This window comes from Lycium barbarum, chromosome 3, assembly GCF_019175385.1.
Source record: "Lycium barbarum isolate Lr01 chromosome 3, ASM1917538v2, whole genome shotgun sequence".
Taxonomy (NCBI): Eukaryota; Viridiplantae; Streptophyta; class Magnoliopsida; order Solanales; family Solanaceae; genus Lycium; species Lycium barbarum.
Window position 1 is genome coordinate 141,714,950 of NC_083339.1, and position 68,219 is coordinate 141,783,168.

At 34.4% G+C, this 68,219-nt stretch overlaps 5 protein-coding genes across 9 annotated transcripts; 3 read left to right on the forward strand and 2 right to left on the reverse strand.

Moving 5' to 3' along the window:
- Nucleotides 1–324: 324 nt before the first annotated feature.
- On the forward strand, nucleotides 325–5,353 carry LOC132633120 (protein FRIGIDA-like). Its single transcript, XM_060349343.1, has 3 exons — nucleotides 325–1,402; nucleotides 4,064–4,239; nucleotides 4,335–5,353. Exons 1-3 carry the CDS (start codon nucleotides 517–519, stop codon nucleotides 5,109–5,111), a joined length of 1,839 nt encoding a protein of 612 aa, XP_060205326.1. The 5' UTR covers nucleotides 325–516; the 3' UTR covers nucleotides 5,112–5,353.
- Nucleotides 5,354–6,167: 814 nt separating this feature from the next.
- On the forward strand, nucleotides 6,168–10,519 carry LOC132633122 (U2 small nuclear ribonucleoprotein A'). The gene is made up of 8 exons (XM_060349345.1): nucleotides 6,168–6,375; nucleotides 6,455–6,495; nucleotides 6,572–6,701; nucleotides 6,793–6,998; nucleotides 8,282–8,449; nucleotides 9,533–9,583; nucleotides 9,715–9,888; nucleotides 10,253–10,519. The coding sequence occupies exons 1-8, from the start codon at nucleotides 6,294–6,296 to the stop codon at nucleotides 10,256–10,258; spliced, it is 858 nt and encodes a 285-aa protein (XP_060205328.1). The 5' UTR covers nucleotides 6,168–6,293; the 3' UTR covers nucleotides 10,259–10,519.
- A 974-nt stretch (nucleotides 10,520–11,493) lies between these two features.
- On the reverse strand, nucleotides 11,494–18,982 carry LOC132633124 (chaperone protein ClpD, chloroplastic). 2 transcript variants are annotated; one of them, XM_060349347.1, is made up of 12 exons: nucleotides 17,986–18,982; nucleotides 16,574–16,731; nucleotides 16,268–16,497; nucleotides 16,040–16,148; nucleotides 15,836–15,966; nucleotides 15,115–15,216; nucleotides 14,745–15,026; nucleotides 14,531–14,634; nucleotides 14,157–14,451; nucleotides 12,633–12,866; nucleotides 12,240–12,476; nucleotides 11,494–12,066 (listed from the first exon to the last, which is right to left on the reverse strand). In XM_060349347.1, exons 1-12 carry the CDS (start codon nucleotides 18,651–18,653, stop codon nucleotides 11,740–11,742), a joined length of 2,877 nt encoding a protein of 958 aa, XP_060205330.1. In that variant the 5' UTR covers nucleotides 18,654–18,982; the 3' UTR covers nucleotides 11,494–11,739. The 2 variants fall into 2 exon arrangements, with proteins under 2 accessions (XP_060205330.1, XP_060205329.1); XM_060349346.1 differs by having other exon boundaries at nucleotides 16,268–16,500.
- Nucleotides 18,983–21,731: 2,749 nt separating this feature from the next.
- On the reverse strand, nucleotides 21,732–31,855 carry LOC132633125 (uncharacterized). 3 transcript variants are annotated; one of them, XR_009579577.1, is made up of 13 exons: nucleotides 30,411–31,855; nucleotides 30,076–30,210; nucleotides 29,791–29,935; nucleotides 28,936–29,238; nucleotides 27,143–27,401; nucleotides 25,173–25,339; nucleotides 24,977–25,087; nucleotides 24,327–24,378; nucleotides 24,128–24,234; nucleotides 23,920–24,048; nucleotides 23,642–23,731; nucleotides 22,677–22,783; nucleotides 22,408–22,545 (listed from the first exon to the last, which is right to left on the reverse strand). XR_009579577.1 is itself a non-coding variant. In XM_060349348.1 (12 exons), the coding sequence occupies exons 1-12, from the start codon at nucleotides 31,616–31,618 to the stop codon at nucleotides 22,015–22,017; spliced, it is 3,237 nt and encodes a 1,078-aa protein (XP_060205331.1). In that variant the 5' UTR covers nucleotides 31,619–31,841; the 3' UTR covers nucleotides 21,732–22,014. The 3 variants fall into 3 exon arrangements, 2 of the variants coding, with proteins under 2 accessions (XP_060205331.1, XP_060205332.1); XM_060349348.1 differs by lacking the exon at nucleotides 22,677–22,783 and having other exon boundaries at nucleotides 21,732–22,545; nucleotides 30,411–31,841; XM_060349349.1 differs by lacking the exons at nucleotides 22,677–22,783; nucleotides 23,642–23,731 and having other exon boundaries at nucleotides 21,732–22,545; nucleotides 30,411–31,847.
- A 25,028-nt stretch (nucleotides 31,856–56,883) lies between these two features.
- LOC132633126 (respiratory burst oxidase homolog protein C) lies at nucleotides 56,884–63,839 on the forward strand. Of its 2 annotated transcripts, XM_060349350.1 has the most exons (12): nucleotides 56,886–57,748; nucleotides 58,006–58,168; nucleotides 58,270–58,318; nucleotides 58,440–58,553; nucleotides 58,645–59,073; nucleotides 59,359–59,742; nucleotides 59,852–59,947; nucleotides 60,326–60,441; nucleotides 60,614–60,716; nucleotides 61,049–61,122; nucleotides 61,998–62,572; nucleotides 63,210–63,839. In XM_060349350.1, exons 1-12 carry the CDS (start codon nucleotides 57,151–57,153, stop codon nucleotides 63,317–63,319), a joined length of 2,811 nt encoding a protein of 936 aa, XP_060205333.1. In that variant the 5' UTR covers nucleotides 56,886–57,150; the 3' UTR covers nucleotides 63,320–63,839. The 2 variants fall into 2 exon arrangements, with proteins under 2 accessions (XP_060205334.1, XP_060205333.1); XM_060349351.1 differs by lacking the exons at nucleotides 61,998–62,572; nucleotides 63,210–63,839 and having other exon boundaries at nucleotides 56,884–57,748; nucleotides 60,865–61,119.
- The last annotated feature ends 4,380 nt before the right edge of the window (nucleotides 63,840–68,219 follow it).

The window sequence follows — 68,219 nt, forward strand, 5'->3', positions numbered from 1 at the left end:
ATTTATTTCTACCTTTATTTATATCTCAACCTCATTACTATTCATGTTAAATTTTCATTTTTATTGAACTAAAATTTGATCAATTAATGTTGTATTTTTTAGAAAAGACCTAGTAGCGTATTAATTTTGTTATGGTCTATGACTTGCTGATTTGGTAAGATTATATAAGAATTGAGAATGTTTTGATAGTTTTCACAACTTGTGATATTTTTATGTTTATAAAAAAAAAATACAACTTAAAATATTCAAATTATATATCTAAACATAATTTCAAATCATCCAAACGGCTCCTAAAAGTGGCTATTGGTGCACAAGCACAACCAATGTAGACTCAGCAGAAAATGACTTTTGAGTCATTATTGATTTTCATCGCACGTCCAAAAAACCCAAATTAACAAGAGGATTAGAACTTCTAGTCTAGTTGTAATCTGAAAAGTAAACGATCATTTGTGCATGAACAATAGATACACCGGAGAACTCACGCATTAGGGTTTCCGATTCTCTCCAATTCTTTCAATGGCTGAACCCTCACCAGCCATCCAAGGGCAATCTCAACAACAAACAGTAAACACTTCACAGCATAATTTGTCGGAATTTCAGCAGCAACCAACCCAAAACCTACATTCTCAGGAGGACTCAATTGCCAATTTCCTGAAACTCTCCAATGCTTTCTCCGGTTTCCAACGCTGCTTCGCTGAGTTACAACAACACATAGAAGTCATCGGGACCGCAATAGATGCTTTGCGACCCCCAGATACAACAAACACTACCCCTGTACACGTGTCATCAGAGCCAGAGCAAGAACCATCTTCAGAATCTGACCCCTCTGAAGAAGAAGAAGAAGAAGTGAAATCCCCTCAGCTGAAATCGACTCGTTCAGAACTAGAAAAGCTCTGTGAGACGATGGACGGTCGTGGTTTGAGGAAGTACATGATATCACGTATCTCAGATATAAATGGACTGACGGAACAAGTCCCTAAGGCATTGAAACTCTCGCCCAATCCGGCGAAACTTGTATTGGAATGTCTCGGGAAGTTTTATTTGCAAGGGAGCAAGGCGTATGTTAAGGGTTCACCGATGATCATTGGAAGGAAGGCTTCTATATTGGTTTTGGAGTGTTTTTTGTTGATGGGAATCGACGAGGGAGTTGAGATTGAGAAAGCGGTGAAAGAAGAGGCGGAGAAGGCAGCTTTAGCATGGAGAAAGAGATTGGTCGTCGAAGGAGGCCTACGAAAGGCTTATGATATGGATGCGCGGGGTTTACTATTGCTTATTGGGTGTTTCGGGATTCCAGGAAGATTTAGAAATGAGGATATCAGGGATTTGCTTCTGGCAAGTCCGTTCAAGAAGAATATGTCTGGTGCCCTCAGGAGATCAAATGTCTTCATGACAAAGATTCCAGGTCCTATTTTCATGAATTCAATTTGTCTGTAATCTACATTTGCATAAATTTTCATTTGCTATTCCCGTGATATGGCGTGCTTTTAAGAAGTTTGGTGCCCTTTAACTAGTCTTATAGAACAAGATTTGCCGATACAAGTAGTTTGATGTGGTTGTATTGCCGTACATGAAGCTTGCCTAACTTAGGATAACTTTAGAAAATGTAAATAATTTTGACGCTATGATGGACTTCACTCCTTGCATACTTGAAAGGACAACAAATCTGCTGTATTTTGGAGACCATCAGCATTTGCTTGGTGTGTTCTTTTGTAAAAAATATACTTACCTAAAAGGAACTTATCCTTCCCTTCTATTTTTTGGTATCTTGCACTATTTTAAGTTGCTTGCTTTCTCCTGGTACTGTCCTTCCCCTTTTTATTCATCTCAACAGCTTCAAACACATTTTTCCTTTCCTTCATCGTGCCCCTAAAAAACAATGAAATTGCCCCGGGGGGGGGGGGGGGGGGGGTGAGTTGTACCCTTTTTAATTTTCTCTTTAGTCGACTAAGAATAAGACAGTGATATAAGCAATAAAGAACAGGAATTGAAGTGCAATAAAGTAAATGACACTGGATTTATACTGGTTTGGATTCAAATGTGAATCCTAGTCCAGTCCCCCTGGGTTGCAAGGGTTTTCTCTGTTAGCTCCTTGTGATCTTGATTACAGTTGTGCGTGTGGTGATCTTCAACTGCCACTTCAGTTTGCAGCTTTTCTTCTATGGTTGATACAAAGTCTTTCCAACTATGAATTATCTCTCTTTTCTCTTTCGTAAACAAAGTAAATCTATTAGAGTTTTCTCGAAATTATTACTAATTATAGAATTTGACGGGGCTTTACCCAAGAGTTTCCACTCTGTTCATTTATCCAAATTGAGATGCCTATTTTTTTTTTTAATGAAGTAATAATATGTTTCATTACTGAATGCAAAAGTCAGAGTACAAGGTGAAGCGAAAAAGGATAATCAGGTCCATTACAATGTGTCTATACTAAGGACGGGGAGCTGAATGCTGATGAAATCTGAAAATGGGGGAGGTATTAACACGGTTACATTTAACCAGAATAAGCTAAAGAGGCATCTAGCCTCAAGGGGGTGGTTTGGAGTTGATGTTCCATCGAAGCATATTACATATCTTTCAGTCCAAAAACACCAAAAAATACACTTGTCTGAGATGCCAGTTTTTATTTTGTGGCACCTAGTAACTGGCCTAATAACACCTCTGAAATTTTCACAAATCTGAGCATAAGAATTCCCATCTTCTAGTGCCTTTGGACCATCCTTAGGTCTTTGAGGACAACAGCTTCCCAGATCCTCTAAGGTCCTTCTACGGTAGGTGCACAATGAATCATGATCCATGCTGATGATTTTGTTTTTGTATAAGAACATAGCTTTCATGCTTTCTTCATATCTTTCCTGGCTAAGAACTCATGCATAGAACGTCTTACAGAGAACTTTCTTTTTGGGTTTGAGAACTGGTAATGCTATTGAAAATGCAGCACTAAGAAAGTGCCTAAATATGTACAGGTGAGCGAAAAAACAAAAGAGAAATTCCTATCTGAACTTGCAGGGATTCTAATACTGTTTAAAAGGAAATTCAGCAGAAATGAACAGATCATGCAAAACTGCTGAGTCAAATTTATGTGATATGGTTGAACGGGTTTAGTAGTAGTATATTGAAGAGTTGCTAGTTGAGTGGAAAGTTCTATAACTTTTGTGATCCTAGATGATCTAATTCACTTGTTGTTTTGTTTGTATTTCTTGATAAGTATTCGAAGCCACTCAATCCTTGAGCTAATTTCGATGAATTTAAAAGTTTGCGCACAGTTTTTTCTGATTTAGAAAAAAGAACAAGAAGTTTGTCTGCAGTTATTGAATAACACTATTGAATATTGTTCGTTAATATGAATAAGTACTTTTATGTGCATCTGGTGGTGATATATTTAGCCAGGGAGGATAATTGTGCTAATTTTTTACTTGAGACTCATAGACACAAATAAAGAATGGAAGGATATTCTATGTTAGAATTTAATGGCAAAATTTTTAAGCATTTGGGGATTATCACAAAAAAATTAAAGCATTTGGTAATCTCTCCCGCATCATTATTGGATAAAAAAGGTATTGAGCTTATTGAATAATTGAAATAGAAAATCTTATGGACAGGAACAAGCAACTGGGACAGGAGGATGTTTGCCTTTCCTTTCTTTTCTCATTCTATGTGGCAACTTTTCAATTTTGGGGCACTTAAAGTTCAAGTGCCCCAAAATAATTGAATAATTTGAAATAGAAAATCTTATGGACAGGAACAAGCAACTGGGACAGGAAGATGTTTGCCTTTCCTTTCTTTTCTCATTCTATGTGGCAACTTTTCAATTTTGGGGCACTTAAAGTTCAAGTGAAGGGCCTATTTTAACCTCATATCTACTTGGAAGTTACAGTCCACCTTCTGATTGTTTGTTTCCGTTGTTCGTGGTTTCAGATATGTAGCTTTATTATGTGATTATATCTTAAGATGATTCATTTTGCAGTTTTGGATACCTTGTCTCTGTCCCAAATTTTATGTTTGACCTTGTTGTAGTTGCTAATTATCTGCCTACTTAACACTGGTTTATGTAAATTTGTAACAGAAATAATAGAGGGGATGTTAAGGCAAAACATGGAAATTGACGCGGTTGATATTGCCTATATTTTTGGAATTGAGGGCAGATTTAACCCTCAGAGACTTGTGACATCATTTTTACGAGAGTCTGAAAAGCCATTGAAGAAAATGAAGGGGAAATCACAAGGTTCACTTGCTGATGTGGTAATTATTGAATTTATTCCAGCACTGATAGCTCTTTCTCCCTGAATCTTTCCTGGTTTCCTCAAGTTAACCGTGCATTTTGTTATATCGTACAGAATGAAGCAAAAAAGAACCACTTGGCTGCACTGAGATCTACCGTCAAATGTTTAAGACGTCACAGTGTTGATCTTTCAGAACTTCTTCCCGGGTGGCAAATCAATGAGAAAATAATGAGCTTGGAGAAAGAAATCTCAACAGGTGAGAAGATGGCACAAAAGAGAAAAAATGATGAAACTGAGTCATCTGGAAGGTTCAGCAACAAAGAAGCGAAACACTCACATTTTCCAAATCCAAGGCTACAACAGGAAAGAGTTGTTAATCATGTCGATAGCAACAACACCTTGTTAGAAGGTGGAACTGCTGGCCACATGTATGGTTATTCTCTGTCCCCACCTGTATTGCATGGACCTGTTGGAGGCTCGATACATGAAAATGTTGGCTCACTAGGAACTCATACTGGTCAGTTATATGGATTGCCCTCCCACAGTTATGCTTATGGACCATCATCATACTTGGAAGGTTCTACAGGTTTGCCAAACATCAAACCTGGTGATGCTTATAGGACACCACCATACTTGGAGGGCTGTAGGGGGTTCCCAAACTCCATACCTGGTGATACTTATAGGCCATCATCATATTTGGAAGGTTCTAGGGGGTTACCAAACGCCATACCAACTGATATTGCTGGCCGGAGCTCTGCATCTGATACCTATCAATTTGATGATGCTGTTAGAGCAAGTGAACTCTACAGGAGCAGCGGCTTGCGAGGAGTTGATGTTATTCCTTCTGCTGCCTCTGCTCATCATTCGTCTTACTTGTACTACCCCAGCTAGTTTTGCCTTGGGCAGGCATTACTGTCTAAACTAGTTTCCCTTTCTGTAGTATAGCCAGTCTAGAAGTGATTTCTCTAAGGTCTCTTAAGATGCATTTTCAAAAATGTTTTGCGTTACCTTAGCTTAAGAAACTTTGGGCAATTTGAAGCTTAGATAGTGAGGTCTAAACTCTACCTAGGAACTTTCATTTGTCTTGGAAGACTTAAAATTACAGAGAGTAAATTAGAGACCAATGACTTAAACCCGCTTCTCTATTACTACTTTTTTTCTCTCTCATTCTCCTTGAATTTTTTTGGTCACACATTCTCAAATGAATTAAGACGACCATTTTAGTAAAGTGGAAAGTAACGTGGAACAACTTGTTGTATAGGGGTAGGGTATATATACACATTTGATTGAATTATTAAAAACTCCATTTGGGTGTTTGGAAATATTCCTGAAAAGATTTTCCCAAAGGAAAAAGAAGAAAAGTACAGTAACTTAACCAGACGTCTCGAATTCGATTGATGTAAGTGAAGTCGCTTTTAATATAGAGCTTCCATCTCTGCCTGCAAGGGTGGTTGAGTTGGTTGAGCAGGAACCTCCAAATAGAGGTTTCAGGTTTAAAATTCCCTACATGCTTTCTCAGACGGGCTTGCCTAATATGGTTTCTTGCCTAATACGATTTATCTCTTATGTCATTGGACAATTACACTATAGCGAGATTTATCCCGTGCCCTCCCGAAGAGTAGTGGTTGCAGGTTCCTTATCATAAAAAACATAGAGCTTTCACCTCCCGAAATAACATAGTCGAGCTTTTTGGATGTTGGACATGGATTTAATAAGTGTCCATTTAGCTTTTTAAGTTTGGTTCAAAATAAGTGTCCTTAATTAATTATTTTCTTTTAAATTTAACCCTATTAAAAAAGGTGAGCTTTTATGTAATCAAGAAATTATAGTAAATAAGTAAGTATTTAATTAAGAGTAGTTTAATGAATATACCTATTTTATGCCGAACGTTAAAGTAGACACGTATTTTGAACTAGAGGTAATAAATAACGAGAGCGGCAGGGCGTAGACGAGCAAGGGGCAATATAGTAAACGTACCCTAGTTTCTGCAGTATTCAGAACCGGGGTTATTGGGGGGTTTTTCTAGCTTCTTGTCTTGCTACTAGAGACATCAAGCAAAAAGGAAGCAGAATAATGGTGAGGTTAACGGCTGACCTGATTTGGAAGAGTCCTCACTTCTTCAATGCCATTCGCGAACGCGAGTTAGATCTTCGAGGTTCCTTCAAAACCCTATTTTCTTTTCTTCTGTCGGAAAAGCTTAATCTTTTATCCTTTTACTATTTTATTATGTTCAGGTAATAAGATTCCTGTTATTGAGAACTTGGGTGCTACTGAGGTCAGCTTTTTTGTACTCAAGTTTTTTTTTTAGTTATTGGGAATTAGTTTTTGAAATTGCTTTTTTTAATTTACAGGATCAATTTGACACGATTGATTTATCTGATAATGAGATTGTTAAACTCGAGAATTTCCCCTATCTGAATCGACTTGGAACCTTACTAATGAACAACAATAGAATTACACGTATCAACCCCAACATTGGAGGTGAGACATTAGACTGTTATCATACGCCTATTTGTTTTGTTAGGGTTTTTATTTAACGAGACATTTCTTTTTTGTATGTGTGGTGTTGCAGAGTTTCTGCCAAAAATGCATACTTTGATTCTTACTAGCAACAGACTTACCAATTTGGTTGAAATTGACCCGCTTGCGTCTCTCCCCAAGCTCAAGTTTCTTAGTTTGCTTGATAACAATATCACAAAGAGACCAAATTATCGCCTTTATGTCATTCACAAATTGAAGTCCTTGCGTTTGCTGGATTTCAGGAAAGTCAAACAAAAGGTTGGTTTGCTCGTTCCTTTCATCTCTTTATTTGAATAATGTCAGCACTCTTCAAATAGGTTGATAGTAAAGCTTGTGGTTTTAGTTAACTTTGTCCTTACTTCAATTGGACTTGAACTAGGGTGCCATCTAGAATTTGCTCAAATATGCAAGAAATTGTATAAAATCTTATTTCATATCTTGCAGTTGAATAAAAAAGAAAAATTGATTGGTTTTCCAATCTTGAAGAAGGTTATAAGCCTTTGCTTCTTTGTTTGCAAAGGCTCCTTTAATTAAGCGGGAGGTGTTCGGCATTTTTGGTTGAACCAGTGGAGTTGCATAAGAAGCACCAAGTTTGTGTACATAGATAAATGACAGACCTTGTAAATCCGTTTGCTAGAATATTAAAGGGAAATGGAGATGACAGACATTAAGCCTCCTTACAAAAACAACATACCCAGTGAACTCCCACAATGTGAGGTTTGGGGAGGGTAAAGTGTGCGCAGACCTTACCTCTACCTTGGAAGGTAGAGAGGCTGTTTCCGAAAGACCCTCGGCTCAAGAGAAAGCTTGACAAAAAAGGTTAGATACGGACAAGTAGATCAAAGCACTATTAAGCCTCCTTGAATAGGTCAAAACCCAAGATAAGGTGTGGCTAAGTACAAAATAGTGCAAGTTTTATGGAGCCGTCTATGTATATGGCCTTGTTGATGTGAAATTTTATCATTTTTAAAAAGTGTATACGGTAATTCTTATCTTAAAGCAGAGGACATGACTGCTCTCCTACAAAGATGTTAGTACAATGTCTATTGCTAAAACTTAAATATATGGTTAGAACAGTCTCACCTACTTGTCTTGAATTTAATCTGTGGTTGTTTGCTTTATGAGGTTGCCAATGATATAAGTGTTTCTTTTTTTGAGATATTCTGGGATTTGACACAATGTCGATATGTATAATGTTAAATACACTTTTATTTCTCTATATAAAACATACAACTACTTTCTCCCACAAAATTTATACTCACTCGTCTCTTTATTCACTGTGCTCTATGGTTAACTGGTTGTTTCTAGCTTCATGCTAGAATTTCTAGGGCATGTACTTTAGATTTGTCTCAAGTGTTGGTATATAAAACCTTGCCTTTTGTACTCCATGCCATTGAAGCTGGTATTGCACATGGCTTTATGATTATCAAATCCAAATGTTATATTTTCTCCTGTGGGGTTCGGTGTGGGAGAGGAAGCACCCAGAAAGTTACTTTAAACCACTGCATATTGAGCTGATGGATCTAATTTTGTTGCTATAGGAGAGATTGGAAGCAAGTAGTTTATTTGCGTCACAAGAAGCTGAAGAGCAGGTCAAAAAGGAATCAGTGAAGCCTTCTGTACCTGTTGAGGCGCCTGCCGAGGAACCAAAGGAAGATCAAGCACCTAAGCCAGTTGCTCCTACACCCGAGCAAATTATAGCGATTAAGGTACAATATATCATTATCAGTTTCTGTTACTTCTTAGCCATTCTTTCTTCCTCTTCTTTGAATGCATTTTAAGGAATAGGATGGTGGAACATATTATTTTGAAGATAGATCCAATTCCATTCAAAAAGTCAAATGGAATTGTATGGTGTCTTTTATTTTTGGTGTAAAGAGATAGGCTTAGAAGATATAGATCAACTTGTAGATTTATTAAGATCACTGTAAGTATTTTTATTTTATTTTTCTTACCTCTGTTTGCTCCTTTTTGAAGGTTTCCAGCATGTCCATAATGCTGAGGAATACAATATTTACCAGTTTCAAAAAAACAAAACAACAACAAACAAAAAAAAATATGGCGAGGGTAATATGAAATATGGATAGGAGTACAGGACCAACCCATTCACTGTCTATGTACAAGAGGTCAACTACTCAGTATCTGTTTTATGTTTCGAGTACTCTCTTTGTACAGCTCTATGAACAATTCTCTGTCCATATAAAGCTTCAACTAGTTTCAGCAACACTACCAAATATATAATGAAATATTTTCTTAGAAGATACACTGGTTAGCAAAGCAATCTTCATTATAGGTCATATAGAGCAGAACAATTAGAAACAAACCCACATATTGAATCATAGAAGCACAGTACCTTCTGTGGATAGGGGGCTACTTATTTCAATCACAGTACCTTCTGTGGATGGGGGGCTACTTATTTCAATCTGAAGAAAAGTCATCAGACTCTTCCAGTGACCTGTGGGTCAGAATCAAATAATTTGTTTTTTTTTTTTTTTTTTAATTCTAATAGGAGCATGCCATGTCCACTGATTTCTTGCTTATGTCAATGAAACGTTGCCAAAGAAAGGCTAGAAGGAGCTTATACTTATTGTCCTAGATGCGCTAAGCTTTTCTCATTATTGGTAAATTTGGTCTATATGGATTTTCATGATTATGGAACTGTATCTGGTAAATTGAAGCTTGCTGACTAACTCTCTTCTCACGGATTTGTGAAAAAGAGACCACTCCGGAAGTGAATAGAACAGTCCTTTCCTTTTTCCGGTTCAATTGATTGTTTCTCTTTGCACGTGCAGGCTGCCATTGTGAATTCCCAAACTCTTGAGGAGGTGGCTAGACTTGAACAGGTGATACATGAAGTTCTGATTTACTGAAATTAGTGTATTTATCATTTCCCCCCTTATAAGACCTTGCTCATATTCCCTTTCTTTTTCTAGCATGTTCTGTGAAACTTACAATTATGTGTAAAATTGTGCAGGCATTGAAGTCGGGCCAGCTTCCTGCAGATTTAAATATCGGTGATTACGATGTTGCTGCTAAAACAGAAGACTCCAAAGAAGACGTGATGGTAACAGATGGTGATGATAAAGCTAACAAGGCGGAGGAAAATGTACCTGAACAGAAAACCGATGGTTCTACAGATATGGAGCAGGTACAGATTTTATCCTAAATAAAAATTTAATGACTATGTCTTCTTCTCTTATGTTATACTTCCTCTTTTCTAAGTTTGCTGGGTTATCATCTGGAACTGGTTTGTATTTGCATTAGCTTACACGAAGAAGAATATCATTTGGCCAACATACATAATTACATAAACGTTGCATGCTTAAATTTCGAGCTGTGAGCCATGGTTTTGAGAATTTTCCTTGATTGTTTAATCTTCTATCTTGACTCCTAGTTGCATTAGTAGACTTGTCTATTTGTTTATGCCCTTTGACTTTCACTATGTATTCCAAAAAACTGCATGGTCTGTTTATGTCACCTAATTTCCTCTGCCTGTGTTTTTTTTTTTTCAGGAGTAGACACTCAGGGCTATCATGTGTAATTGAGTTGGAGCATTCCGATGTCAGTATCTTTCAGCCATGCACGGTATATCTGTGTATGAGGAGCTCTTCTTTTTTAACAGAGGGGAATTAAGTTAATCCATGTAACTGAAGCCATTGTATTCTGCTGTTTACTGAGATTTTCTTGCATTTTGATTTTAAAAGACTATAAATAGCTGCCAAGTTTATCAAATCTTAGCTTGGAAGCATCAGGTGACGAGCTGAATTTATGGGTCAAAAGTTGTACTACTGTCCGGTTGGATAGGGCTGCTTATCGGGCGGATTGGGCGGATAACTACGCTTAACGGTTTGGTTTAACGGTTATCGGCTTTTAAAAGTACTAATCCGCTAGCCAACCGATAAGATATCGGTTGGTTCGGTATCGGGTTAGCAATTATCGGACGGTTATCGGGCGGTGTATCGGTTAAATTACGTAACTACTAATTTTTTTTGCCTTGATCAAAACCTAAATGTGCCAGGGGTTGATCATCGAAGCCTGGGCAATAACGATTAAGGAATTTGAAAGACAAACGTTTTATTCATAATTTAACAACTAGGAAGTCAATTAAGCCCCATAGCCACAGGGCAGGATTTAACAGTTAAGAATTCACAAGTTTAATTTGAACCCTTCGATGGTGATCACTTCACCACCTTTATCTGGAACCACAATTATTGCAATAGTAACTTCCAACACAAAATAATAATTATTATTATTGTTATTTATGGTTAATGGAAGAGTTTACCGAAGATAATTACTGATGGTTCAGACTTTTCACTTTAGTGCTTTAGCTTTAGATTTTAGTGTTTTAGGTTTACAATATATATTTTATATGTTTAGGGGTAAAAATATAAATATGATAAATTCTTAACGGGTTAACGGTTTGCCCAATAAGAAAATTGTGTAATCCGCCCCCGCACTGATAAGTCGTTAACTACAAAATTTTAATCCATTCCCCAACCGCTAATCTGATAGCCCACTACCAATAAGTCAATTTTACAGTTGGGTTATCGGTGGCGGTTCGATTTTGAACAGCCCTACGGTTGGATAAGAGACAATGTAGTAAACAAAGTTGGTAACTGGTGTCTTTTTTTTATTCTCTTTCCTTCAGACTGATAAACTAAATGAAGTTCGTGATAATTAACAAAGCGCATTTGTCAATAGATGGAATATTAACGAATGTCTATCATAATAAAAGAGAATCGACAAAATAAGGTGAACTAGGGTAAGCTTCTTCATCTGTTATTAGCAGAATAAATTTGTAGCGTTAAATGCATGATCATCAATATACTACAACGATCATTAGAGCTTATACATTGTTGAAAAAATTCTGTGGCATGTCTTTACATGTATGAATCAGCTATGTCTAAAGCTATACAAAGAATTACTCATATACAGGTTGCTATATCGTGCTGTTATCACCTTACAGTACAGATGTATCAGATAAATGGGTATGCCGGCCTCACCGGTCGGTGACAACTGGATTTCCGTTCGTATCAGACAAATGGATAGTCCGGCTTGACTGGTTAATGACAACAGGATTTCCAGATTCATCTAAATGAATCATAGCAACATCACCAGCCATGAAATCCCCAGAAAGTAAAGATTCACTCAGGAGATCTTCAACCATTTGGGTGACAGCCCTCCTCAGAGGGCGTGCGCCATAGTTTCTGTCAAATCCTTGCTGGCATATAAGCTCCATTACATCTTCTGATACCTCCAAACTTATTCCGAATGAAACAAGCCTAGCTCTTACCTCCGCAAGCATCAGGTTTAGTATCTCGAGCATCTGCAACGAAACATACAAAGCAGTTACTCACGGTAGCCGATTGCTTTCTAAGAAATGTGCCAGAATAAAAGATCGCTCTATGGTCCATTTCAGTTCTCAGATTAATGCAATTTTTTGAATCAAACTAGGGGTCATCAAATAGGCTACAAGATGTAGATGTTTATAATACGAACCTGGGTCTTCTCTAGTGGACGGAATACCACTACTTCGTCTATCCTGTTCAGTAACTCTGGGCGGAAGTATGTCTTGAGCTCTTCCATCACTATTGCTTTCATACCAGCATAGGAGGCTGCTGATTCATCATCAGCAAGCAAGAAGCCGATAGTATTCTGTCTACCCTTTACTATGGCTGTCGAACCCACATTAGAAGTCATAACTATCAAGGCATTCTTAAATGACACTCTTCTTCCCTGTTGAATCAAGTTCCATAATTAGCAATGCCAACATCCAAGGATAAGAAATTCTTAAATTAAAATGTTCCGAGACAAGTGTTTTTTTGACAAACTGGTACTGATGTTCCGAGACAAGTTTTACAATCTATCTTATGGAATATTTTAAAATCAAACCTGAGAGTCCGTTAGGTGACCATCTTCAAACAACTGAAGGAGAATATTGAAAATGTCAGGATGAGCCTTTTCGATCTCATCTAGCAGCACTACAGTGAAGGGTTTTTTTCTGATAGCTTCAGTAAGAGGCCCTCCTTCTCCGTAGCCTACATAACCAGGAGGCGATCCAATTAACTTGCTCACAGTATGCCGCTCCATGTATTCGCTCATATCCAATCTGAGCATGGCAGATTCCTGGACAACACCAAAAGATACTTTGCTGAGTACATTGAATTCACAAAACCTAGTGATCGTTAAAACAAAACAGAACCGAATATAACAAATATAACTCTAGGAACCAGATGATGAACTTCTAAAAAAAAAGTAGATGACAATTTTTGAGTCTTATCCGCAATTTTCATCTAAAAGGTTGGATTGAGAATGTTGTTCAGATGAATCTTATTTGATTCAATACTTTCTCTGAAATCACCAACCGCCTAGGACCAAGAGATACAAATTCAAAGTGATGACAAGATTAAAGCCATTGCTACCTAAACGACTATGATCCAATTCTTTAATGAAATATATGTACTATCGATCTCTCTTAGTAATTTTGATTTATTTTGCCAAATTACGTGCCTCCACCATAGCCAATTAGAGAATTCTTTTGTTCTTTCTTTTGGGGTGGTGGTGGGGGAAGAGGGGAGGGGGTGGAAGATGCAAGGATATAGAAAGAGGAGACACTATCTAGTTAATGTAGCGGATTTTTGAGATATATAAGCAATGCTTTTCTTTATTTTATTATTGAAATGGATGAAGATCATCTGATCCTGGTAATGGTAAAAGAGATTTGAAATAAGCCAGTAAGACCACTACCTAGTATGTGTAAACTAGAAGTACTTATTAGTCAACTAATAATCAGAACTCCTGCTCCAACAAGATTAAATGGTGGTTGCTCATTTGACCCGCAATAGCCAAAGAAACCTAGACTGACCACACAGCACAGCCTCTGGCACCCTGCCCCTCTCTCTTTTCTTTTTTACTCTGTATGTTCAGAACCAGCAAAAGCACAATCTTCACATCCTATAATCATAGTTTAATACTTTCTTTAACCGAATAACCACTACCAGCAACCTAGAAAATTCCCAAGACCACCAGGCACCAAAAAGGTCCTGAGAACACCGTTACTATCACCAATATCTAACCATTGCCACCGAAATGGCTGGATTGCAACTTTTTAAACAAATTTAACTTCACTGGCAGAAACTTGGTGACTGCCTGGTGAAACAATTAAGGCATCTAGAATGAAAAGATAGAAGCAGATTTCTTAGTTTACAAGTTCTTCTAAATTTCAGACAAACCAATAGGGGTTTGATTTTGTTTGCCCGAATTATGCAGCTCCTGGTCAACATGCTCTACATTTAGATGACCAAAATCACGGGGAAGCAACTTCTTTTTAGAGTTTTAAATTTCTCCTCATTTGTTTAATCTGGAGACACATTTTTTGATGAATAATGCGAAACAGCTTATTTTATTAATACTTACCGAACCAAAATAAGATGCTGCCAGAGCTTTAGCCAGTTCAGATTTTCCAACTCCAGTAGGACCACAGAAGAGCATCGCCGAAATTGGTCTATCTGGGTCCTTGAGGCCAGTTCTGGATCTCTTAACAGCCCGACAAATGGATGTAACAGCCTCGTCCTGACCAACAACCCTTTTCTTAAGCTGCTCATCAAGACCAACCAGAAGCATTCTTTCGTCAACAGTAAGCTGCTTAAGGGGAATGCCTGTCCAGAGTGAAGCAACTGCTGCTATTTCCTCAGGTCCAACTACCGGGGGTCTATAGTAAAATCAAAGAATTTAAGTTAATTTACTTCTGATTTAAATTTATGACTTTCAGACAAATTGCAGATACATACTCATCTTCATCAGATGTAGAAGACGATGCTGGCTGCAAATCAAGTTCACTGCCATCATTCAAACGAGACGCATCATCATTTTCAGTCAGCTTGCTTGCCAGGATCTGTTTGTAGAGGGGGCACGGGTTTGTTGAATTTAGACCACATAAGGAAGTTCAAACTTTTAACGACAAGCAAAATCTAGAGAGATTGTGTAACATTTAAGTACAGTTACCACTTCATGCATGGCTTGAACAGCTCTAATTTCCTGCCAATAATCACTTGGTGGTTGTGAGAGTACAGATATCTGCTGTTCCTTTCTTCTTTTGTGAGCTTGCATACGAGATTTACTACCAGCCTCATCCATAAGATCGATAGCTTTGTCAGGAAGATACCTATCCGGTATATATCTTGCTGATAGTTGCACAGCAGCATTTATGGCTTCCAGACTGTATCTACACTTGTGATGTGACTCATATTTTTCACGCAACCCCAACAGTATCTGGACAGCATCCGCCTATATAATTTAGGAACAGGAATATCTGTTAGGACATTACATACCCACTTGTTCATACATATGCATACAGTATTATACTATTATTCACCTGATTTGGTTCATTAATCAAGACGGGCTGGAACCTTCGGGCAAAGGCCTTGTCTTTCTCAATATGTAATCTGAACTCATCCATGGTGGTAGATGCAATACACTGTTGCAAGAAAAAAGTTTACGAGCAAAGTCCATAAAACCAGATTTTAAACATCAAATGATCATTTGAATTTAAGCAACTAAATATCAAAGGATATGCATAGATGGACAACATACATATAACACACATATTAAGACATACAAGCATAAAAGTATTTGTGTTCTTTTTGTGTGAAGGCACTAATGCGTGTTGTTGGGACATCCTTTTCACCAACTTTCTCAAACCATAGGAAGAATCTTAGGAGCAGAATCTACGTAAAAGGATAATTGGTGTTTCTTCAGCAGGATCTTTTTCTCCGTTTTGTAAATTTAATGTTGAAAGAGAAACTTATATTGATAGAAATATTGAGGAACAAGCAGGTCAAGGGACAACAAGAGGATAAAAGAACATATGCTCAAAGAATACAGCAGAATTACGCCAAAACAAACTTCAAAAGTTAATTCAGCATCGCTGAAGAAAACACGCATACATCAATGGCTAGAAACCTTCGTCCCCTATCTGCAGATTAACAAATAGTTTATTTGACAAGTTCATCAGACTTTCTACATCTAAGAATGGAAGCCCACCGTCATGAATGCAACTACATAGAGTAATGCAGGGAACCAGAATAGGAAATTACCTGCAGTTCACCCCGGCCAAGTGGTGGCTTTAGCAAATTAGCAATGTCAAGACCAGAACCCTTATTTCCCCGTCCAACTGTGCCAGCACCAACAAGGGTGTGGACCTCATCAATGAATAGAATGACATGACCTGCAAATTATGTCAGTAGGCTTAGCCGATGATCAAAGAGTTTGACCAAATTCTACTTCCATTCTATGCTCACCTGACTTTTTTACCTCCTTAATTAATGTAGTCACACGTGCCTCTAATTCACCTCTCTCCTTTGCACCCGAAATCAATAGGCCAATGTCTAAAGACATTACCTGCTTTTTCTGTGTACATAGCAAAAAAACCCTAGTTAAATTGGTGCAGTAGCTAGCGGAACAAGAATACCCAAAAAAAGGAAAGAAAGAAAAAGAAAAACAAAATATGAATTCATTGAAAAGCCAACCATTAAGAATGCAGGAATATTTCCCTCAGCAATGTTTATCGCCAGCCCTTCGGCTATCGCTGTTTTCCCAACCCCAGCTTCACCAAGCAGAATAGGATTGTTTTTTGTTCGGCGACAGAGTATCTCGATAATTCTCTGAACTTCAGTTTCCCTGCCAATTACTGGATCTATAAGGCCCTCACTTGCACGGGAAGTAAGATCTACACAAAATTGCTCCAGAGCATTTTTCTCTGCTGGAAACGGAACTCATCTGAGACAGTGTGCCGAAATAAACACTAACAAGAGAGTGAGAGGAACTGGCCATACCTTTTGTTTTCTCAGCGGATCTGTCGATAGTTATTTTTCCTGGAAAGGATTTCTCGCGTGACCTTTTGAATGAAATTGGCTCTCTACCATCTTTAGCAAGCTCTCCTTGAAGCCTGGAAACTGCCTCAGCTGCCAACCGATTTATATTTACTCCTAACCTGAAATTAGGTCAGTCTACCTCCATTAAAGTCTTATACACATAATGTGTAACAGACAACAGAAAGATAATCATATTGCAAGACAGAAGGTATATAATACTCAATCAGGAAGGTAAAGAGGGATATTGACCAAGCTGGTTGCATTGTAAAATAGAAATTTTACAACAAACAAGAAATCAGTATGCATTGTTTGTTTATTTATTTATCTATAATTAAATCAGTATGCATTGTCTCAAGAGCTGATTGACTTCCACAACCTTGATACTGGGTTCAAAAGTATGGCGAAATATATTTGCATGTAAAGTAATAACTCAATGTTATACCGATATTCACTTGCAGCTTTGAGAAAAACACATGAGTCAAAGCAGAACAATCATTCATGCATAGGTGCATCATCGAAAATACAGAAATTGCTTATCAACAGGAGGTCAAAATATTAAGCTAGTTCCCAGGCCTACAACTTGAAAAAGAACATGTACATACATATAAAACACAAGTCGACAAAAAAGAGAGGCAGATACCATTTATAAGTTCAAACCAGAATACAAAGGTAAGAAAACAAAGGAATATCTCTATCTGGTATATTCTATAATTTGGAAGCCAGAACACCACAAAAATGGAAAGTGTATCCAGAATGTAAAATATGGCAAGCAACGATAGATGAGTCAAGGATGACTTTCTACGGAATCCCTAACTCCACATTCCTGGAATTGTAAAATAAGCTGATTAATTCTTATCATACAATCACAGATGACATTTCCTCAATTTTAGAAGCTGTTTTGGATCTCAAAATAAGCAACATTAGCTAATCTATTGTGATCCCAAGACATTTCTGCTAATCACAAAAGCCTACTACCTTTGTTCATACATATCCTCATCATCCACTACTTGCTTGCTCAACTAAAAAAACAACAGTCCATATACTGAAAACAAAGGAGCCCTTTAGCCATGAGAATTATTCACTTTTTTCCAGAATAACTTTTCACTTAATTTCAAAATCATTGTTTGGTTATAAAATTTCCAAATCCAATCGCGAATTTGGATAAGTGCTCCAAACCTGTTTTCCAACTCTATCTTCATAAATTCCAAATAAAGTGCTCTTTCTTCTCCTTTGCAACAAGTATAACCAAACACAACTTCATTTTCAACTTTCAACTTCATAAATTCCAAATAAAGTGAAACACTTCAACAAAAAGTACTAGCCAAAAACAAAACAAAAAAAAGCTTTCTTGAAGTAACTATATGTAATAGTACCTCTTGAGCACACGACCAGCACTGCCATCATCAACAGTAAACAAACCAATAGCAATATGTTCAGGTGCAATAAAATTATACCCCATAGTCCTTGAATACTCAACAGCAGCCTCAAATACCCTCTTAGTACTCGACGAAAACGCCACGTCAGTAGCTGAAGTAACTGATTCTTTGGAACCCAATTTTACTATATTATCCTCAGATTCATTTACATCATCATTCCATATACTCTTAACAACTTCACGTGCTTTTTCAATACTTATTTTAGAACCAAGAAATCCACCAGGGCTACGATCCTCTGCTATGAGACCTAATAAAAGATGCTGTGTATACACCATATCTTTACCCAAAGCTTTTGCTTCTTTTTGTGAAAACATTACAGCTTTTATTGATCTTTCTGTAAATCTTTCAAACACACCTGATATAATATATAAAGAACGTTTGTTTTTACGTGTGATTGAGTTGTGGGGTTTATGTGAAAGTGAAATACCAAAAAGGGATGAAGTTGAACTTGAACTGCTTGTAGAACAAGTAGTTGTTGTAGTTGAAGAAGGGCAATATGGGAAAATGGAAAAAACAGTTTGTTTTCTTTGAGGATATACAGAAACATAGCGACGAAGTTGAGGATTGAAGTTCACAGAAAGTGGAGATGAACAAGATAATTCCATTCAGAAAAGAAAAAAATAAACTATAAAAAATTTAAAACACAAGGAGAAAGAAAAGAAGGAGATGGAGATGATGAAGAAGAAGAAATGGAAAGTCAAAAGGGAAAGGTGAAGTATTTTTTAAGGATAAACAAAGTGTATATTTTGTGTATATTATATATATGAAAAGAAGTTTGTGAGATGGGAAGATTCTTTTTTTGTTTTACAGGAGAGGTGGAATTGGAGATTGGAGATTGGAGAAGACAACACGTCAAAGGCAAGTTTATTGGTGAAAACTGGGAGAAAATGTGTTAATAATGTTAAATTTGTGTTCAATAGAGTGTGCCTGGAAAAAAATGACTTTTCTCTGACAATGCCCAAACCTGTCTTTTTATGTACTTGAAATGAAAAGAGTACAAGTTGGCTTTCCTGTGTAGAGATTATCTTTTGTGTCTTTTTGTACACGAAAAAAAATGACACTATGCAATCTAAGTAAGGGTGTATAAAATAAATCGAAAAACGACACCAAATCGATAAATCGAATTAACTTGAGAAAAAAAATTGATTAGTGGTTTGATTTGACTTAATTTGGTGTTGAAAAAAAAAATCGGACCATAATTGGTTTGGTTTGATTTGATTTTAACTAAAAAAAGTCAAACAGAACCAAACCAACCCGACATTACATTTATTCAATTTTATACATTAAAAATATTTATTTGTAATGTAATTTATAAATATTTCTTAAAATTTTTCATAGTTTTTTTGTCTATTATCATATTATTTCAAGTTTGAACTTAGAATTTTGAATGTCAATAAGTTTTATATCTCATGAATGTTAGTAACTCAAGGAAAGTCCAAAACAAAACCAACTCAACACTAATGCTAACAAAAGAAATTCAATTCTATGACTAGGAATGACAATAATGTTAGATATCTATTCTTTAATTTTGCATAATTGGTTTAGAGAGTGAAAATACATAACTTAATTTTTTTTCTTTGTCTTGTAATTAAAACTTATTAGCCGTACTTATTTTAGCATAACTTAGTATTTTTAGATTATGGTCATTTTCTTTATGGCTTATTAATTAGCAATATTTATCTTAAGCGATTTTATTATCTTTTTTGTTGAATATTTTAATACAATGTCATCACTCATCTCACATTTTGGGTTATTTTCTTAAGAAACATCTTAATTATATAGTTGTATCTTACTAGGACTAAAGAAATAGTTAAAGTAAAAGTTATATGTTTGTTTGAAGACTTTTCCGGGAGAAAACCCGAAAAATCCGAGAAAACCCAAGGTTGAAAAACTTGATTTTTTTTTGTTTGGTTTGGTGTATAAACTTAAAAACCCAACAAAATTGGTTTAGTTTGGTATTTTAGAATTCGAACCAACCCGGTCCATGTACACCCCTACGACAATCTACAAAAAGTTTTAACTTATTTACTAAGCAAATTTTGAACTTTGATATTATAAAGTTTTTGGTCTATTAGGTGTACTTTTTAAACTAGTTTTTGATAATTGATATTTGGGTTAAATCACACACATCTCGATTATGGCTACTATTTGTTGCCAATATATACATCGGATAGCTCCATCCGTCAAGACTTAAACAAAGAAAAAGATATCTCTATTGAGAATTGAACAAATTATTCTCCCAAAATTTTATCATATTTCATTAATCATTGAATCACACAGTTGAGTGTAGTTTACTTTTTAATTATGTTTCTACAACAATTATGATGCCTAATCCAACATGACAAAGCAATAGTTAAATTTAATTATTCACGTAGAGGTCCCAGTAGAAGGGGGGTGGGGTGGGGACCCTGTGTGAATAGGGATAGAAATAATAATAATAATAGAATACAGTGGGAGCACGCAATTCCTTGGACGGAAGACAGGAGAAAAAGAACCTTACGGAAAGGATGGCTTCTTTGCTTATGAATCAAATAAAATTTCCATTTTCCAGAGGGGGCTTTGGCTTGTGGACAAAATATGTCCATTTTCATTTCTCCATACGCATTTTTTTAATGATCTTTAAGTTTTCTTTTTTCCTTTTTAGGTGCTTCTTACAAATTTACTTTTCCAAATATTACTTGTTTCTAGTTTTTTTTTTTTGGATGAGTAACATGCAATACTTTAGATAAAATTAGGCGATTAGCTATAACTTCCATTAAAGGGTCTTGAATAGTTCAAGTACCTGAACGGATAAAAAGTCTTTTTTCGTGTAATACTCTTTCAAGAAATGACACAGTATAAAAGAAGATATGACATATATAATTCCTAATTTCAGAACTTCAGTGTCAATCCTGTTTCCCAAGCTTCTTCTCTCTCTACATCGTGTCATCCCATTATTGGTCACCCTCGACCCAAAGAAGAGAGTTGCTCTCTTTTGACTTGATGAAGTCAGACAAAAGCATGAGCAAGATGCATGAATTGGAATAATGTTTACTCCTATATGGATCCTTTTGTCTTAACTTATGCATTATGTGATTGTTTCGCTTTTGAGAATCAAATTAGAAAGTCTTTCGATTTATTCGTATGTTCTTTAAATATTTAAATTGTTAATTTGTGACTTATAAAACCTTTTATGTAATTTTTAAATATGTAAATTATTTTTTAAAATAAACTTAAAGACTCTATGTCTGAATTCACAGTCAGAATAAAAAAATTGTATGTCCGAATTCACGATCAAAGTAATTAAGTTTGACTCTCAAACTCCAAATATGTCACCTAAATCGGGGCAGAGAGAGTAACAAGTTTCTTCTTGTCAACAATAGAGGGGGAGCTAATAATTGCACTAACTGTCATGAAGTTGTAATTAAGTGTGCACAAATTCAGGAATTAACTGGGGACGAAAAAAGTCGGCTATTCAATTGGCCGTTTTTAGATATTAGAATTTAGATACAGCTGAATGTCAACTGTAGGTAACCAGTTCAAGATGCTAAAACCAATACTTGTATAAAATATCTCCTGAGTTTCCAGCGTTAATGAAAATTGAAGAATTCTGCAGTACCAAACTTGAGGAAAACGTGCCAGATTTTGACATCCTAAGTCAATGGTAGAAAAATCAAAAGAAAGAATCTGTCCAAACAACCGTCTTCAACAAACCTTTCTATTTCTTCTTCAATAAATGACTTATACATTGTCCTTTTCTATAACTTTACAATTACCATCACACATACATTTTCACCAGATCACTGAAACTATATTTCTAAACTCTCCTTTTCAACTATAATCATACAACAATTTTTATATTCGAAACGAGTATCTGACCCCTAAAGTAATAAGAAAAGAGACGCTTTAAAACTGCAGTATCATCAGAATGGCTTGCACCTAGCTCCCCAGTATATCTAGTCCTACACTATTTTGCTGTATAAGATTCTAACAGTTCTCGGAGGAATCAACTTGACTCCATAGTTTCTCAGCATAAGCCTTCTCATCTTCTTTCTCCTTAACAACAAAGTCAGTAGCCTCAATCACTTCCTCTTCCTCCTCAGGAATTTCTTCCTGCATACACTCGTCTGCCTCTTTTGCTGCCTCACATACATCACTCTGCAACTGAGTTTGCTCAGCCAATGCCTCCCTCATCTCCTGTGGGGTAGCAGGTTTGTCTGCAGGTCTGTATTTTGGTGGAGGAACCACAAAGGGTAAAACTATATCGTCCAAGTTTGTCTTTTGGTTCGTCTTGCCTTCAGCATCTGAAGGGGGAGTAATGAATAAGATACCTAGTTCATAATTAGAGACATGAAGTCTCGAACGTAAACTAGAATAACTTTTATTTCCATTGATTTTCTTGTCAAGTGAACCAGAAACCGGACGCCCCCATGCAGCTTCACTGAAATTGTGTGATCCACAATAAACCCATCCGAAGGAGGAGGCATCTTTCCTCGATTGAAATCTTCTTCGAGCAACCTGCTCACCTCACATATTTTCTTTTCGTTATTAGGACTTCTAAGTGAGTACTGAACATGAATAAGAACTAATTATCTAAATCTAAAAATTGACACTGTTATGAACCAAAGAAATTGTGATGGGTCTCTTACAACAACAATATATCCAGTGAAATCCCACAAAGTGGGGTTTGGAGAGGGTAGAGTGTACGCAGACCTTATTCCTACCTTAGGAGGTAGAGAGGTCGTTTCCGGTAGACCTTCAGCACAAGGACAAGCAATAGAAAGGAGTATAAAAAGTCAAGGCAAAATACTACAAAAAGCATGATAAAACTATCTGGAAAAAAATAGCCGTAACTACCACAAATGAATACGATAATCGACGCACAGGAAACAACAAATGGTCACAGATAATGATAATATGCATGTAAAAGCACTCCATTTGAATCTAAAATATTTTGCTCAAATCTAAATTTATTAGTTTCCACTGCTGTGAAAACCCAAAACCCAGAAAACTAACAAGTCTTCTGATGAGACTTCTACAGAAGATGAAAAAAACATGTCCATTTGTTCCCATAAAAACCAACACGGGTTAAAAAGTACCACAAGATCAGACCAGCATAAACATCAAATAGAAAATTGCCAATCTAAGTTAGATAGAAAGCTCATCAAAAGTCTATTCATGCCATTTATCTATGGGAAGACATTGAACCTCCATAAGGCAGTAAAATCACCAATAGATACTTACTAATGCAATTAGCATCAGGATCTTCCCAGAATGTCAGTACAAGAGACAAGCAAATAAAAGCTTAGACCACCAAAAGCAATTGGAAAAGCATGAAACAAATTAACTCAGTGCATATCTCAAAGGAATTTTGTCTGCAGAATAGCAACATCAGATAGTGAAACAGCAATTGGACCATTTGTACAGAACAATAACTGATTTCCTCATTGTTCCTCAACAGAAAAAACAGAGGCAACAACTGTCTATACTCAACTCATCACACAGAATTTTCAAGCTGACGTTGAGTTTTGAGAAGAACCCTATTAGGACTTAATAAAATTAACTGCATATGTGTAATAGAAGAATTATGTAATTGTGTTCTGGCAGCTTTTACCTTGACATGCATGGGATACCCAATTCTGTAGCCAGGACAAGGAACCGCATCATGTAGAATGCGCATAGTTTTCAACCGATGCCAAGTTTTCTGAGAAACGAATACCAAGTACAATTTTTTTACTTAAAATTGGAGTAAATGATTGCTCAATAACTTAATAAGAAAGAGCAAATTCATTCTTCCAGTTCTCAAGCACAATCACAGTAAGAAGAAAACCTTGCATTAACTAAAGAGAAATATGTTTCTCAAGACCTAAAGGAGAGATCAAATAAATCTACCTGTGAAAAGCACAATATACGCCGGGATGCCGAGATTCCACTTCTTGCATTTTTCACTCGTTCAATGGTAGGAAAAATAATTCTAATGGATGGGCTCCTCAACTCTTGGCTCACACTCCAGCAGCCCCACTAACAGGAAAGTAAGGATGAAACTTGAACCTAACAATAATATATTCTTCAAGCTAAAGTTTTAATGATAGCTACTCACATCTGGATCTGATTCCTCCGATTCAGAGAGCCTCAATGACCGCTTTCCACCTGCTGCTGAAAATGCAGCTAAAAATTTTGCATTGATGGACCCAATTGAGGATGCACCTTAACAAAACGGCAAATAATCATCATTGATAAACATCAATACATTTGAAGGACAGAGCATGATGATCATCAAGTAACCATGAAATACTCACCAAATACAAAATCAGTTTCTAAATGTTCCGGCCATTTGAACTGGCCCAAAACCTGAACTCAAGATGCAATGGAAGGAAATGTGAAAAAGTCAGGATTCAAATAACTGGTACAGATAAAGATGTCTGTTCCATCTTCCACCTATGCATACATTTCGAAACACTGTTCGAAGAAAATTAGAAGAACTTGTGGTCGTGGAAGTGAGGGATAATGCATTAAGAATAAAATCGGGTGTGAAAGTGATGGATAATGCAGTAAGAATTAAATTGGCTTCATGTCTAAGCCTCATAAGCTGTTAGACCATGGTATTCAACGTAAGCCATCAGAATCAAAACAACGGTTCAAACAGAAGAAGGAAGAGAAAAAATTATATTTTGTGATATCGATCGTGACTTTTCAATACTATAACTGCTACACTTGAGCTGGCAACATGAGAAGGGTACAGAGCATGGCTCTTAAAAGCATCATATGTCACAACTTAAACGTAGTGCCCATAAACCCATGGTAGAGCATTCTATGGGGCTGACACCAAAAAAATGATTACTAGTAATGTCCACAGGCCCAAGATATAGTCACTATTCTTTAATAATCACACTAAAATGAGAATCAGTTTAAGTTTGACATGTATAACCAACCTGTTTCAGAAAATTACCTCTTGAAGCCGCCAGATTCCCCAACACCTTTGAAGGGATGCAATTAGTGAGCAAATTGCAGAAACATGTTCACCTCTAATAATTTCTGAAATGGCTGAAAAGGATGGACCCTGCAAAGTTATGATCTCAATATGACTCTACTAGACACATGACAAATCTGTTCAATAGCATAATCTAAAAGAGTCAGATGAATACCTGTGATACATGCAGTATCAACTGCATTTTGCTGCTGCTTCCCTCTAAAGCAGCACTAAGAACTTCACTTGAGAAAATATATGCAGAAAACACAAAAAGACCACTGTCCGAGAGTGGAGCAACCCACTTCGCAAAATTCTTTGGAAGAAACCCAAGTTGAACACAATCTAGCACACAATAAAGCAAAGGAAATGGTTCAAAATTAATAACCAGAGAATAACTCGGTGAAAAGAAGAATGCAAATGAATATCCAATTTACAGCACTATATGATCTAATAGTCCGCCACTCTAGCAATGTGGACCCGAAAGCAAGATGTCAGTGAGAACAAGACTGAGCTCCTTTTTATATAGGTATTAAGTAAACTGAGAAATTCAGCTTTTACTAAACTATTATCATAAACCCGAAATTACTTCTAGACTCCATTCTTCAAGCTGCTTTGACCATTAATATGTCACAGCCGCCGCCACTGGCATCTATAATAAACTTTCCTCTAATTAAGGAGTCCGAACATGCATCAAACCAAACTGACCCTAGTGAAGATTCTTATCATTACATTTTAATACAGGTACCGTAGATAATACTCCCTCCGTTCCAATATGTGACATAATGTTAGACGCACAAAGTTTTTAAGAAAGAACTATGAATGCATATGCAGCCCCTCAAACTTGTCCGAATTTTTCATTCAGACACTTAAACTACAAATTGTTCCTATTGAACGCTTGAACGCAAGTCATTCTGTGCCTATTAGACTCGGCTTACACACACTCATAAACAACTAAAGCTAGTGATGCTAAATGCCTATCACTTGACAAAATGAACGAATAAATACATGACACATGGAATTTATTTTTTTAAAAAACCTCTCTTTCACAAAAAATTTCCAGAATCTTCCGTCATTATTAGTCTTCTTCTTGACCCTCCACCCTGGCTCCCCTCCCTCGCGCAGATCTTTTCCATTTGAGTAAATGGATAATATCAAAAGCTAATCTTGGTTCTGATGAGGTTTTTGAGAAGTGAGGGAAGAATTAAGGCGGAGCAGTGGTGGCTTTACAGAAGGTGAGAAGGCGCCAAGGCAGCGGTCGACGGTGATTTTTCCCAGTGAAGATTTATGGGAAAGTTACTTATGGTTGTATGTTTTTTGAAGATTTCAGGAGCTTGTTTTAGAGGAGAAGATCAAAGAAACGGGTAAGATTGATTTTCCGGCATTGGCTATTGTTTTTTCGGCCAAAACAATAAAAGGAAACAGTTAATATATCTTTGGTTAGATGTCAACTGGACTAATGGACTTTGGACTTTTTTTTATTTTCTTGATTGGTTAACAATCTCCAGGAAAAAACCAAGCCATCACCTGTTCACAACCTAAATTTGACCCTTCTGCTAGGGGAAAGAATAATTCAAGCTAAATGTTGGGAAAGAAAATGAAGACGGACAAAAAAAAATTGTATATGGCCTGACCCGCTAAAAAATCGTGAAACACACAAACTATGCCATGTCAATAAAATGTATCTAATAGCACAGTTTAACTTGAGTTCACGGGTTCAATAGGAACAGCCCGTAGTTTAAGTGTCTTAGTTTAAGTGCCCACCCGAAGGGTAGCGGCTGCAGGTTCCCATGTCATCAAAAAAAAAAGTGTCTCAATGAAAATTTTGGACAAGTTTGAGGGGCTGCATATGTATTCAGCCTTTTTGAAACTGGTGGCCTACAACATGACATAGCATTTGTGTGGCTATAAAACTTTTGAAACCTGTGGCCTTAAAACATGCCAAAACATTTGTCTGTGCTTATAAAACCTTCTCATTAATGGTAAAATGAAAAGTGTAAATTTAATTGTTTCCAAATTTAGAAGTTTGTTATTCTTTTGGAATGGACTAAAAGGAAAGTGTGTAACCTATGCTGGAAAGGAAAGAGTAGTACAATTCAGCCAATCTTCCTATTCAAATATGTAGATATGAAGTGCAAAGTAATTTACCCCCTAAAGAAGGATTTTCAGGATTAGGTATGAGAATGCTAACAGCATTTGCATCAGCTGGTATATGTGAGACTCGCTTTAGAATAACCTCTGACATTCCAAATACATTTTCACTGCATTTCCCAAGGTAAGTTGCAAGTTTCTTCAGCCTTGCTCCATTAAGATCCACTGAAGTACGGAAGAGATGACTTAGACCAGCCACTGATGCTTCAACAGAACCCACTGACTTAAAGTGACATAACTCTGGCAAACAATCACCCTACAGTAGTAGTACTTCAAACTTCAACTTTACCAACCACAAAGAAAATGATTCCAGATAAGCGCTTACTAATAGCAGTGCAAAAAGAGAGAAAACAGTGAAAGAATACTCAACTATGTGACATATACAGAGGGCATTTACAAAACTGCACAGCTCATAAGATACAAAAACCTATAATAACAGACCTGTTTTCTCATAATATCAGAATTTTAAGGATGGGTTTATTCAGAAAACTGGTATCAGAATGTAATGGGGTGGGTTTGATTTAGATAATCTTCAAATGAATACCTTTCTCACCCTCAATCAACAGGGAGCTACTCCAAAATTAAGTTAAGAGAACAGACAATGCTAACACAATTGTCGGGAATATGCAGCCAAGAAACTCGAACTCTACAATTCCCCAAGGCAAATGAGATTTATATGCCAGTAAATTATAGAGAACTTCTAATTTTATGAAGATATGACCCTTGGGCCTAACTGGTATCAGAATGTAATGGGGTGGGTTTGATTTAGATAATCTTCAAATGAATACCTTTCTCACCCTCAATCAACAGGGAGCTATTCCAAAATTAAGTTAAGAGAACAGACAATGCTAACACAATTGTCGGAAATATGCAGCCAAGAAACTCGAACTCTACAATTCCCCAAGGCAAATGAGATTTAAATGCCAGTAAATTATAGATAACTTCTAATTTTATGAAGATATGACCCTTGGGCTTAACTCAACCCCAAAAGCTAGCTCATGAGGGGAGGATTGCCAAGTCCGTATAAGGAGACCACCAGTCCCTTCCCCAACCAATGTGGGACTATCACCCACTCTAACAAATATTTATTATATTTAATTACCATTACTTATATATATTTAACTTATTTTTCACTTTTATTTTTATTTGGTATGATGGACATGAGTTGAGCTTAAATGGAGAAATATGGTCACATGGCCAACCCCAACTTGCTTGGGACCGAGGCGTAGTAGTATCTTTCTACAGATTTCATGTAACAACTCTTTGTTTTGAGAAACCTCATATTTCTCAAATCTCAGCCTTAAGATGTACTGTCAACTCTTACCCCATAGTGTCCACAAAAGCTAGAACACACATTTACAGAACCGTGCTTTGGTAAATGGGGAATCACAAACCTTTTCATCGTTTTAGGGAAAAGGGGAACAGAGAGAAAAGCAAGAGATTCTGTCATTATTTAAGCAAATTTCATCAGCAACTAAATTTCTCACTTTTATATTCCATATTGATGTCTATAGATATGCTAGTGCATCCTTTTCCCTTGCACATCAACCAGCAATACCTTGTGATACTTTTTTAATAACACCACAAAGTATAATATAAGTTACATGTAAGCTGCAAAAGTAAGACAGATCACTGTACTAAGGCTTTTATATTTGCTTTCAAACATTTAACACTAACTGGTAGTAATTGCTTTAGTAATAACAGTTCAATCAGGCACTATACCGTAAGAAAGATATATACCAACTCTATATCAGGCAAGATAGACAATCACAAGGACAGAGGGTACTGACCCCTAAGAAATGTTTTGGTTTTGATATAGAAGGAATGCGACTTGAGTGGACTCCAGGTACAGAGGCGACCAGATAGCCAGCACTTCCTTTAAAGTCATAGTTTGTTAGCTCCAGGATCCAATGGGCCTGACTCGGTACATCAGCTACCAAAAAGGCCATAAATGCAGCTAGTTGAACAGCAAAATCAGATACCAAATGTCCATTATTTTTCTCTTCAGATATTGTTGTGAAAAGTGACAAGTAGTCTGGTACATCCAGGCGAGGGAAATCCTGCCACCAGACTGTATTCGTCACTCTGCACCACTGCAGCATTTGAGTTGAAAACATTAGTACATCTGGACGAAAACAGTTCTTCGAGCTAACATTTAGATGATTAACAAATATACATAAGATATAGGGCCCTTCTTAACCTATTTTTTAAACCTCAGTAGGAACGGCATATGAAGATTACCCCTCTTCAAAGTTGAGGACAATCTCTAATGTACGATTTTCTTTGTTCAAGAATATCTGATGGACTCTTAACTTCTACTTGGCAGCACAACACGACGTTGCAGGTGTCAGAAAAATTCTATATGCTCAATTAGGAAAACTTTTAGCAATCAACCTTACCGCAAGCACCACAACCTTGTTCTCTTTCCCTCTTCTCAATTTATTTTAACATGTTATCAAGATTAATAAGTGTACTGACGAAAAGGGAAACGCAGAGAGGAAAAACTGAATAGTTAAGTGAGTGGTGCCAAAAAGCACGTTCCTTTCAAGTTCACAAATTAATAACATAATTATAAAAAAGTTCTAAGAGAAAGAATGAGCTGATTCACACAAGAAAACAGAGAGAAAAGGTGATTAAACAAGCACCTGTCCTGCCACCAAATTAGCAGATGTGACCACAACACGGAGACTATCTCTCCTTTGCAACACAAGCAACTTTGGATGATGGCAACCAATGCCTGCTTTCCTCAGGTCTTGACCAAATGCTATCACCTCAGGAAATGGGGGATAACTATTATCAAGAATTCACGTGATCAAAAGGCTGTCCATTGTTACATTCCTAAGCAATTAGAGAAAGCCAGCATTTCCAATGCATTCTCCTGACAATTCGCAAAGCCGAGTGAAAAAAGGGGTGAAATTATGTTAACTTACACGACAACTAGTTTTGGAAAATCTGAGTAAGGCTTTGAGGTTCTTTTATCAGGACTGGAACTCCAACACCTTTCAGCATTGTGGCAAGCGATTGTAACAGGTAGATCAGCTGGAATCTCACAGTAGGACAGGAACCTATAAGAAGAAATCCATTCAGAATAAAAGAAAAGCACAAAAGCTACATGTAGTTTGGCCATATACATTCCAAACTATGTAATAGACTACCTTGACTTTATTAGAGAGTTGCCAGTTTTTTCACAGGTCGTTAGGGAGCTCCAAGAAACTCCAGCTTAAGCAGAAGCTGAATAAAATGCAACCAAGCAAGTCTGACTTACCATGGTATATCAGCAGTAAATGTTGCAATAAATAGCTGTTCAAGAGTCTCAATTGGATAAAGAAGCTCTGGCAATGATACAGCATCAGGATCTTCTGAAAATTTTGGTGGCCCTTCATTAGCCAGTCGATTCAAAACGAACTTCTTTCCTGGAGGTGGAACAACACCAGCTCTATTCTTTTCTTTCATCGTATCATCAAGTTGACCAACAACCTCCTTGCTCACAAACCCCAGAGATAAAGCTTCCTCTTTCCCATTAGCATTGTCGCCGTTCTCATGAGATGCTCCATCATTATTCACTTCTTTTGCACCCTTCCCATCAAGATCACATGTTTCCACCTCAATAGCAAGTGCAGAATCTTTGGGGAGATCACATTTCCGATCCTGGCCAGGTTCACCCTCGACCAGCAATACCTCTTTCCTACTAGTTTTTTGACCAGAATGTACTCCAAGAATACTAGCCACTGGAAACTTAAAATCCTCATCGACTCCAATTCTACCATGACATCTAACTCCCTTTCCATAATCAAGAATAACACATTTGTGGATACACGACACAGGATAGTTGCTACTTAATATTTCCCTACACATATTTAACAACACATTTGCTTTAGCAATTAGTGCATAACTTGCATACCTAGCCGGAGCACAATCTTCGAGTAATACATTGTTTTTTCCATCTACATTTCTATCAACAACCTCCTGAACAAAGACAGCCTTTTGCAAACAAAATCCTATCCGTAACCCCATACAACATGTCCCTTGACTTCCACAGACAAACGAAACTTCATCACCGACACAAATATCCACAACTTCACCTTTTGCAATTCTAACCCCATTAACAAACACCCCATTCAATGAAACCCTAAACTTTCTCGAACGAAAAAATAACCCGTCACACAAGTACAATTTCTTGTTCAGTGGGTCAAAAAGAATCTGGCAATGAATATTACTGACTCGATTGTCTTCGAATATGAAATCACAACGGCTATAATTACGGCCAATAGAGTAAGGTTTATAGGGTTGGAGATGTATAGTATCAATGGAAGAACCAGTAGTTTTTTGAATTAGAGGAATTCCAAGAGGTTTTATTTGTAAATATGTTGTACTTAATACATTTGCTCTACGTTTCTTGCATGGTAGAAGAGAAAAATCGAGTCTATGGCGTTTTGAATTTCTATGGTGACTACAATCTGAATACAATTTCATTAATGAAGTATAGTAAATAAATAATTATCAATTGTAAAAAAAAAAAAAAACATGGGTATTGAAGGTAAAGAATTACAAAGAATTGAGAGGAGAATTGTCAAAAAAAAAAAAAAAAAGGGAAAGAATGGTGAAACCTGAAGAGTACAATGGAAGCCAAGAACTGTTCTTCTTTGGTCTAATTGAAAATTTCCCTCCAATTTGATATTTATATAGGGATGTTGGGCTTTCAACAAATTACTGGTCCTTCAACTGCATTTTCATTGGGCCTTATGACCTGATAACTGGAAAAGATTGGGCAATTCGCAGGAATGTCCTTATTTTGGGGTGGGGTGGTCTTTAATTTTGGTCCATTAAATTGGCGGTCTTTAATTTTTGTCCTTCGTTAGAACCCTTTGATTTCGGGTTCGAACCCCGCTCAGTAAAAATTTAAAAAAATAAAATAAAATAGCAAGACAAAGTTTGAATTCGCAAAACAGTATTTTGCATGCTTCAGATAGAGTTTCAAACTCTACCTTAAAGCAGAATTTTGCTTTCAGGCAAAACTCAACCTTAAAAATCTTAGATGTTACCTGAGTGTTCTCAATAATGTGTCCATTCTCATCCCTCGGCCTATGGAAACATATCAAAAAGTTACTCAGCTGACACAAAGCAAAATTGCCCAAAGTAAGTCCAATTTGAAGAAGAACACTATCAAAATGAATTACCTCTCACATATCTGCGCAACATCTGCCTCAGCATCAGAGTTTCAAACTCCATCTTAAGGGAGAGTTTTGGGCAAAATTCTATCCTGCGAATTCAAACCTCCACCTTGCGAAATTCCTTTTTGTTTTTACTAAGTTGGGATTCGAACCCTCTAAACTGGGATTCGAACCCAGAATTTCGAGGTATTAGGCGAAGGCCGCCAAAAATTAAAGACAACCAATTTGAGGGATAAAAATTAAAAACCACCCCAAAAGAAGGCCAATCTGCGCAAAAAAATGGAAAAGATTTGGGCAAAATTAGGACAACGCATTGGAGTTCCATGATTGTGTTTGAAGTTCAAATAAGTCGTCCTATACAAATGGAATGTCTATATGGGAATCTATTTTGGACGCTTAATTACCCTTATTAAAGGAACTTTTTGTTTATTATAATATATAGATTAAGGTTTTTTTTTAACTATTAGTATTTGATTTGTGAATTGGGCTCCTCTCCATTTTCCTTCTCTCCATTTTCCCCAAATTCTATCTTGGATTAGAAACACATGACATGAATTACAATTAATGACCAAGATTTAATTGACTAAAACAAGGCTCTAACCATGATTACATAATTAATAACTTATCCATTAATATTTTAGAATATTTTTCTCTCTCTACCTAATTTACTTTTCCTACCCAGTAAAATATCTTTTCTGATTTACCCGATTATTTTTTGCCACTTAATTTTTTTCCTAATAGACCCATTATTCAATTGGTGATATTTTCCATTTTTTCAATTATGATGCTTACTAATTCACATAATATAGACCCCATTATTCAATTGGTAATTGTATATTTCTGAAAGAGTTGTCTATATTCTGGAAAATATCACCATTAAAGAGTTATCATGATTGAGAAAAAAGATGGAATATTAAAATAGGAAGAGAGAGAATATATTTTAATATATTAATGGATAAGTTATTAATTATGTAACCATGGTCAGGGCTTTATTTTAATCAATTAAATCTTGATCGTTAATTCTAATCCATGTCATGTGTTTAATCCAAGATAGAATTTGAGAAAAATGGAGAGAAGAGAAATGGAGAGAAACTCAATCCTTTGATTTGTAAAACAAATATTGTTGTGTTTGGTAAAAGTGATAAATATTAGTCTATAATAGCACGCCCACTAGGAATTTGGTTTTGAAAATTAAATTGAAACCCTAGCATAGTTTATTGAAGTTTCACCTTTAAAACTTCTATCCGCTAAACTGTTAAGAGTTTCACCTATAAAAAAATTTTGAACTCCAATATAGTGTAATGGAGTTTTACTTGTAAATGCTTCGAACTTTAGCACACATACTGAAGTTATTTTGTGTTGTAAGTAATTACTTTTGTCCCTTTTTTTCGCATTAAAAATTTACTAATCATTGAATAGTTCTGATGTGATTGCTAAAACTTAATTAATAGTCAAAAAAGTGTCTATTTGCCGATTTCTTCCCAAAATTCCTAAGTGAAACTTACACAAATAGCTATCTTTTAATAGCTTCTAACTAGTTATAGCTACAAGTTGAAGATTTACAATTCGTAGCTGCTTTTGACTATATTTCAGTTGTATCTCGCATTTTTGAAATACAGTGAAATATAGCGAAATACAAAACACGTTAGAATAAATTTAGGCTCTATTTTTGGAACATATTTTTTTTTAAATTTTGAGAGAAAAAATAGGCTATATTTTTGGAACATAATATTCTTTTCCTTTTAAAATAGTAAGTCAAATTAAGTCAACCATATTTCACATAAATCACTGAAGAGTAAAATCAGGCCCTATTTATGAAACAATTTTTTAAAAAAAAATTATGGGATTCAATTTAAAACTTCCCATAAATCACGCATAACAGTTGTTCTTCCATAAAAGCTTACGAATCTCTCTCAACTTTTATCACAATCAAAACTTTTTGAATTCAAAAACAACTAAAGATCTAAAAACTTCCAAATACAGAAAAATATACACTGAAATATAATGAAATATGATTTATTGTTTAAGAAATATAAAGTTGTAATATGCGTATATACAATGGAATACAGTGAAATATATCAGAAACTGTTTCATAAATTAGAAATACAAAATGCAGAAATACATTGAAATACAAAAGTCGTGAAAACAAAGTGTAGTAAAAATAGGCTCTATATTTGGAACATTCACTATATCTACACCAAACAAAAAGATAAATACATTGAAATACAGCGAAATAATGTACTGAAATATACTGAAGATTAAATGTATTGTTTGTTAATACACTGAAATATGCTGAAACATTTTATCAAACACTTAGTGGGCATGAAGCTCCACAACTCTCATCAATGATGTTCTTATGGGAAATAAGCGAGTTGTCTCAGGTTGCTACAAAAAGGATGTTATTCGGAGATAAAGACTTTCAATTGGACTAGTTAATAAATCTTCACTCCGACGTCTTTCACTGTTGTTAAAGCTCTTTTTTTTCACCCCGTCGTCGACCATGGCTGTTGCTACTACTCTAGGATTCTTCTAATTTGTAAGAGAAAATGAGATCTAGGGTAGGTGATGTAACAAAAGCATATGGAGTTCATATCTGAAGAACTAGAACCTTAAGATTTTTTTCGAGGTTGGAGATGGAGATAGTAGTAATAGTGGTGGTAGTGGTGACGGCGGCGTGGGTGGTGAAGATAGAGAAGGGAGGGAGGGGTAAGTGAGGGGAAGGAGAAGAGAGGCTAGAGATAGAGTAAGGGAGGGAGAGAGGCGGTAGTGAGGGGAAGGAGAGAGAGGAGAGGGAATTTTTTTTTAGGGTTTGGAGAAAATGATAAATATTAAATGTGTAGTGAGGGAGAATAGCGAGGTACATGTATTTCAAAAGTTACTGGACCAGTTATCAAATGTAATTTTGGAAAAATAAAGCTATGAAAATTAAATAAAAAATAAGGTAGTTATTATTCATAAATAAGTCTTACAGGTAGCTATGACAAGTAAATTTTCCAATTCTGTAATGTGAAGATGTCTGAATCTCGTGTGCTTACATGCTATTGGGCTTATTTGTGGGTTTACATAATATTGGGCCCATCAGATGACCCCTCGCCAGATACCTGCTTATCCGGTATATGGTATAATCATCACATATATTTCTACTCTTTATTATAAAATATATATGAATATTTTTAATTGTACATATTTTATAACGTGTAATCACCATATATTTTATTTATTATAACATATGTATAAATGATTTGTGATGTATATACCACATATATACCTTACATTTTCTCATAATGTATATATGTATTTTTATTTTTTTATACATACCTTACATCATTGCCGTGAAATATGTTATGTTAAATTGATTTGATTTATACGTGTCATCTGTGTTTCTTCTTTATCTTTTGAGTTATTAGTGAAATTCTGACTCCGCTATTATATATGTGTATAAAACAAGCTAAGCTTATGAAAAATCTTTTGGCAGCTATAGATATACATGAGACAATTTCTCTATCTATACGAGGTAGGGATAAGATTTGCGTACACTGTATTCTTCTCAGACTCCATTTGTGGAATTATATTGGGCATGTCGTCGTTGTTGTGATCAAAAGTATCAACCAAATGGGAAAATGCAGTAGGGAGAAATTCAAGCAGTGTGAAGTGTGAACCCTTTTCTTTCCTGTCTTTTACTTTTGACAAAAGCGCTTATAGTTTTCCTTCCGGGTTTGTTTGGAAAGCCACCTAGTAATTGGAATTGGTGTAATTACTAGGATAGTATTTACTCAGCCGAGTAATTACACAACATAATAATTAGAATGACCTGTTTATTTGTCATAATGTAATTACAAGCATATTGTTTGATTGCACATGTGTAATTACACAATTAGATTAATTTAAAAATAAAAATTAATACTTGACAAATATATGTCTTTATAACTGATATATTAGATTACATGCTGATCATGTAATTACTTGACCTGACAAATATGTCAAACTGTATAATTACACTTAATTCCAATTACATGGGTGGCTTTCCAAGCAGGTCCTCAATTTCATTGCATTATCAGAAAAGTGCTCCTTTAGATAAAACATGTGTTTGCTTTGTCCCTATGAAATGTAGCAGAAATTACCTAAAAATATTCGTACCCTTTTGTGAAAAAAAAAATATGTTGCATGTATCTGTTTTTTATAAAAAAAAAAAAGAAAATCCACCAACTTTTATGCGTCAAAGTTATTGATAATTAGTATTCGATAATTTCTTTTTATCTTTATTTTTGAAACACGTAGGAGCATAGATTATTGCATGTGTGTCAATGCTGATTGGTACTAACGAGTTGGTATAAAGAGCAAAACATATAAGCTGTGTTTGCTGACTCGGTCGTATCATAGAATAAGGCATTAATTAACGTGCACTCTGAATAGGAAAAAAAGAGCACTTCAATTATTTATTTTCCCCTGACATAATTGAATCGTACAAGACTAAATGGAACTTTTCACAGAAGAATCCTTCAGGCCACTCATCACGCGAATGACGGGATTGAAATCCTTAAAAGTTTAAATGCAAATAGACCAGAGACAGATAGAGCATTAATTGCAGCGGAAGCTCTCATGATCTAGTCCAACAAATTGGCCCCAAATATTCAAATAAATTTTCTCCATCAAGTTGCATCTCGTTGCAATATTAGATTTTAAGCCATCTGATGCATAGTTTCATTATACCTGCTATTCTTTGTGATAGTACAAATTTAGTGCGTGTGTATATAAAGATCCAACGGAAAACTTCGGTCAATAAATATTTGGGACGGCGTACTCATGATCATTCAACTTTTATTTATTGCATCAAAATTATTAAATTATTTGCAACTAAATACACTTAACTTTAATTGAATATCTTAGGATTCACTAAACTACTTTCTACACCAAAAAGCACTCAACAATTTATTTTTTTATAACAAAATAGTGATTCAACTTTAGTATCACATAAAGAATTAGGAGGACATAAAGGAGATATTCTCAAGGAGATTTAATCAAAGTTAAGTGACTTTTTTAGTACAAAATGTTGTTCAATGACAATACATATTTTATGATACTTAATCAGACTTAAATTTTTTTTTTTTTTTGTTACACAATGATCTTGATCTAATAAATTAAAAATCCAGTGATCATTTGTGAAATTATTCCATTTTGGGACAAGAGTAGAACCGATGTAAACAGACATGAGCTTTTTGGCATTGGATTCTCAAGTTCGTCTTATTTCTAAGTTGGAACTTTAACACTTCCCAAATTTGGAATACAGACTTTTCTATAACGAAGCCGCGTTAAGTGAGTACATTAGGCTTTACGGTATTGTATAGAGCCAGCCGCTCCAAGTCAATCTCTGTCCGTTGACGAGTTTATCTTTCATACTTAGATCAACCTTATAACCCAGCAAAAAAAAAGTAGACGAGAAATGGTAAGGCCAGCCCCTTTAAGATCCATCAACTTTTTTTTTCCCCCTTTTTCATATATATTACTATTTTATAGTACTCCTAACAGAAAGGAATTCATGGTTGTTTTGAAATCAAATTAAAAACACGAAAATAAGTTGGAGTTGGAGTAACATTTAACACGTACGTACAAGGGTCGCTGTTTCACTTTATGCCATTTCAAAATTATTTAACATTTATTTAAATTCGATGGATTACTCTTCTTGTTTTGAGACCCTCTAAAGCAATGTTGAGCCAAGATTTGAAATTTATGCTTTCGGGATTCTAGTCCTTTAATAATTTATATATATTCCGTGATTTTCTTAAGACAAATATAAGGTTCGAACCAAAGTTATTGAATTCGGATGAACCCATAACGTACTCAGCATCTTCTCCTCTACCTCTCAAAATAAGCTTTATATACAGTGGGGTTTTAAGCCTTTTTTCTCTCTCTCTGTGTATAATCTGAATAAGGGAAATTAGAAGAAAGGATTATAATAAGAGTCGAACTCTGATTAGGATACACAAGGTAACACGTCTAGCACAAAGTTACTATTAAATTCTCATGCTGTGCATTTTCTAATTAATTCAAGAACTCACTTTACACTTTCCGCTCTATAATTTTGATAAACATAATATTCTTGATTGAGCTCTTTTCATTTTGCCAAACAATTCACACTTATTTCCCACAATCAGTATTAGATTAGATCTCGTGATCAGTTATCCAAAATGAATTTAACTTATATATACTACATTATTATGATAGTTGTCTGAAATTATTTATCATTTTAATTAAAAGTTTAAGGTCCAATTAATTATTATTTTTATTTTACCCTCAGTGGAATTTTGTCATTAATGGAGATGACACATAAATAGAGTAAAAATTCAATGCAGGTAAATCATAACTTAGACATAAATAAAGGATAAAGTTAGTCAAATATCCCTCATAACTAATACTTCGTAAGAAACGTGTAAAAGATAAACGATAAATAATTTAAGATGGAGGGAGTATGTGGATATCGTATTATGGCCAAAGGATGCTCATACACCACGGGTCAACAATGCTAGCGCCCGTTTGAAAGAGCCCTAAAAGGCTTCTAATTAATTCTAAGGACAGCAACCTCTTCTGGTCAATCCAAAAAACATTGATAAATGACGTCAACTTGTTGGGTCAGTTAGAAAAATAGAGTAGGACACATAAAAGTCAACTGTCGTTAATTAATTATTAGGTGTATTTGCAATAAGAGAATAGAAACCAAAGTAAATTAGAACTTCTTTCTTTACTTCTTCTCCTAGTAATACGACCACACAGGAGTAGAGCTACTACCCTAAGAAATTTCCTTGAAATTCACCTACCAGCACTTTCGACAATTGTGTCCAACCTTTTCAAAAATAGGCCTGACAATCTGTCGTAAAACCTTTGAAGATTTTCTATTGTTTATGGTTAATTAACTAATTAAGGCGGTAGAAAAGTTGTACTAGTACTTGTCGAGATAATATAGTCATTGGTGTGTACATTCTGCAGAAAAATTACCAACAGCTGGCTACTAAACATTAGGGGAAGAAAATGTTCTTAATAGTTACCGCACTAGCAACTAACGCGTTACTAAAGTGAGCTAATGATGTAACTTGGTGTTTCTTTTTCTTTGAGTATATTCTCATTTAGCATTTAAAAGCAAAGCTGGATAATGGATAATCGTCATATGATACCGTGGATGAATGAAAAAAATCCTTAAAACTACATGTATATACACATGTTAAAGGAGAAATATTTAAGAAATGTGACGATAGTTTTCCCTATTTACAAACATAACGATATTTTACGAAACATGACGGATTTTCATATATTTTTCATACACTAAATTTTGAGTGAACTTTTTAAGCCTTGAGCGATATATACACATTTCATACAACTTTCATACATAAATTTTTGAGCGAAAAAAATAAAAAAAATAAGAAAATAAAAAATTTAAAAATAAGAAATTGCATAGTAGAACAATCTTGCAATTTCATATATCGTTATCAGTGACCACAATATTGTAAATATTTAGTGTAATCCGTCGTACCGACGAATTTGGCCGTATACAATAGCTTTGACTTGGACTATGTATTCATGTTAAGAGATGTAATAACTATGTATAAATATTGAGGCGGTAGAAAAGTTGTTCTACTGGTCTTAGATAATATATAATATTGTCATTGATGTATACACAGTCTGAAAATGACCATCAATTAGGTATTAAAGTTAATAGGTGGAAATTATTCTCAAAAGTTACTGCACTAGCTATTAACGGATTAGTAAATGCTTGATCTCATGAGGTAACTCTTGTTCCTTTTTTTAAACTATATTCTCATTTAACATTGAAAAGCAAAAAATCCAGAACTAAAATTCATATGGAAGTTGACACAGGCGTGCATAGTAGAACAATCTTGCAATTTCATATATCGTTACCGGTGACCAAAATATTGTAAATATTTAGTGTAATCCGTCGTACCGACGAATTTGGCCGTATACAATAGCTTTGACTTGGACTATGTATTCATGTTAAGAAATGTAATAACTATGTATAATATTAAGGCGGTAGCAAAGTTGTTCTACTGGTCTTAGATAATATATAATATTGTCATTGATGTGTACACAGTCTGAAAATGACCATCAATTGGGTATTAAAGTTAAGAGGTGGAAAATATTCTCAAAAGTTACTGCACTAGCTATTAACAGATTAGTAAATGCTTGATCTCATGAGGTAACTCTTGTTCCTTTTTTTTTTTTAACTATATTCTCATTTAACATTGAAAAGCAAAAAATCTGGATAATGGATATGTAGTCGTCATATGATATCGTGGAAGAATTAAAGTAATTGATATCGTGGAACGAAAGTTTAAAGTACTACTATTTCTTATAAGTTCACATTCTTTGACCAAAACAGGTACCGTAAATTATTTAGAACTTTTAGTTACATAAATTGATAGTGTAACTATTTTAACATATAATAATAACAGTATTAATTGCCATTTTTACCATATTACTAATTAGTGCTTACCAATAATATTTACTTATAATTATCATATAAATGACCTGCTTGTGTAAATATTTTTAACATCAACTTAAAGTTCGGATGGAAGTTGATAGAAGTGGCTGCGAAGTAGAACCTACGAGTCCAACCGAACCTTATAACTTTAATTTAAATCCAATATTAATATTAAGAAATTTACCAAATATATTTAAATGTAAAATTTTGAACCCAGTAACTCAAACGGTTAGCGAATTCAGTGGCATCTCGAACTCATAAAGTTTAAATTATGAATCCGCCTTTAAAAGTAGCTATAGAACGTATCAACAGACTTAATGATCTATGGCAAATATTCAAGCTGGAGCTTTTCGAATTGAACCCCTCAATAAAAAATTAAGTAATAAAAGATGGATAACCTTATATCCAAAAACAGGAAAGTTGTTCATATATATGATAGTTATTATAACCTTACTTGTAAAGTGTAACCTCTCGTGAAATCAATCAGAAATTTAAAATCGCATGATAATGTACTGAAAAAATAAAATATGTGATAGTAAAAAGAAAGGATTAGTTAGGTGAAAAGATAAGAGTATCACCTAAAACTATCCCTTCTCTCAACTATTTTCTTTTTACTTTTTCATAATTCCAAGGAAAAACTGACAAAGATGAAGTAAGAAACTAGTTGGTTTAGAGCCCTTTTGGATTGACTTATAAGTTGCTTATAAGCTACAATTTTTTTTAGTGTTTGACTGGCCAGCTTAAAGTCATTTTGTGCTTAAAATAAGCTTAAAAAAATAATTGAGCTCATTTGACTTAGCTAATCTAAAGCAGCTTATAAGCTGAAAACATCTTATAAGCCAAAAAAAAAAAAAATTAGACTACCCAACTTATTTTTTTTAGCTTATAAGTTGTTTGCAGCTTATAGGCATAAGCCCATCCAAACAGGCTCTAATTACTCTATAACAAAACAGTGGGGAATACCCAAGAGATAGGATCAAGGAGTGTGTGATATATTAGAACATTATTTAGGATAGTCTAAGAATTATTTTTAATTTTAATTTATGTCAAGATTCCGTTTAGGTATACCTAATTGGTGTCACACAGTTCAGTAGCACTGACTTCATGAAAGGGTATTCACAATAACATAAGTACATGCTGTTTGTAGGTCAAAGTATTTGCCAAAAACGTAACTTTCATCCCGTTTGGACATAGATTTTGGGTGCATATTTTGAAGGTTTATTTTTAAATTTTTGTTTGGCCATAAAAATTTTAATAGATTTTGAAAATAAATTTTCAAATCCCAAATTCTGGCTCAAACATGTTTTTGGCCCAAGATATATGTTTTGGCCTTTTCAAAATTTCTAAAAACTACTCAGAACTTTTGTATTTTATACAAAACCCCCCATCTAATTATGACCCAATTAATTATATCTACCATGTTCCTCCATTAAAATCGTATTTATCATATTTTCACAATTAAGCAGTATCTTCTATAGAGAAACGAGCTAAACTGTGCCCAAACAGTAGAAGAAGATATTGCGTTGTATTGTATAAGTAATTGTGGAAATGCTAAATACGATTTTAATGGAGGAACATGGTAAAAATGAATCTTTATATTGTAATTTGAATTGTAATTGCTAGTAAATGTGTTATTAGCAGTTGTTATTACAATTTCATGTTATGTATAATTTGTGATTAACAAGTATGTATGTTTTGTACGATTGAGTATTCTTGATAGTTTTTAGAACTTATGAGTATAAGTAATGTTTTATGTTTTCCAAAACAAAAAGTAAAGTATGTTTTGAAAAATTATGACTAAACATATTTTAAAAACTTGAAATTTTTTATCCAAATCAAATTTTTTAATTTTTTGAAAATTTATGGCTAAACGCTAGCTAATTTGATTGAGTTTCAGCTCTATGTCTTGATGATGTAAAAAATGTATACATCATCAAAATATTTATTAAGTAATTATGAATAAATTAATGAAATAGCAATTAATTTGCTATCACATAAATTCAGTAATAGTATAAAAAATCGTTACACTTTTAGTACGTATAACTTAATTCCAATAAAATTATCTCAATTATTCTGGCAAATAGGGTAAAGGTGGCAACCGGTTCGGGCTAACCGGTTTTAACCGGTAATCGGACTGGTTAAACCGGAACCGGAACCGGTAGAACCGGTTAACCGGTTCCGGTTAACCGTGTAACTGTTTACCGGTCCGGTTCCAATATTTTGGAAACCGGAACAGGACCGGTTAAACCGGTTTAACCGGTGAAAATTAAAAAAAAAACAAAAAAAAAACAAAAAAGTCGTTGGGCCTTAATGGACCGTTGGCAACGGTCCATTTGCAAAAATGGTCGTTGCCAAACGGTCAATTTTTTAATTTTTGGCCCCCAATTTTTTTTTTTAACACTTTAACCCATCCATACCCATATATAAACCCTTCTTCATTTTCATTTTAATTCACATCAATTCACTCTTCTTCATCTTTCTCTCAAATTTCAATCTCTCAATTATAGTTTCTTTGCAATAATTAGCCACAAAGTCTTATTATAGTTTCAACTTTCAATTATTAATTTTTCAATTATAATATTGTTGGTGATTTTGCAACAATCCGAAGTAGCTTTGGTGGATTTGCAATTCTAGCCGCCTTCACTTTGTTGGAAATTAATCCGGCAATTTGGTACCTTCGTTCCAACTCTATCTTTATTTTTCGCAATTTAATTCTAGCAATTTATTTTTCGCAATTTAATTCTAGCAATTTAATTTGTTGTAATTTATTTTCTTGTGATTTATTTGATTGTGATTTAAATTAATTCTATTTAATAATGTCAAAGAGATTAAGACGTGGTGCCGGTAGTAGTAGTCGTACTGTTAGGGGTGCGCTTAATGAGGAAACATTTGTGGAAGAAACACCTAATTTAGGTATTGATGTTGGTGGAAATAATCCACTTTTAGGTCATGAGGCAATGCAACAACATTTTACCGACACTTTTAATGAAGACTTAGATGATGATGATGAAACACAACCCCCCGAAAATCCCATAGGAGATACATGTCCTGCACAATCACATACACAAGACAAACCGCCTAGAACTCGTAAGCCAACAGCTAAAGTTTGGAAATTTATGACTAAGAATAGGGAAAACCAAACAGCTACGTGTACCCTATGTGGACAAGTATTTAGTTTTAAGCAAGGAACTGGTAAGGATGGTGGAACGGGTACACTAAATGCTCACATGAGAACCAAACATATGAATATTTGGGGAGAACAAACGGGTTCAAATGTGGGGGGGGATTCAAATGACGATAGACCCATGAACCGGTAGAAATTTTAAGTATGACAAGAAAAAAGAACGCGTAGAAATAGCTAAAATGGTAGCTTATGATTGTTTACCATTTTCCTTTCCCTCGGGTTTGGGGTTTGTTACTTACATTCAACGTTGTTATAACCCGTTATTTGAGGGTATTCCTAGAAGTACTTGTAGAGCCGATGTTATAGATTTGTTTAAAAAATATAGATTTTATTTGCGCCATGTATTTAATTCTTTAAATTGTAATGTTTGTCTTACCGCTGATTTGGGTCTTAGTATTAACCATTTAGATTTTTTTGCTATTACATGTCATTGGGTTGATGACAACTGGGTTATGCAAAAAAGAATTATAGCTTTTTTATATGAAAAAGGAAAAGGTCGTCACGATGAAAAATTTTTAGCCGATTCAATGTCTACTATAATGAGATTTTTAACATTTATAGAAAAACACTTTGTATTGCTTTAGATAATGCTTCTAATAATACAAAGGCAATTGGTCTTTTAAAAAGAGAAATAAACCCTCCTCTAAGAAATATTTTTCATGTAAGATGTAGTTGTCACATTTTAAATTTAATTGTTAAAGATGGTCTTGTGCATTTTGATGATTCTGTTCAAAAAGTTAGAAATGCTGTTGCGTTTCTTTTTTGTAATGCTAATAAGGGAAGAATCAGAGATTTTAAGAATGCTTGTGTGGAAAATAACCTTAGACCTAGGAAAATTCAAGTAGAAATTGAGACTAGGTGGAACTACACTTACATTATGCTACAACAAGCATATGAGTATAGGATTCTCATACAACAAGTTCACAACAAATATAATACTAATAGTGAGGATTGGTTAACCTTTAGGCATTTGGAAGATGTTAAAGAATGTATTGAACTCTTAGAAAAATTTTATAATGCAACTCTTGCTTTTTTCTAGACAATTCTATCCCACGGTAACCGAAATTTTAGCATACTTAGCGGAAATAGCTAGAGTTTTACAAGAGTATAAATATAAACTCAATCATCAAGTGGCTATTTTTGAAATGATAATCAAATTTAAGAAGTATTTTTTTTCCATCCCAACTTTATTTATATTGGGTTCCCTTTTAAATCCTTGTTTAAAAGTGTCTTATACTAAAAATTTGGTTAGTCAAATTTATAAATTTTTAGAAATTGAAGAGGGAGTTCAACTATCTTTAGCTGAAGCCGATCTCGCTATTGATGATGAGTTTAGAAGAGTTTTTACTCATTATTCTAGTTTGGAAGAACGTGCTACACCCGTTGCTCCACGCCCTACTACTTCTCAGAGTAGCAAAAAGGGCTTGTCGGGTTTAAAAGTTTTACATTCACAGCCAACTTCTTCTTCTACTGCAAATTTTGATGAATTTAACTTTTATTTGATGCAGCCAAATGTGGATATCAGCCAACTGGATGAGGTGGACGTCTTAGCATGGTGGAAGAAGTACAAGGCAAGCTATCCGGTACTTTCAAGAATGGCTCGAGATATCCTTACGGTTCAAGTATCAACCGTGGCTTCGGAGAGCGCATTTAGCCAAGGAAGACAACAAATTGGAGACCATAGACATTCATTATCCGGCTTTAGCCTGCAAATACTAGTGTGCATTCGAGATTGGATTAGATCGGAGCGACGCAATCAAAACTCAGAAGCGGAGGAAGGCGAAGAGGAAGAAATTGAAGATTTGATAGCTAGTGGACCGGACCAAATGGAAGACTTTAAAGATATTTCCATGGCCGAATATGATGTGGGGGAAATTAACGAAATGGTTCAAAATTGGTGATTTTATTATTCTACTATTTTTGTACAACTCATGTATTATTTGCAAGTTAAAAAAAATACAACTTGCAAATAAATGTTATCCAAGAATAAATAAAATATATGGCTCATTGAGCTTTCTTCTATTTACTTGTGTTCATATTTTTACTTTTATTAAGTTAGGAATATACCTAAAATATACCAAGAATATACTTATAAGTATATTAAGTTATATAGTATACTTAAACATATATAAGTATATATAGTACATATAGAAAAAATAGTATATATAGTATATAAGTATATATAGTATATATAGTATATAGTACATATATATAAGTATATATAGTATATACTATATATATATATTAGTACATATATATACATATATATAGTACATATATATACATATATATAGTATATATATATACATATATATAGTATATAGTACATATATATAGTATATGTAAGTTATACATATATATGTATACGAAAAACACTATTCTGTATTGCTGACTTGCTGTTAGGCTGTTAGTCAGTAAATACTTAAACTTTGATTATAAAGTTGTATAACATATGTAAATATACCTACAATATACAAATAAATACTATAATATATATATATAATACAAAAAAAAAAAAAAAGATTTTAAGCACTCCAAACCGGATCGGTTCCGGTTTGAAGTTTAAAACCGGTAAACCGGAACCGGTTGCCACCTTTAAAATAGGGCGGCGGATTAGACAAACAAAATCCATGGAAGTAACAAAAAATAATGCGGTTAAAGAAGTCGGTACACATTATTTGACCCTATAAACCAAGTTGCAGTCTGTGTCTCCGTGAATTACCCCACTCATTCACCAGTACGAAACTAACCAGAGTACGTCCTATTCAGTTTGTTGTTTCCCCTTTCCAGAAGCACTTCAATTTTGGACATATCACTTCAGTTCTGGATATTTTTCGTATTTATCACTATAATTTCTTATACTATATTAAATTATTTTAAGAAAAAGAATACGTATTTTTTTAATATGTTAATCTAAAATAGATGATAAGATTGCTTGCTACGAGTGGTCTATTATAATGATAAAAGTGTAATATTTTTTATTATATATATAGGCTTAATGCATATGCGACCCCCTAAACTTATATTCCTTTTTCATTTTGACACCTCAAAGAACCGATTTGACAATACAATACTCCACCTTTATTTCCCCAATTTAATTTATGCTTCTAATAAAATTCAGATTTAGGGGGTTTGATAGACATAATTGAGGACGAGTTCAGGGGTTCAATAGGAACAATACTTAGTTAAGGTGCCAAAATATAAAAAAGAGGCAAGTTTAGAGGGCCACATATGCATTAAGCCATATATATATATATATATATATATATATATATATATATATTTGTCTTATTGCACTATTAATATATTTTAACATGTTATATACGTAATTTTGTAAATTACTAATTCTATTTATTACGGACGATTATCTCTATTTGGTAATATAGGGTGATTTTTTTAAAAAAAATTATACTATCAATATATAAGTTTTAAGGTCAAAGTCCACAATCCTCAACTGGGAAGCATATCGCTGTCCAATAATTGAAAACCAAGATAAAATTATAGATAACCTTCTAAAATAGTAGGCCAATTTTATGACGATCCACAGTAAAAAGTGAATAGTAAATTAATGGATTAGGTGAATGAATTAGCGAGGCTGCTGCTTTTGACAGAGTTATAGGAGGTTCTTGCACCTAAGCTGTCCATAAAACATTAATATATCGTTGAAAATTTGTCGAATCCATTTTTGTTGCGTCTTTTTTGCTATTATCTTGGGGAAAATTACAAAATGGAGCGAGGTAGCTTTGTCATTATGTGGATATAGGTCAAACCCATATGCAAAGTCCAAAGAAAATGCCTTACAACGTTGGGAATTGGGATAGAAGAGGACAAAACCATAACCGTGTTCCCAATTAGGACACGTGATGAATGTCTTTTTTTAAAGGCTATCTTTTTATCAACTTGCACTTTAATTTCATTCGACAAATATTGTATTTATTCTATAAGGGGTCGTTTGGTGCATGGTATAAGCTAGAATATCCCAATATTAATTTTTTGTATCATGTTTGATAGAAGGTATAAATTTATCCTGAGATAAATTTATACCTTGTATCAAACAAGGTATAAAATGCATCCCATCCCAAGAGATGAGATATCTCTTCTTATCCCACTTATACTGGAATTATTTTATACCATCTTTTAGATGGTATAAAATAATCTCAATAAATGGGATAAATTAGTCCCGGAATTATAATCCCGGCATAATTTTGACTACCTACCAAACGACCCCTAACAACACTATTATCGGACATCAAAGATGGTATAAAATAATCTCAATAAATGGAATAAATTAGTCTCGGAATTATAATCCCGGCATAATTTTGACTACCTACCAAACGACCCCTAACAACACTATTATCGGACATCGTACATTGTTAATTTGGGCTATAGCTTTTATTTTTCATTCCTAATTCTTATTTTGATATGAAATTCGCCTAAGATGTTATGTATACTATCTTCTGATTATTAGTCTTTTCTTTAACACGTCCTAATTAGCCTCGCCTTCTGCCATGGACGTCATATTTACTACCTTCCTTAGGGACTCAACGTCCTCATTGAGGTTTACCTGACTACCGTACTAAAGGAGCATTCGGTTCTGATATCAACTTGTTTCGATCCAGATCCATGACACGTGTTCTCCCCTTGGCCTAACAGACCTTACAGATTTGTCTCTTGGGCATATTAACTATCCTAATTTTTAAAAGTTCGCGTACCATGTGAATTTGTGTTGTAGCATTTTATATTCACTCTAGTTCATATAAATGTTCACTTAGCTCTTTTATTTTAATTCAAAATAAGTGTCTACTTACATAATTAAGAAGGAATTAATTATTTTCTTTCAAATTTACCCCTATTTAGATAGATGAGTTTTTATGTAATTAAGAAACCATATTATTAGATAATATTTAATTAAAATTAGTTTAATCAAAATACTTATTTTTTTCTAGGAGCTAGCATTTTCTTGAGTGTGCAAAGTCGACACTTATTTTGAACCAGAGGTAGTCGACTAGTGATATTTTTCACTTTATCCTACCTCAGGTCACTCAATGTGAAATTCATCTAGGGGTCGTTTGGTAGATTGACTCATTAGTCCCGGGATTATAATCCCGGGACTAATTTATCCCATCTATTGGGATTATTTTATACCATCTAAAAAATGGTATAAAATAATCCCAATATAAGTGGGATAAAAAGGTATAAGCTGAAATATCGCAGCACTAATTTTTGTACCATGTTTGGTACAAGGTATAAATTTATCCCAGGATAAATTTATCCCAGGATAAATTTATACTTTCTACCAAACATGGTATAAAAATTAGTGCTGGGATATCCCAACTTATACCTTAAACCAAACGACCCCCTAAAGTATTATCCGTTCTCCAGTTCGCATCTTAGAAGTATATCTGCCGGTCATTTTCTTTGACCCTTCTCATCCGTTCCTCAAAGTTACAAAATATGTGGATAAATGAAACTGCTTTGGGAAAGGTTCTAGTAATTTTCTACCAACATGAATTATCACCCTCCAAAATTGTACTCTGAACCACCCTCCATGTTACACGTATTTTTATTGAATTTAGTGCTCTGCAAATAGCCTTGGTTGCAATTAGTTTGCTGATGATGTTTTCTTTAAAGAATGAGTCAACACATACGGAACAATAAACAGATTCGATTTTATTTTAGATAAAATACTTAAATTTAGAATGACAAAGGGGTATTTCTCTCCACCATTTTTAATTGACAAGTTGACTTATTCTTCTTAAATAATTCAGATTATATTGTCTTTGAGTTCGAAGAAGAGTTCTCCAACTACTTAAGGAATCTGGTTTTCTAGTCTACTGCTAAAAAATAAGAATTAATTTGTGGCTGCACTATAATATACACACATTATAAAGAAGTTTTTCTGGTTCAACTATGCAGTTTTAAATAGGTAATTCCGTAACTATATGTAAAGATATTTATATATTTACACAAATACCCATAAATTTTCATAACCCTTCTCATGGTCATCAAACCTGCAACACCAAATTCCTCTACGCCCTAATCCCTGTGCTCGACAACACAATTCCCATGCTAAATCTTAGCCAAAAGAACTTATTCAATTGTGTACCGTAACTGATAATCTAAGTGTGATTAGTATAATACGACTCATCAAACGTGTTTACTCCGGATTCGGATAATCAATTAAATTTGTAAATGGGTATAGGATACGTGCTTTGTTCTTGATGTGTGTTGGATAAAGAAAGTGAATATTTGAGAGCACCTTAGTAAAACGGCTAAAGATGATAGTTGGCTAGTAACACAAATGTTTGTGTATAATGTATGATACTTGATGAATGGAATGCAATTACAACAATAACGAGTGGCCTTGGCCGAATCAAATAATGAGAGAGATTGTATATATGAATTCTTCTATTACAAGTGTTCTTGGAAAGTAAAAGGAGTCAACCCCTCTAAAGGAGGGGGATATGCCCTATTTATAGTGACACTCTCATGGTTCTCCTACAATATGAGTTAATAAAATAATGACAACAAGGACTGTTCTGCATGGATTTGGTGGGATTGGACTGACGGCGCCGCCTGACACACGCAAGGTAGGTAGTTGACTATGGCAGGACGCTACTGGCGTGTGGCCCGCATACACCGGTCACACGGACCAACGACTACTCGGACTAACGGCCACGAATGCTCGGGTCATCGGGCTTGGATGTTCTAACGATGTCGAAGGCAGACCTGTCGATGCGCTCATGCCCAGCTCCGGTTCAAGCATTACCCCGGTCTAGGGCGAACGATATCGCCACCCCATTCCCATTCCTTGCTCCGGCTTCGTTCCTCCGGTTTGTCTCGTATCCGGTATTCACCGTATACAAAACGACCATAGTAAGTCGCCTAGAACTCATTTATCACTTCAATCACGGACGTAATTTTCAGGCTCAAATCATGCGCATATGTTGAAATGGGAAAGTGGAAAAAAAATTAAGATGATGATCTAATATTTGAATTAGTTATTTAATAAATCAAACAATTTGTCATTTAAACATTCTTATTTCAAAATATTTTGAGTCTTATCTTGTAGCCTTGTCCTTTATTGTACATCAAGAATAACTGTTTCCGTCCTAAATAAACTGGACCGATTATATAAATTTTCATTAAAAAAGATTTTTTTATCGTTTATGGTGACAGGTACTCTTTTTTCACCACAATTTCACAGCACAAAACAACTTTAGCCTCTGAGAGCTGTATTATGAAGCTAGAGCTTAATTAGTGTAGTAATTGCTTATTACTGATCTAGCTAGCAATATTATTAGGTAAAACACATGCAGATTTGTACAATGCGTTTAATTGTTTGCAGTTAGTATATATACACATCAAACAATTGTATTGCGCACCTACGTGTTTTGAAGTCTTAGTCGTCGCTAAGTTTAAAGTATCTTCAAGACCTCGACAATATTTTGTATCAAATTCAAAAGGAAAACTTGAATATAATGATGATCATTTATGAAAAAAGTTGACAGTGAAATTATTATAGTTAACTAGGGAACTTGCGGCACTTCTCGCGGTTATGAAAAAACTTCAGTAAGTTTAGAAATAATTCATCTATAAATATAATTGAGATAGAACAAACAAAAAAAAAAAAATAGAAATTACAAAATGAAAAAATCACAATGTAGACATTTTAGTAGTATTGGAGCTTATAATAATTACATTTTTATTTTCATATGCTTTAATATGAAAAGAATAATTTATTAAGAAAAGTTTCATATATTATGAGGTTAGGACACAATTTTCTTAATTTAATATAGTCCGAATACATATATTTAAAGACTTGATTTTTTTTTTCTTGTTTTCGTTAAAGGGTAAAATCTTGTTATGAATCTTTCTTCCATTAAAGTAAAAGAAAAAAGAACGAAAAGCGATGAAGCTAAATAGGAGGTAAAAGTGATAAGTATCTATTTCATTTCCTTTTTTATATCTTGTCCTTTCATTGTAAAAAAAGTTTAATCATAGAAATAAGAAAACGTAAAATCAAAATATAGATATTTTAGTAGAATTGGAGCTTAAAAGAATTACATTTTTATTGTCAAATATTCTTTAAAATGAAAAGAATAATTTTTTAATAATGTTTCATGTATTATAATGTGCATACACGATTTTCTTAATTTAAAATAATTCGAATTCATATATTTAAGGGCTTGACTTTTCTTCTCACTTTTATTAAACGGTAAAAATTCTTGTTTGATGAATCTTTCTTCTACTAAAATAATAAAAAAAAAAAACGAAAAGTGATGAAACTAAATAGGAGGAAAATAAGATAAGTATATATTTTTTTATATTTTGTCCTTTAATTGTCCTTGTTTTTGTTCTCTCATTTTTCATCATCATCTAAACAAATTCCTCTTGCTGATTTCGTCTCTATCCTTTATTATAGTAATTGTTTTCTATTCCTTTATTACTTTTTTCTTCCTTTTACTTTCCCAGTCCTACAGTTACTCTTAAAAATAAGAAGAAAAAATTCATGCTTACAAATCTCTATTTCTTATTCTAAAACATAAAAATTTATTGCTATTTCAATGTTTTCATTACTGGTCTTACAAATAAAGAAAACTACATCTCTAAAAAAGAGAAGCAAATAGTTGGAAAAAACAAAAAATAAAAAATAAAAAAATTACATTTTACAGAACTTATAATAAATTTCTTTCCAGCAAGAACATTTAGTATTGTTTTTCATCTTACCTTTACTCCATTACGAGCACCTCATATGACAATAATAGATTTGGGATTGTCACTTGTTCACTTCATCTTGGCCTCAACTGTGATCAAGAATTTACCTAAAGATATTGTTGATACTCAAGAATTTGAGTTTATTAAATTAGATACGATTGATCCTGTCAATTATTTTGCTAATTTTGAGAAGAGAGGAATGAACAAATCCTTAAAGAAAATGTAAATGGTTCTTCAAACCATAAGAAGCACCTAAAGAAGAGCTTATTTCAATATTTAATATATATTCCTTTTAGGCAATTAGAGGTATTTTTTGAGCCTTTATTAATAGTTAGCAGATTCCCGACAAATTTATAAAAAATTAATTTGAGCCTAAATGAAAATACAGACTTGGACATTCAAAAATTCATATAAACTCAAATTAAAGAAGTAATTTCATAGAGACAACACACGAGAAAGTAAACAGAAAGAAAAAAAAATACAACACACTCATCTTCTTTATGACCTTAATCACAAGAAAATAGATGAAAAAAGAAATACAAAATTAATGCACAATTTTTCAAGCTCTTGTCGACATCTCCTGCAAATTGTTCAACATCTAAGAACCCTATTCATTGAGTCAAGCTAAAGTATAAATCTAACCGTGCAACAATACATAAGGATATTGCTACTTCAATATGGAATGAGAAGAATAATCTTGGATAATGGTTTCATGAAACAAAATATTGTGAATTTATATAGGGAAAAATTGAGGAATATCATAAGGTATCTTAAATTTGACAATTAAATAGTTGGAGGTTATGAATATGAAAACTTAAAAATCATGGAGGTAAGGACATTATTAAGATCAGAAATTTAATAGGTACAAGTTATGGAGGTGAAATTTGAAAACAAATAAAGGAGGAAAAAACAAATAAAAAAAGATTAGAAGATTATTGGAAAAGATATTAAGATTCTGTTTGGATGGGCTTAAAAAGAATAGTTTATAAGCTGCTTTAGATAAGCTAAGCCAAACGGGCCCCATTATTTTTTTGGACTTATTTTAAGCACAAAATGACTTTAAGCTGGCCAGCTAAACACTCAAAAAAGCTAAAAACAGCTTATAAGAAGCTGTTTTCAGCAACTTATAAGCCAATCCAAACAGGCTCTAAGTTGTATACCCTATTAGCTACATGAGTTAGGCAAAGGAAGCTATTTTTCCCCGTAATAATCTATTGGGTTTAATAGATTGAAGGAGAAAAATGAAAAAGATGTCAAAAGAAAAGGAGACTAATGTGAATAGTAAATGTTGAAACTTCTAATTTCTTCTACAGTAATGAATAGGAATTAGTGGAATAGTAAATTTTGAGACATTTAAGTATACACAATAAAGAATAAGAATAAATTACAGACTAGTAGTTGACACATTTATTTTGTGCAATAATAAGTAACAACAATTAGAGAAAATTCCAAAAAAATGAGAAAAAAGATAAATAGATATGATGGCCATAGAAAGGTACTACATCGCTTCTCTAATGTCTAGCTTTATATTAGATATAGATTACATACCTTAGAGTTTAATGAAACTCATAATGATGTAATTAGTCAATCAGATTAATGCGTAATGTAAGTGACATCTCGTCTTATTTCTTAGATAAAGTTCACTCTGTTCACATGCATTTCCGTGTCCCAATTTACTGATGAATGAAAAAATCGCAACTTGAATTTTTATTCTTAAAAAATGAAATATGTAAAGTTTATTGGGGTACTATTAACGGTTATTATTATTTTAATTCTGATGAGTCACAATAAGATGACCTATCAAAGTATCTTGACTTGAGTAACATAACGTAACTATCCAGATTTAAGTTGATAAGTTCACCCTGTTCACATGCATTTCCGCGTGCCATTATTAAGTATAATCTACTGTTCAATGATCGTAACTTGAAATATTTAAAGTTTATTGGAGTGCTATTAATGGTTATTTTCTTAAATTCCAATGACTCACAATGAGGAGCTATCAAAATACGCAGTTTGTGCATATATATATTGAGTGACATAACTACCCAGATTTAAGTTTTTTAAAAGACTTAGATCTGTAGACTATATAAAAGTATAATAGAAGCGTCAAAATTGTATTAATAGATTATACAAACGAGAGTGATCGATAGAGAAGCTGTTAAACCTTTTCTTTTAGAAGTAAAACGTAAGTTAACTAGATTCTTATTCCGCCCCCCCCCCCCCCCCCCCCTTATTAATAAGTACTCCTAGGTTGACCAATTCACATTTTCCCCTCCTTTATATTTTTAGATTTTGTCTCTAATCTAGTGGCTTTGCCACTTGATACAAGGGCGATATATGCCCGCGTGTGAATAGTTACTAATATTGAAGGACCAACTCAATAATACACTTCCATGCTAAAATTAAAATCCCTTTGGAGTTTAAAGGTCAACAATACGCACTAACATTAAAGGATTACTAGGTAAGTTATTAACCATTGAATGTTGTATTTTCTACCAGACATTGTATGCCAGAACAAGTCCTAATTAAATTGAATCATAAGTTAGTGAATAAGGTGGAATATTAGGTCCTTTTCTCTTTTGAATTATTCGAATATACCCAGAAATTTCCCTCGCCAGAAATATGGAACAGCGCCGTATATGGCCATTAATCTCAGGATGCGAACCTACTGTAAAAAGAAAAAAATTCTTATGAGTACGAATCAAAGGTCTTCATTAGAAAAATAAAAATAAAAAAATTATATCCTGTCTAAAATTTTTAATCAGAGACAAACACGTTAATTATAAATTTCACCAGATTGCGACACTAGATTATAAATTTTTCTATTATATTAGAAGAGTGGGTTGGATCGCCGTCCACCCACTCTTCTAATATGGTTAAAATAAAAATTTAAAAAATTAATGTGGGACCCACTCTTCTACAATAGGTAAATAAAAAAATTAAGGTGGGGTCTTTATGTGAACAATTATGAGACAATTGCAAAAAATAAAATTAAGATGGGGTCCGCTTGAAAAAGTAGAAGACAATTGTAAAAAAAAATAAAAAATTAAGAAGGAGCCTACGTGAAGAAGTAGGAGACAATTGTAAAAAAAAAAAAAATTTAAATAAAGATAATAAGTTCAGAAAATGGTAAAGGTACGGTTAGAGAAAATTTAAAGAAGAGAAATTCATGAAAAAAAAATAACGGTTTAAATTGAACACAAAAACGGCTAAAAAAGTCATAAAACTAAAAGATTTAAAACTTATATCTTTGGGTATAAGTTTAGATACATACGTCTCACACAAATAATGAGGAATAATATCAAGAAGACGAAATATAAACGGTGAAGAAACGTATACACATATTTTCTTAAAATGATGAAGTTGGTCTATATTTAAAACTTTAAGACTACAACAGATGCTAACACATGAAATCATTTTTCAGTGTTGTTGAGTAGAAAAAGATGATGACATGAAATTCGATAGGAGAAGGTGTATTTCAAATCTTTCAATTAGAGAACCAAACCAGGAAAGTCATATATTGGAGAAGCGGACTAAGTAAAATAATTTATTGATATTTTCAATTAATTGAATTATAATATTTTCTATAATAAAAATTCCATAATTATATTACTTAAAGGTACCCTCTCTGTTCTAATTTATGTGACATAATTTGACTAGGCACGAAGTTTAAAAAAGAAAAAGGAAAGATCTTCAAAATTATGGTTTAAAATAAGTCATAAATATTTGTGTGGATTTAAATCATTTCATTAAAGATAAAACGAAAAATTTTAAATTAAATAATTTGTAAATATAAAAATATATCATTCTTTTTAAGATAGATTAAAAAAATGTAATATTATTTTTTATGTTGAGCTCAAGCTAGCACAGCTTTCAACATCTAGTATCTTTAGAAAAATCAGCGGGTGAGTAGTTGCCTACGTCGTTGCGGCGAATCTGGTTTATTTAATAATTGATTATTAACATTAGTCTTAAATTAAATATTTGAAGGAAAATAATAATAATAATAAAAAAGGTGTATTACACCATGCATGTATCGGTAGAATAATACAATATGACATAAACAATATTCCTTGGTCAAACAAAGACCAGCCCCACTCATTTTCCTAGCTCTAGCCTTTTTTTCTTTTTTCAAAAGAATGCGGCTTCCTTTTCGCCATTATATATAAAGCCTAAAGTTGAAGCTTATTTGTAGAAGACCGCTTCTTAGTTATTCTGCTTGGAAGAAGAAATACCGAATCTTTTATTTGTTTATTGAAAGTAGTCTATGGTCTGAAAATCCAAAATAGATTACTAGTATTCCATTAAAGCTTTTGTTATCTTTTTACTTTTTGTATCCTTATATACTACTGGAATATACATCTTCCTCCACCTAACTTCAGTTCATTTTGAACAATTCAAATTCCATTCTTTCAAATTTTTCTTCAACGAAACTACTATACCGATGCAAAATTCGGAAAATCACCACGCGCACCACCACCACCACCATTCAGACACGGAGATTATAGGAAATGATAGAGCGTCGTACAGCGGTCCGCTCATAGGGACTAGCGGACCGCTGAACAAACGCGGAAAAAAGAGCGCGAGATTTAACGTACCCGAATCCACAGACATCGGGACTAGCGCCGGTTCCAATGACGATGGGTACGTCGAGATCACTCTCGACGTACGCGACGACTCCGTGGCTGTCCACAGTGTCAAAACTGCTGGCGGTGCTGACGTGGAAGATCCTGAACTGGCTTTATTGGCTAAAGGTCTGGAGAAGAAATCTACTTTGGGATCTTCACTTGTCCGAAATGCTTCGTCTAGAATTCGACAAGTGTCGCAAGAGCTTAAGCGATTGGCTTCTTTGAATAAGAGACCAGTTCCTACTGGAAGGTTTGATAGGAATAAATCAGCTGCTGCTCATGCTCTTAAAGGTCTTAAGTTCATCAGCAAAACCGACGGCGGCGCTGGATGGGCCGCCGTCGAGGAGCGGTTCGACAAGCTTACCGCTTCCACTAGTGGCTTGCTTCCTCGGGCCAAATTTGGAGAATGCATAGGTAAAAATTGACACTGTCGTTATTTCTTTTTCTAAACTGCTTTCATTTGTTTTTACTTTCCAAACCCCGCTCGTGGGATTACATTTGTTATGTATGTTGTTGTTGTGTTGTGGTTGCATAGGTAAATTGACTGAATTATAGTCACAACGAACAATCATTTCGTGCTGATTACTTTTCCTATTAGTACTTTCTTGTGGTTTTGATTTCTTGGGCTTGTTAAATTGAAAAATGAAAATCTAATTTTTTAACAATGTTAGGTATGAATAAGGAGTCTAAGGAATTTGCTGGAGAGCTATATGATGCGCTTGCTCGGAGGAGAAACATCACAACTGATTCAATTAACAAAGCACAGCTCAAAGAGTACTGGGATCAAGTGGCAGACCAGAGTTTTGATTCTCGTCTTCAGACTTTCTTTGACATGTAAGGATTATTAGTACAGTTTTTTTTTTTTATACATTTATAGTTATTTTAATGCGTCTCAGATTCAATTATTGAGATCTGAATCGTGTGATGAAATGCAGGGTTGATAAAGATGCAGATGGCAGAATCACAGAAGAAGAAGTCAGAGAGGTATTTAATTCTGTTTTATTTAGTTTTTTTATTGTACGTCAAAAACCTGGAATGGCATTGATAAAATCCATCCTATATTGCTTTTCTCTAATTTTTTTTTTTTTTTTTTGGCAATTTGCAGATTATAGGCCTTAGCGCATCTGCCAACAGGCTGTCAACTATCCAGAAACAAGCTGACGAATACGCGGCTATGATCATGGAAGAGTTGGATCCTAACAATCTGGGATACATTATGGTAATTTAGTGGCATTAATTATAATAATAGTAATCTTAAATTTGTAGTCCCAACTTGAAAAATAACTCAATATTGCTATGAAATTCAACAGATTGAGAACTTGGAAATGCTATTACTGCAAGCACCAAATCAAACGGTGCAGAGAGGAGGCGAAAGCCGGAATTTGAGTCAAATGCTAAGTCAGAAACTTAAACACACACAAGAGCCAAATCCAATAGTGAGATGGTACAAGAGTTTTATGTACTTTTTGGACGATAATTGGCAAAGAGTTTGGGTATTGTTATTATGGATTGGAGTCATGGCTGGTCTATTTACTTGGAAGTATATCCAGTACAAACGAAAAGCTGCATATGATGTTATGGGTCCCTGTGTGTGTCTTGCTAAGGGTGCTGCTGAGACACTCAAGCTCAACATGGCTATCATTTTACTCCCAGTGTGCAGAAACACCATTACATGGCTTCGTAATAAGACCAGATTAGGTGTTGCTGTTCCTTTCGATGATAACCTTAATTTTCACAAAGTAAGTTGAATACTCTTTAATTTGAATAAAATTTAGCGAATTTCTGTTATATAAGTCTAAATAGCAATTGTGTAGAAATGTGACCACTCAGACCTATCTGCTGTCAAGTTATCGTTTTGTTATGGCCCGACCTTTATTTTTGATTCGAAAGGTGCCTTGACAGTTAGAATTCTTGAGCCCGCCTTATATGACCCATAACATTTTTCTGCTATTGCAATGTGAGATTTGTCTAATGCAAGCTTCATAACGAACTAATTGTGTTCTTCTTTTTACCCCTTTGTGTAGGTGATAGCAGTGGCAATTGCACTAGGAGTTGGAATGCACGGACTAGCTCATTTAACCTGTGATTTTCCTCGGCTTTTGAATGCAAGTGAAGAAAAATATGAACCAATGAAGTACTATTTTGGAGATCAGCCAACAAGCTATTGGTGGTTTGTAAAGGGTGTTGAAGGGGTAACTGGAATTATAATGGTTGTGCTAATGGCAATAGCTTTTACTCTAGCAACCCCATGGTTTAGAAGGGGCAGAGTCAGTTTCCCAAAACCATTTCACAAGCTCACTGGATTCAATGCCTTTTGGTACTCACACCATCTATTTGTCATTGTCTATACTCTACTTATTGTCCATGGAGAAAAGCTATATATTACCAAAACTTGGTACAAGAGAACGGTTAGTAAATATTCAAAATCTTTAGCATTATGACTTTTTCCTTTTCATTTAAGTTTCTAATTTGATGAATATTTGCTAAAATTTGGATTGAAAATTTCGTAATGGGCAGACATGGATGTACCTTACTGTTCCACTTGTGCTCTATGCTGGTGAAAGGTTGCTTAGAGCATTCAGGTCAAGCATCAAAGCTGTTCAGATTTTGAAGGTAAGTCGAATGCTACAAATTTTCGTGCTTGTAATAATTACAAGGAAAGTTTGCATTTTAGTCCCCCAATTATTAATAAATTTGGCTTTTAGTCCTTGTAATATTCAAGGACTAAACTACATCGTCTTTTTTATATATATATATAGTCGAGGATAATAAAATAAACTAAATATAGTGTATCTCCAATATAAACGGACAAACAAATCCTTTGTTGTTAATTAAAGGTTAGACATGTTTAACCAAATATCACAAGGACTTAAATTAAATTTGTCAACAATTGAGGGATAAAAAATGCAATTATCCATACAATCATGATTTTAATATCAGTGAAAATTAAAGATTGAATAATTACTAATTAATTGGTTGTGAAATTTGTAGGTGGCAGTGTACCCAGGAAATGTGTTGGCCCTTCACATGTCAAAGCCACAAGGCTACAAATACAAAAGTGGACAATACATGTTTGTCAACTGTGCTGCGGTTTCTCCATTTGAATGGTAGGTGAAACTTTTTTATTTAATAACTTAAATAAAATAGAATCAACCCATTTTTATTGTTTCTCATATCATAAACTTGACCAATCCACGATATACATGAATTATTGGCCCTTTTAATTACTACGTCAATGCAGTATTTGCTGACTCTTCTGGATAATATTATAAATTTCAGGCACCCATTTTCCATTACTTCGGCCCCAGGAGATGACCATCTCAGTGTCCATATTCGAACTCTTGGTGATTGGACCAGACAACTTAAAACTGTTTTCTCTGAGGTAATTAATTAGTCCTTTAAATATAATTATATCTTGTTTTTTAAACTTAAATCCTTAATTCTAGGAAATATAATTTATTGCAGTCAAATGACATATATCACAATATCTAGTCTAGTTATATCTACCTGCATGTCCTTATATGCAACAGTTTTTGGCTAATATGCATCAAAGTCGTAGACGCGTGATGTCCCACTTTGGATGACAGCTCTACAAGCAGCCCCTTAATTTTTTCTTTTTGTCGTTTTTTTCCAAAAGTGCATGTTAATTCCACTGTGTTGGTGTTAATTATTGATCTTCCTGAATTAATTATAGTAATTTTTGGTCTTTGGTAGGTTTGCCAGCCACCACCTAATGGCAAAAGTGGACTCCTCAGAGCTGACTACTTGCAAGGAGAAAATAATCCTGAGTAAGTCCTTTTTCATTAATATATAATCATCTCCATTACATTCACCTTTTTAGAGCACACTGATTAAGGAAACAGCTCTGGACAAAATGCAGAGTTAAATTAAAAAATCCCCCACCTTAATATCCATAGATGGTATTCTAATACTACACTTAACTTTTTTGAAAATTTAATACTGCGAATGTAATAGCGTTATATATCCTCGAGGTACTATATTCCATTATTTTAGAACTTATGGTGATCGTGATTCATAATGGGTACTGCCTCAGACTCTGGACTGGAAGATATAACAAACTCGTGATCTCTTTTATGCTAAAGAATCGGCACAAGATCTGAATCATTGAATGGACCATCTCTTAAGTAGCAGGATTGTTATTTTTGTAAAAATACTGAGACAGGAACAAGGAGGGATAAGACAAAAATCAATTATTGGTTGATATTTCTGAAGAAAAATGGAATCTTTGCTAGATAGATATTATTCTAGAAAAGGATTTAACATATATCTACTTACAACAACGTAAATAATTTTTCCTCTACTAGTGCAATTTTACCTTCTATAGCAGGTTATTTTATTTTTCAAATTATTAATTTCAATTGTTATACTACATAATTACTTGTAACTGCCTTTTAATCTGATAGTGTAAAAATTTATGTTGCTCGGACTCTTAAAATATATCGAAAGGTGCGTGTCGGCTCCTCTAAAAGTATTGAATTTTTGGAGGATCTGACACAGGTGCAACAACATTTTGAGATAGTCCGAGTAATATGAATAAAAATTCATATACATTATCCGTGCATAAAATTTAAACTCTACCATAAAACCTTAATTATATACATATATAGCATCGCTAATGGAAATCATGTGTGATGATTGGCAGTTTCCCAAGAGTATTAATCGATGGACCATACGGAGCACCAGCACAAGACTACAAGAAATATGAGGTGGTTTTGTTGGTGGGTCTTGGAATTGGAGCCACACCAATGATCAGTATCGTTAAGGACATTGTCAACAACATGAAAGCCATGGACGAAGAAGAAAATTCCTTAGAAAATGGGCACGGAATGTCAAATACGGCACCAAATGCTAGCCCAAATATTGGACAAAAGAGGGGTAAATCAGGTTCAGCAAGTGGAAGAAATAACTTCAACACAAGGAGGGCATATTTCTATTGGGTTACAAGAGAACAAGGTTCATTTGACTGGTTCAAAGGTATAATGAATGAAGCTGCAGAAATGGATCATAAGGGAGTAATTGAAATGCACAATTATTGTACAAGTGTTTATGAAGAAGGTGATGCTCGTTCTGCTCTTATTACTATGCTTCAGTCCCTTCATCATGCCAAAAGTGGTGTTGACATTGTTTCTGGCACGAGAGTTAAGTCGCACTTTGCTAAGCCTAATTGGCGAAATGTCTACAAACGCATTGCTCTCAACCACCCTGAGTCTAAAGTTGGTAAGTGCTATTAATCTTCTTCCTTTTGATTTTGTCTCTTCTTTTTCTTCCGCCACAATATTTGATAGGATAATTGCACTTTTGATCGTTTAATTAGTGATAAATTCTGATTTTGGTCCTTTTAATCTTTCATTAAGCTCATTTAACCTTGAATTAATTAACATGTGTGTTTTTGGTTTCTTTGCATAGGAATTATATTATATCTAGATTATTTTAAAACTATATTACCTCTTAGGACACATTTAACATAATACATCGGTTAATGTATTGTTTAATAGTTAATAGTTTATTATTTTTCAAAATCCACAAGCAAAAGCATCAAAAGTGAATATTTCAATTAACTGAAGGTTGAAAAATGCATAACCAAATATTCCAAAAACCAAAATTAGAACTTGTGGATATTTCAGGGACTAAGAACATAAATTTCTCTTTTAGATATATCCCCCACATATATCAACTTCTACGTGTAAAAAGACCTTTAAGACTTTTGGTATCTATGTCCTTGTTAGAGTTGAAAAAGCATGTTCAATTGATAGTTTTTCTTTATGAAAGCAATTGGCATTTGGGTCGCTTTCAAATTCGTGTCCTGACATAAATTGCGAGGGCTTACTCGTGTTTCCTTTTTGACAAATTGCAGGAGTGTTCTATTGTGGGGCACCAGCACTCACCAAAGAACTAAGACAACACGCGTTGGATTTTTCACACAAGACATCCACCAAGTTTGATTTCCATAAAGAAAATTTTTGATCAAGAAATGGACCATTAAGTAGCTACGGACAAGTTGTTTTTCTAGAATCCACCTCCTCTCCCTACCGTGTACAGATAATGTTGTTGCACACCAAGTTGATATATTTTAATTGTGATTATAATAATAGTATATTACAAAAAATAAGAATATTTTTAGTATATAGGTAGATGCTGAAGGAATTAAGAATGTTCCCTTGGAGAGGAAAAGGCCAAGGCAGGCAGAAGATAGTGGAGTTGAAACTGTTTTCATGGGTGCCAATCCATCCACCACTAAAATTGGATTTTACATTATACTTTCTTAGAGGAAAGTGGCTGTCATCATTTTTTTGTTAGCATTGTTTATTTTTTGTCAGTATTGTTTATTTTTTTGTCCTCTTTTGCGTGTTGGAAGAGAGAGCCAACTAGCCACCTACTTAGTAATTATTGACCATGATATGTGGATGTTTAATACTCTGTTTCCAGTAATAATTGTAAACTAGGCCTTCTTGTATAAAAGAGTTAAATAGTTTGGATACCTTAACTGAATGCTATCAAATTATTCTTTTTAGTGGGACGTAGGTGGATGACAAAATGTTATTATCTACCCTCTCCCTCTCTCCCCCCCCCACCCAACCAAAATAAGGCAGTTATTACATACTAATTAGACGTGTACATGAATCGAGTTGATTCGAATTTTTTAAATACCAAACCAAACTAATTACATCGGTTTTTTAAATGTATAATTCAAATCAAATCAACAAAAGTCGAGTTTTTTAACTTCGGATTTTCTCTATTTTTCGGGTTGTTCGGGTTTTTTTTTGGGGTTTTCTCCGTAAAAGTCTTCATACAAAACATATAACTTGTATTTCAAATATTTCTTTAGTCCTAGCAAGGTACGATTATCTAATTATGATACTTTTAAGAAAATAATACAAAATGTGAGATGAGAGATGACATTGTACTAACACATTCAACAAAAAAGAAGTAATGAAATCACATAAAATAAAATGATCATAATCTAAAAGTACTAAGACAATAAATTTGACTAATTTACAAGGCATTTTATCATAATGTGAAACTACTAAGTCATGCTAAAATAAGTACGGCTAATACGTATTAATTACATGACTAAATATTAGTAATGTCTAAACCAATATAAAACTAAAGAATAGATATCCAACATTATTGTCATTTCTAGTGTTAGAATTGAATTTCTTTTGTTAGCATTAGTATTGATTTGATTTTTGTTGGGTTTTTATTTGAGTTACTAACTTTTATGGGCTATAAAACTTATTGGACCATTCAAAAATTCTAAATTCAAACTTGAAATAATATGCTAAAAGACAAAAAACTATGAAAAAGTTCAAGAAATATTTATAAATTACATTATAAATAAATATTTTTATGTATAAATAGTTTTGAAATTTTATACATGTAATGTCGGGTTGGTTTGGTTTGGTTTGATTTTTTTTAGTTAAAACCAAACCAAACCATTGGTGGTCAGGTTTTTCTTTTTAAAATCAAACCAAACCACTAGTCGGATTTTTTTCTCAGTTTGATTCGAATTGTCGGTTTGATGCTGTTACACCTCGGATTTTCGCACGTTAAAGTCGCATCATGAGTTAGTCGACGTAAGTTCAAAACGAAATTTTGTTGAGGATAAAAGAGATTTATTTTATTAATAAAAATGGTTACAAGAGTCTATAAATAATATTAGTAAGTGGCGGAAGATTTGGAAGGTGAATGAATCAAAGAAGCATGAGTTTCGTCAAAAGCCGGCAAGTTGGGAATACGATACTTGTACTTTTGGGTGAGATTAGGAGTGCCCCACATGCTAAGCAAGTAATGATATAAAGCATTTGTATTGTATAATGGTCTCTTGTTATGTTTGGAAGTCAAACGAGTTGTAATACGAAAGTCGACAAAGGGCGTCGCAAGTTAAGTTTGTAAATTTCACTGAAATTTGGGTCAGATGTCTCGGAGCTTTTCTCTCAATATACTTGGAGTTACGGGTTGATCCACCTATCAAATCGAAGGTCTATGAGTCAAACACAAGATAAACAAAGGGCAAATTATACAAGTCTAACACAAGGAATAAGGTAGTGATCTTCGAATCGGTAATTTCTCGCTAATTCGATCTTTGGAAGGAAACTTCATCAAGAAGCAATCTATAGTTTGGAGTGATTTTCATAGTTCGAGGTATGTTTTGATCCCTTTCTCCTCTTCTTAAGCTTTATAAGTGTTTAAACCTAAGAAAATGGAGGGAAAATCCCATAAGAATAAGTTATGGTTAAACTTGAAGCTTCCATGGACATGGCTAAATTGTTGAGCTATGTGTGTTGGGTTTGTTGTATTGTTTGGAGTTATGATGGTATGGATTGAATCATGGTAGTAAGGAGGAGTATAAAAGTAGGTTTTTGGTAGTGTTTTACAAGAAGCTACACTACAAAAGAGCTTACAAACTCGTGCCTACGAATTGCTCGATAAAATGCCTAAATGAAGATTTTTATTGGCTATATGCTCAAAGTTGATCTCAAATTGTTCGTATCTTGTAGGAAGTCAGTTATAAAGTGTTTGAGGCTTATGGAAATGTGTATAACTCCAATCGATGAGGTATGTAAGGCTTTCTCCTCTCTTCTTGGCATGACTAGAATTCAAATGAGCTTTCATTGAAACGTTATTTCCGTAACTTGTATCAACCACATTCTGAAATAGTTAATATCATCTTTTCTCATGAATAGCTTATGTTGGAATACTTTCCCGCAGTTCGTATCTATTGTTTGTCAATTGAAGAATGATGTTCATTATGGTACTATTCACGTCAAAGTTGAGGCAGTTGTATTTCCAATCATTTGAGTTGATCTTTACCTCACGTGTAATCCGTATCAAGTATATTTCATATTCTTTACATTTATGGTCTTCTTGATTGAAAGTTAAAGAACGTAGCGACAATAATGAAAATCGGAGAGTAACGACGACAGGTCACTCCGACTCTTTCTATGATGTCTCTTCTGAGGTCGGTCTAGCATTGCACTTATATATATATATATATATATATATATATATATATATATATTTTCATTACCGAGCCGCGCTATAGTCGGCCGGGGTAGGCACTTCTATGTGCACCTAGACATGTTTCTTTCTTTATCGAGCCGTGTTGTAGGTGGCCGGGTAGGCACGTAGATGTGAACCTAGATGTATTTCTTTCTTTACCGAGCCGTGTTGTAGGTGGCCGGGTAGGCACGTAGCTATGCATTGCCACTGATCAGTTGGGCAGAGATGTTGATATGATGATGAGCTTACCCCACAGAGGTATATATATATATATATATATATATATATATATATATACGATATGATATGTTATAAGCCTCCACCGTGAGGAATGATTTTACGAGCATGCATTTACATTTATGTCATGGTTATGGTCGCCCTCAGTGGCCTCGTTCAAAGTTTTAGGCTGTCTCTACATCTTTTCCCATTTTATCATTATCTCTTATGCTTATGTTAGGTTTATGCTTATCGCCTTACATACTCAGTACATATTTCGTACTGACGCATTTTGTGCGCTGTGATCATGCCCACAAATACAGGTAGACGGATTGGTGTACCTTTCTCAGTAGGATACCAGAATTCAGCAGGGATGTTCGCACTCCATTCTCTGGAGTTGCTGGTCAGAGTCATTAAATAGGATGCATGTATATATATATATATATATATATATATATATATATATATATATATATATATATATATATATAGAGAGAGAGAGAGAGAGAGAGAGAGAGAGAGAGTATGGCTATGGGTACGTCGGGGCCACTGTCCCGACCAGTTTATGCATATTAGTGCTCTTAGAGGCTTACAGTTTATCAGTCAGTGTACAGGTGTTGTGTTTGGCCTTGTCGGCCTTCTGACTAGTTGTCTTTCTTAGTTGTGGCCTTGTTGGCCCTTGTAATGCGTATATGTGTTATTGGGCCTTTTCTTCTTGCAGGTTGTTATGATATACTTCTTACTATTGTTATTCAGCGGCCTCGTCGGCCTATGATTCACGTTACAGAGTTTAGATATCACAGTTGGTTCGCTCGGCCTTTCGGGTGCCGGGTGCCGGCCACACCCCAAGGTTGGGGTGTGACAAACTTGGTATCAGAGCAGGTATGTCTGTAAGCCGTGTCTAGTAGAGTCTTTATTATGGATGTGTAGCGCGCCACGTTTATAATCAGGAGGCTATCGGGTATTTAGGATGTTACCTTCCTTGAAATCTAGATTGTGCGGTTAGCGCGGAGTCACAAGTATTTAAACTTCTATTTGTCACCTTGATTTCCTTTTCAGTAATGCTGATCTGAAAGAAAAATGCGGTTAAGAGAAACTGAACAGGGACATCGGAAAAAGGTATTAATCGCTTTCCATCCTCTAATGTGAATCCAAGAGCTTCAGAGATTACCTTGTAGTGAGGTAAAGAGTTTGAACGAAGGCAGTCAAGGTATGATCTTTTGTCTATGATTTTCGATGAGCTAGTATGAGTATCTAAGGTATGTCCTCGGTAATAACTTACGAGGCAACGATCAGAATTCTTAAACCCGACTGTTGAAGTTGTTTGTATTGTATTTGGGCTGCCTTGACTTGACGAGATTTGAAAATTTGTATCCGACTATTGATGAGATTAGGTAATATTTTGAGACGTATATAGTTAATACAAGTTGTAAGTTGAAGGAATAGATGATGAAGTTGTGTTATAAACGGGTATTATATGACAACTTGATAGGTTGAGCTTACTTTTGTTGTATAGAGTCATAAGAAATATTGTTAGGTTGTGATTTGGTTTTGTGAAAGATGTTCCAAGGTAAGATATCGTTTCCTCTTTATGTGTGTGATTCGATGATGTCATAAATCTAAGATGGGATAAATGGTGCACTTGAAT

What these genes read in the sequence shown, in the direction of transcription:
- LOC132633120 (XM_060349343.1), top strand. Translation starts at nt 517, where the DNA reads ATGGCTGAACCCTCACCAGCCATCCAAGGGCAATCTCAACAACAAACA. An exon ending in CTTCATGACAAAGATTCCAG is followed by an intron (nt 1,403 to 4,063) that starts GTCCTATTTTCA and finishes AATTTGTAACAG; the next exon opens with AAATAATAGAGGGGATGTTA. An exon ending in AAGGTTCACTTGCTGATGTG is followed by an intron (nt 4,240 to 4,334) that starts GTAATTATTGAA and finishes TATATCGTACAG; the next exon opens with AATGAAGCAAAAAAGAACCA.
- LOC132633122 (XM_060349345.1), top strand. Translation starts at nt 6,294, where the DNA reads ATGGTGAGGTTAACGGCTGACCTGATTTGGAAGAGTCCTCACTTCTTC. An exon ending in AGAACTTGGGTGCTACTGAG is followed by an intron (nt 6,496 to 6,571) that starts GTCAGCTTTTTT and finishes TTTAATTTACAG; the next exon opens with GATCAATTTGACACGATTGA. An exon ending in AGGTGGCTAGACTTGAACAG is followed by an intron (nt 9,584 to 9,714) that starts GTGATACATGAA and finishes AAAATTGTGCAG; the next exon opens with GCATTGAAGTCGGGCCAGCT.
- LOC132633124 (XM_060349346.1), bottom strand. Translation starts at nt 18,653, where the DNA reads ATGGAATTATCTTGTTCATCTCCACTTTCTGTGAACTTCAATCCTCAA. An exon ending in GCTGGTCGTGTGCTCAAGAG is followed by an intron (nt 16,732 to 17,985) that starts GTACTATTACAT and finishes ACCTAATTTCAG; the next exon opens with GTTAGGAGTAAATATAAATC. An exon ending in TGATTAATGAACCAAATCAG is followed by an intron (nt 15,027 to 15,114) that starts GTGAATAATAGT and finishes TAAATTATATAG; the next exon opens with GCGGATGCTGTCCAGATACT.
- LOC132633125 (XM_060349348.1), bottom strand. Translation starts at nt 31,618, where the DNA reads ATGAAATTGTATTCAGATTGTAGTCACCATAGAAATTCAAAACGCCAT. An exon ending in TGATACTGCATGTATCACAG is followed by an intron (nt 25,088 to 25,172) that starts GTATTCATCTGA and finishes ATAACTTTGCAG; the next exon opens with GGTCCATCCTTTTCAGCCAT. An exon ending in GGTATCCCATGCATGTCAAG is followed by an intron (nt 22,546 to 23,641) that starts GTAAAAGCTGCC and finishes TGAGGTGAGCAG; the next exon opens with GTTGCTCGAAGAAGATTTCA.
- LOC132633126 (XM_060349350.1), top strand. Translation starts at nt 57,151, where the DNA reads ATGCAAAATTCGGAAAATCACCACGCGCACCACCACCACCACCATTCA. An exon ending in TTAAAACTGTTTTCTCTGAG is followed by an intron (nt 60,717 to 61,048) that starts GTAATTAATTAG and finishes GGTCTTTGGTAG; the next exon opens with GTTTGCCAGCCACCACCTAA. An exon ending in CAAGGAGAAAATAATCCTGA is followed by an intron (nt 61,123 to 61,997) that starts GTAAGTCCTTTT and finishes GATGATTGGCAG; the next exon opens with TTTCCCAAGAGTATTAATCG.